We start from the raw sequence: 71,205 nt of genomic DNA on the forward strand, positions 1-71,205 counted from the left end.
TTATCAGGAGATAGCAGTCTAGAAGAAGAAAGGAGTTCCGAGAGAAGAAATTGGTCGGAGGAGGACAACATTCGGTTGATTAGTGCCTGGTTGAGCAATTCCCTTGATCCAGTCAAGGGCAACGACAAGAAATCTGAGCGCTATTGGAAGGAAGTTGCGGAAGAGTATAACAACAACAGTCTAAGAGAAAGGCAAAGAACAACCAAGCAATGCAAAGACCATTGGAGTAAGGCTACCAAAATCATTACACAGTTCAATGATTGTTGGATTCAGCAGCGCAATGTATGCTAGTGGTCAATCGGATGATCAGCTCATGGACAAAGCAAAGGCCTTGTATACAAGAAATACTAAAGGGAAAGTATTCACTATGGACTCTTGGTGGAAAGCAGTGAAAGACCAACCAAAGGGGAACGCAACCTACATGAAGGGAAGCGATGCAAGGAAGAGAGCTAAGCTTGGTGAATTAGTGAGTTACATGTCTTCTTCAAGTGAAGATATTGAAGATTCAAAAAGGGAATCACCTCGACCTGAAGGGCAGAAGGCAGCCAAACGCAAGGCAAAGGAAGCAGCGAAGGGTCAGCCTTCTTCAAGCAACCTGCCGGATCCAACAATGCAACTTTATCATGATGTTGCAGCAAAGAAAGCTATTGCAATGGAGAAAATGCAGAAGCGCGAAAGGAGAAGGCGGATGCTACAAATCAATATGCTATAGCAACAATGGAGAAAGCAAAGGCCAAAAAATTGAGCAAGTACATAAAATTGGAAGAGACAACACACAAGTGGAGCGGCATGAGAAGCTACTTGACCTTTTAAGCATGGATATTTTCAATATAAATGATTAGTGCCTTTGTAACCAGCTTTGTGCCATACCTTAATGTATTATGCAATGTACCTTTGTAATTCTTAGCTTAATGTAACCTAGTTAGTGATGTCAAGCTTCCCAATAAAGGAGATCTTACAGATTTACATGTCCCGTGAGTGAATCAAAAGCATTGGCAATTTTCTATCTAGATGGTTCCCATTCAATGGCTCTTTTGTTTAGGAAGGAAAAAAAGAAATTAAATTGTTGCTCCAGCAAGGAAAAAAGAGTAAATTTCAAAAACCTATAACTATTTTGACACATGTTGCAAAAAAACTATAAATTCTAATGCTCATTTAAAAAACCTACAACTATTTTGACACATATTGCAAAAAAGGAAATCCAAACCTCACCACGCCATATCAGCAGCAACAATTCATAGCGGCAATAGCTCATCAACCTAGCACCCCGGCCTTTGCCGTCACCCTCATCTCCACACCACACCTCCTGCCCTCCCTCTCGCTAACCACGGTCTGCCCCCGACACTTACTCCTTTGGGCCAAAGTTGAGGTGCTTGGGGTGGAGGAGGCAGAGCTGGGGCACACGACTGATGATTCGATTTGGGAGGCGACAGAACTGATTCGAGAGGCGGTGGCCAGTGGATTTGATTTGGGGTCGACAATATCGATTCGAGAGGTGACGGTGGGTTTGATCCGGAGGGGGCGAGCAGTGTGTTCGATACAGCTAGGAAGGATTGGGGATCACAAGAAGGATTGGGGATCAGTTGACACAAGTACTGTCTTGTGGGGGCGTGTGTTAGTGGCAGCACATTGCAGAGGAAGGTGGCAAGGCTAGAGGTTGAATGTGGGTTCCAGTTTAGAGACAGAGCTATCTCTACACTCTCTGGATGCCCTAACACGTGTTGCACTATATAACACGAGCTAGTGGCCTGGAAAACCGCGGGAAATAGGGATTGCTTGAGTTTCTTGGCGTGATGTCAACTCATACTGGTAGCCTGCTAGCATGGTACGATGAATCCTGTGTCAACTTTTTTACAGTAAATTTAAAAAACATAGAGCCATTTTTTTTATATGTTGCAACATATGTAAGAGGTTGTAGGTCTTTGAAGTTTACTCTCTCTCTCTAGCTCTCTCTCTTTAAGTAATGGGTAGCATTTCATTGAATCAACCGATCATTACGTAGGGAAGCCAAGATGATATCGGGAGCTTCATGAAACCAAAACCTGTCAGATAGTTCTTTTTAGGAAAACAACATATTATTCATTATAAAGGATGTTCAAAGGTACATGGAGAAATTTAGGTGGCCCGAGGAGCCAGACATATCTTCCTAGAGCCAACGAGCATACACTCTTAGCTAACCTATGTGCTTCTCCATTAGAATTCCTGCTTTCATGCTTGAACTGAACCTCACCTACAAGATCCTTTTCGGAGTGAATTTCATTCAACATAGCATTGTAATGGCATAAGCTCTTCTCTTCCAAGCTTTTAATTACCTCCAAACAATCAGTAGCGATGACACACTGTGATAGATTGCTGACAAGAGCCATTGATAAAGCCTCATTACATGCAAGAGCTTCTAGAGTAGTTGGTTCAAAGATTCCATCGAACACTCTTGCACTTGCAGCTATAAACATACCTTGACTATCCCTGCAAATTGCTCCAACAGCATCCGAACATCAGCCCAGAAGTTCCCATGTTTTGTTTTCAAATAATTTTTGTAGGTATTTTAGTGTTGCGTTGATGACGTGTTGTTCTATGTGTAAATCCATCTTCTTATTTTGAACTTCCTTTTAAGAATTGCTAGATGCTTATAACTCCTACTTCTGCCTTGATTGGTTATCATTTCGAGCTCATTACTGTGTATTAATTAGATTATTCATGGATCATAGTTCATGAAGTCCAAGAAATCATCTCATTTGCTCTAGCTCTCACACCCACATGTACGCACATGAAAAACCTCTTTCATGTCATACACAACGAGCTCCGCACCATATATCATACAACTCTCGTGTATGTCTCCTGGTGCAATCAATCTCCTCTACACCATAGCTCGTACATCTCCCGTGTACGTCGCATAGTGTGTTCATCTTCACGTGCACCTCTCCCTAGCACGAACATTGAAGATAAGTGGGTAACAAAAAATGTTTATTGTTTCATGTGCATACATGTGGATCACGCATGCATATACTTGCTTGTATGCAGGCATATCATGGAATATACGCAACAGATTAAATTCCACCAATAAATTTAGTGGACACCATGCATACACATCGCAGAGCTGAAGTGCAACAGATTAGTATAATGTATGTCTCATGGTGCAACACTCCACACTCCGCTTACATTGATGATGAGTACAGTTTAAGTCCAATATCCAAATTATCTTGGAACTGCAACAGATCCAAATTAGTATATCATGGAATATACGCTCAGCAATAAACTGTAACATATCCAAATTAGTATATTGTACGTCTCATGGCGACGTTCAATAGGATCATCAATGTAAGCTGAAGTTGAGCAATTGCAAGACGAGAGAGAACAAAGGATTGCAGCTAGTACACACTAAATTCATTGATGTGCTTGTGTAGTATAAATACATGTACAACGTTAACATAGCAACCAATTGACTTCCCTACAAAATGCTACGAGACTAACTGATCGGCTAAAGAAGAGGCGCTAGCAGAATGAGTCACAGGAAGCAACATGTACACGCACGTTGCTAACATCCACCCCCCCCCCCGGTAGTTTGTGTGTCATCGGAGAAGATACACAAACTGGACTGAAAATCATTTAATGTAGCAGTGGGAAGTCCTATGGTCATCACATCAGTGAACTGCTGATCGGTTGGAATGTGAAGAACCCGGAGCTGGCCGAGGGCGACTTTCTCGCAAACAAAGTGTATATCAAGTTCGATGTGCTTCGTTCATCAATGATGCACGTGGTTCTTGTTCATGTAGACTACTGAGACGTTGTCACAGTATACAATCGTTGCCTTACTGAGAGGGCACTATAGTTCATCGAGGAGCTATTATAGCCAAATGCACTTGGTGACGGCATTAGCCATGCCCCGATACTCCACCTGCGCACTCGATTGAGACATTGTTGCCTATTGTTTAGACGACTAGGAGACAAGAGCATTGCCGAGGTAGATGCAATTGCCCGACATGGAGCTCCTGGTGTTCGGGCACCATGCCCAATCTGTGTTCGAGTATGTCGTGGCGTCGAGGATCGGTGATGAACGCAGCTGAAGCCAAGAGCCGTTGTGCCGCGGATGTACCAGAGAACGTGCTTGATGATGGCAAAGTGGGCATCTGTTGGTGCATGCTTGTGAAGGCAGCTTTCTAGACCGTGTAGCAGATGTCGGGGCGGGGCATCGTTAAGTAGTGTAACGCACCAACAAGGCTGTGGTAGTAGGTGACATCTTGGAGTGGCTTGTCGGAGTTTGAGGAGAGCTTCGCTTGAGTGTTTATCGGTGTGGAGCAGGGATGGCAGCCCGTTCCAGCAATTCTTCGGCGTACTTGTGCTGGATGAGGAAGAAACCATCGGATGAGCGTTAGACATGAATACCGAGGAATGGAGAGAGCCCAAGTCCTTAAGGGCAAACTCAGCATGGAGATCACAAACAACGTGGTGAAGCGCGGACAAAGAAGAGACAGTGAGGAGGATGTTGTCGATGTAGAGCAAGAGGCATGCTGTGTGGTCGCCGCGTTGCAAAATGAAGAGAGAGAGAGAGAGAGTTGTCCGAGCGAGTGGGCCAAAATCCGAGGCTGTGGATGAATGATGCGAACATGGTGTACCAGGCGTGAGGTGCCTGTTTCAAGCCATACAATGAGCACAATGCGGATTGTCGAGGACTTGATGACAGAGTTGTATGTCTTCCTGTAGTCGATGTCAGAATGTTGTGTGAAGCCCCTGATGACTCATCGAGGTTTGTAGTGGGCGAACGTGTCGTCTTCGTTCAGCTTGTGACGAAAAACCCACTTGCCGCTTACCACATTTGTGCAAGGATGCCTTGGAACCAGCTCCCATGTGTAATTGGCCTGCAATGCATCGAACTTGGCTTGCATGGCTGTGCGCCAGTTGTCATCATGGAGCGCAGCGTGCACCGAGCGCGGTATGGGAGAGACGGGAACGACATCCATGGCACAAGCGTAGCGGGGGTTCATTTTGACCATCCCCGCTTTGCTACATGTGACCATCGGGTGTATTGGCGACGGGCCATCATGACCCAAAGTAGAGGCGATCGGGAGCGTAGACGCGAGCCGGGAGTGGCAAGTTGACCGGTGCATGCTGATATGGGTGATGCCTGTTGTGCCTGGTTATGCGGAGCCAAAGTCATGGATTGTAGCACCAAAGGTGGGGAGGGTGGCCCGCTTGTGCCTAAGGCGCGTGGACTGCCAATCATTCCTGCGGGCAGTAGGATGTCGACGCCGAATGATCCGATGGGTTGCGGGAGTGTGTGACCTGTGCAGGTGTAGCGGACGTAGCTAGCGTACGGGCTAACATAGGAACCAGCGGATGAGGCCGTCATTGCATGAGTGCAGAGGCATTGGTGTCGGGGCTTGGTGCCGACGTTGGTGCAAAGGTGTCGCTATCAGGCAATGTAAGCGAGTGGAACGGGAAGACATCTTCATCGAAGTAGACGTGGTGGGAGATGATGATGCGCTGAGTGGTGATATCGTAGCACTTGTAGCATCTGTGATCCTGCGGATAACCAAAGAATACACATGCGGTGGAACGTGCCGACAATTTGTTAGCTGTCGTAGCAGTGGTGTTTGGGTAGCAAAGGCAGTCGAATACATGAAGCAAACTGTACTAAGGTGGCACTCAATGAAGGAATTTGAATGGCGAGACAAGGTTCTTGGGTTTGCAACAACGGATGTTAAGAAGGAAGGTGGAGGTCATGAGGGCTTCGACCCGAAAATGAGGTGGCACAGATGCATGGAAGAGGAGGGTGCGGATGCCATCATTGATGGTTCAAAGGAGTTGTTCGGTTTTCCCATTTTGAGGCAAGGAATAGGGACAGGACATGCGAAAAGCGATTGCATGTGCGGCAAAAAGGAGCAAATGGTGGAGTTATCAAACTCGTGCTCGTTGTCATATTGGAAAGCAATAATGGGACAAGAATGTTGTGTTTGAACGTATGCATGAAAAGCGATGAGCATGGCGGCGATGTCGGATTTTCTTCGTAGAGGGAAAGTCCAGGCGTAATGCGTGTAATCGTCGAGCAAGGCGAGGTAGTACTGGTAGCCAGACACGCTCAAGATGGGAGACGTCCAAACATCACAATGAATAATTTGAAACAGGGTGGAGGTGGAAGAATGTGATTTATTATAAGGTCAACAAGCGTGCATGCCCATGCGGCATGCATGGCAAGTCAAGGCAATTTCTTTATTACAAGTGAAGGGAAAACGATGAAAAATAGAATGTAAATTGTCACGGCCTGGATGACCGAGATGTTCATGCCAGAGATCGGCTCTAATGGTAGAGATGAAGCAGCAAGCAAGAGATGGTTTGGGTTAAATAGAGTAGAGGTCGCCGCTGCTTTCACATTGCACTGGTTGTGCTTGTCCTTAACAAAGAAACCACAATCATCAAACTCAAAGGAAACAAAATTGTCATGGGTAAGAGCGCAAACAGAAATCAAGTTTTTTTATAAGTTGTGGGGAGACAAGAACGTGATGTAAAAATAAGGGAGGGAGGGAAGAAGTGAGAATAGAGGTAAATCCATGGCCAGAGATTGGTATTGAAGAACCATTGCCAATGATAATACGAGAGTGAGAGGAATCAGGAGAGAGATCGGAGATATTATCGGAGTCAGACACCATGTGCGAGGAGGCACCGATGTCCATGAACCAATCCCTGCTGCCTATGGATGGCTGCTGAATCGAGAGGTTGGAGAGGGCGGCCATCAACTGTGGGTCGAGCCTCATGGAGGAAGAACCGGCACTGTAGTCATGGCTGGCCATGTTCGCTTGAGACTGGGCGCCTGTCGGGCGCGAACCAAGGATACCAGCGGTCAGTGAGGAGCGCACGGACATGGGCATAGGTATAGGTCATACTTGGACCATGCCTATCTAGGGATCTTACCCTGGCCAGAATGCGGGGGCGGAGGAGACAGTGAGCTGTGCTGCCTGGCGTGGTCGGAGGAGGGAGCCGATGACATTGACTTCTTCTTTTTCTTTCCTCTGGTCTTCGCAGAGTCATGGGTGGCCAGGCGTGGGGTGCTACTAGAGGAGCCTCCCGGGTGGCCGATGAAGGAACCAAAGGGAGTGGGGGGCGCAAAGACATGTGCACTAGAGCGTGCTTTGGACAAATATGGCCTCGATGGCATGTGTCTTGGTGGACTCATTCAGATGCTGCTCCTCAAGCATGAGGAAGGAGCGCATCTTGAGGATGGAGGGGAGGCAGCGACGCTACGGGACATGGGGAATGGCATTGTGCAAACGAGGAATGAGACCGTTGAGGATAGTGTAGAGTGTAGACCCGATCCTTGTCGGTGAAAGGCACGTCGAGGTCAGCGAGAGTGTCGGCCTTCTCCTTCAAACGTGAGCAATACTCGAGGACCGAGAGATCGCCTTGGTGGAAGTTACGGAACTCAGCACCGAAGTAGATGGCACGTGCGTCCTTGTTGTCGTTGAAGATGCGCGATATGGAGCACCATAGGGAATACATAGTGTCGTTGTCACCGGAGACGGTGCCTAGCAATGTTAGGGAGATGCGGTTGTAAGACCAGCTTACGATATCGAAATCGTTTTGGACCTAATCGGTGTCTCCCTTGGTCGACGAGCCATCAATGTGATTGTAGAGGTCGTACTCACCGAAGAGAGCGGCGAAGTAGCGACACCACGGACGATAGTTGGAGGCATCGACATCATGAACGATGGGGACGCGGGAGTGGATGTGTGTGCCATGAACGAGAGATGGAGGAGTCGGAGTGGTCCGACCTGAAGGCCGACAGTGGCGGGGGAGGTGCCGTAGTCGGAAGAAGTGGAGGAGGAATCATAGTCGGAGGAGTTCATGGCGAAAGCAGTGCTACAGCGAAAAGAATTGGGGATCGTGGTAAAGCTGATACCATGCAAGACGAGAGAGAACAAAGGACAAACATTGCTAATGTGTTTGCAGCACAGTGAATTCATTAATGTGTTTGTACAGTATAAATACACGTGCAACGTTGACGTAGCATCCAACTTCCCTATAAAAATGCTACGAGACTAGTTGACCGGCTAAAGAAGAGGCGTAGCAAATGAGTGGCAGGAAGCGACATGTACATGCACGTTGCTAACAGCAATAAACTTATATTGGGCCGGTAACAAAAAATGTTACCCGTCAGATAGCTGATCCGCTGACGACATGAACAGAAAAAAGAAGAAGAAGAAGGAAACGTTCGAACGAGATGTTGCCCGTGCCCCCAATTTGTTTTGAACTGTGATCTGCGGCTGGTTTTGGGCCAGCGTTGCTGCGAATCCAGAAGGACCAAAGAGTGATCAGCCACTCGGCCCATACTAACATCTGGCCTGACAAGGGCCTGGTGACGAAGCCGGCAAACGGCCCAGTTACGGTCCACTCAGATCTCGCAGGCAAATGGCTGCCCACTTACGAAGGTTATTCAAATGTCTTGACTACTATTTCTATTTGAGCCTTGAGAGCCTGTCAGTCTGCTTTCCTGGCCTTCACCGTGCAGTTCTGCTTGGTCTCGCCATGTTCGTGTAAGGGTGTCGGCCCTGCCGCTCGGAGCTAACTGAATTGGTTATGGGTACCCAATCAAATCAGTATCCGATTACTTCGGAGCAGTTGCAAAAGTTTGAGAACTGCAGTTCCGACTTCTCATCTGCCCGAGAAGTTTACAGAGATTGCCTGAGAAGCGCAGGTTGATCGGAGTCGGCGCCCCTGGTCCACTGCACGTTCTACACGGTTAGAGATGGATCTGTTGCGAGAAAAAGCAAAGCGCACAAATCATGTAGGCGCGTAGGTTCATGTAGAGCTCTGTTGCTCCTGGACGTAAGAAGGCTAGATAGACTCCGTCAGAGCCCGATTCTCAGTTTCGAATCGTGAGATGCTATGATGTGTCGATAGCAAACTGCTATTTATATTACGGAGAGTCGATTACAATCTTTCATGGCGTGGAAATGCTATCTCAGCAACGTGTTTGCGGCCGTGGGGGCACATCGCTACATGTGTTCCGAGCCCTTGTATCATGATCGGACGATTCGAGCTGAGTGTTTGCGTCCTCCAGCAAGGTATGCAGTGAGACTGTCTATCTCGCCATACCTAAGAGCCGGCTCTGTCACCTTAAATTTTAATGGACTGTTATACGTACATGTCTAACCGGTGTCATAACTAAGATCCTAACTTAACTCAATCTAAAAAAACTATTCTGATAGGTGAACAATCCTTCATCTTTATATGATACTCTTCTATTATTAATTTCCATGTAAAACTAAATCTATCGATCTACTTCATCACACATCGAGTCCCAATAATTTTACAAGCCACACACAACTCGTGTGATCCTGAAGACGTTTCAAACTCACCGTAACCGTATGACCCTAGAAATGTTCCGAATTTACCGATCGACTTGGATACCATTTGTTAGGGTGAATAATAGTCTAACTCAACTTGCTATACCTACGAGTTGGCGTCCTCAGCCCAAATCTCAATGCCTGCTATACGCACAGACCTAGAGCCACGATCAAAATCTTGAAACAATTCAATCCAAAAGACTAGCCTGTTAGATAAGAAATCCTTCACCTTTTATATTATATTATCCATTATCAATTTCCCATATAAGACCAAATCCAACTCTGGACACGCAGAAAAGAGAGAAATGATGCAACATGCAGCTACTAGAGTCTAGATATCTGTTCTAAAAAAATAGGATCATATATGATACATGTTTTGATCTAGTGGATGAAAGCTGGTGCCCGGTGCTCTATTTCCCCTGAAACGTGTAGCTCCATCGACCACCGGTGGGCGGTCCCAGAACACTCATGTCAAGATTAAAACAACCGAAGTCGTCGCCGAAGCCGACCTCCACAAGGAACATCATGCTCACCCTGCGAATCTGTTCCCAAATGCTCGTGAGACAGTAGCTGGACGATGCGTTAACCGCCATTTGTGCAGTGGTTTACAGCTCATGGCCAGCACTTGAAATACGACTCGTTTGTGTCGGTCTCAATCAACCGATCGTTACGTAGGGAAGCCAAGGTGATCTCGGGAGCTTCGGCTTCGTGAAACCAAATCCGTCAGATAGCTGATCCGCTAACGACATGAACAGGAAAAAAAGAAACGTTCGAACGATTTTTTGCCCGTGCCCCATTAGCGAACGTAGCATAGTGTGTATATATATATACACACACACGATGATTAATAATAACATAATTAATAAAACTAATATATTTATCAAATTAGGTCTCGTAGATACAATATATGAAGAAGCTATTGAAGCGAAACTAAAAAAGTTTGAATTGAACGAGTTTAGAAAAGATTGTACACACCGGATGGTCCGGTGACTCTATTGTTATACACGCTGAAGTGTTTTCGGCTCAAAAGAGAAATTGAAGAACACACCGAATGATCTGACATTGAGGTAATATCAAAGCATTTTCCAGAAGTGATGTTTCTTGGTGGCAGAATGAATTTCAACGCCGAATGGTCCGACGATGAAGATTGACTACGTCGAAGCATTTTACATGAGATGTGCAATTTTTAAAGATGGAGTTCAAGATAATGTTAAAACATCCGGTGTTCACAATGAGTTTGAGCGTGGTTCCAACGGTTAATTTTTACTGTTGTGCACGTCGTATGATCCGGTGTTTGTACTACTGTTGATGACGGATCATAAAGTGTTCGCCGTCTTTTTTCACCGTTGGAGCAACGGCTAGTTCGCGGGTTTGAGACTATAAATACCACACACTCGGCCATTTGAATGTGATAGAGTACAGAGAAGCTCATAGATACTTGACAAGACATTCAAGCCACCAAAGTGCTAAAAGTAATCATCCAAGATAATTAAGCACAAGATTAAGAAGTGATTATTGCTAATATACTGCTAATAGGTCTAGAAAGAGTTGTTGTTAGGTGTTGCTGACTAGAGAGAGGATCAAATACTACAACAAAATATGTCATCCGAACCGGGTTATCAGTGTCGGCTAGGCTAGAACCGGCACTGATGAAGTATCAATACCAGTTCGTAACTTTCCGCGCTCTATCACGTCCCAAAGCAGTAATTAGGTAATTAAGCCAAATCATGCTTTATAAGCATTATATTTAATTTTGAGTAATTTTGTTTCGAAGCATTATAACATTTGGTTTTAAGTCAATTGGATGAGACAAAAAAAATCAGGAGAGAAAGAAATGAATTCACAGTTAGAATATGCTTCTTTCTGTAGCATATGGGGCCTACATAAGTGGCCAACCACCCCATCTACTCTTGGGGAAGCAGCCCCCACCAACTTCCTATCCCTCCCAGCTCTCTCTCACTCCATCCCGTGTCCAAGCGGCTGAGGAGAGAGCAACCCCCGCTCTCTCAAGCTCTTTCTCTTTCTCTCTCGATTCCTCCCTCTAGAAGCTGAATCGAGGTATGCATGTGGTATTCACGCGTTCACTAGCTCATAAGATCATCATCCATTCAATTCATTTTTATTTTCCCAAATGATTCAAGCCGGTTTTGATGTCTTTTGGTGTTCTTGGTTGAAGCACGAGGAGTACCAGTGTTCTTCCTCTTCCCGAGTTTTTCCACCTTCCATCGATGGTCACCAACCTCGGCAAAGCATCTTGGGTGAGTGTCCTAGGCTCCTATGGCAAGGATGCGCATTTTGGTTGGATAAATTTCGAGTTTGGATCTAAGTTTATGGAGTTCTTGAGTTCTTGAGTTTTGAAGAAAAAGAGAGGATTCAGATGAGATTTGGGTTAGGAATCATGTTGCTTGGTTAGTGAGTGAGTTCTAGACTCTATAAACTATATCAAATATATTTCGCTTTGGTTTGGGGAGGCTCGCAAATCAAATCGGCTGAGTTTTTTTCCCTCGAAGTAACCTCTCTAGACAACTCAGATAATTCGGGTATAACCCGGATAATCCAGGTAGCCCAGTGAAAATCTCAACGAATTATGGTAAAAAATCGTTAGGGTTTAGGGTGCAAGTTGAGTCTAGAACCCTATATATAGTGTATATATATATTTATGTAAGATAGATTTAACATGCGAGTCGAATCGGTCGAGGAAGATCATTGAAAAGTGCAAGTCTGCCCAACTCAGATAGACCGGGTTAAACCCAAAGGTTCTGAGTAATTCGCGGTGCTTTTAACTGAGCACTCTCGCTCAGAGCCTCACCTAAATAATCTGCTCAACCTGAATAGTCTGGGTTAAACATATAGGATTCAGGTTAATTCGATTTAGATTTAGCAAAGAACCCTCGCTCGGAGCTTCACCCGGACATTCCGGTCTAACCCGAAGGTTCCGGACTCGGCTCAGACCTTCCAATTTAATTCAAAAATGACTAACCAAGAACCCCGTCTGGAGTACAACCCAGTGGTTCTGGAACCCGGAGGTTCCGAGTTCAACCCGAAGTCTTCGACCTCCTGTTAGCTTTTCAAAGACGTTTAAATCGCAAAGTTTGCTATTATTTCGCATATCTTAGACCTTTAGCTTGTTGTTATGCATATTGTAGCATACATTGTTGCACCTCATTCATACTCATCATTGAATGTATTCTTCTTTAGTGAACGAGAATCCAAAGCGTGACGTGGGTGTGGTTGAAGGTGACACCGAGCCACACGGGTTCTGTGAATTTTGTGCAGGTAGCATTAGACAACCACCTGAGCAGCAAGGTAAGCATCTAAGCATGTTTCTCCATTAATGTGGATCATATGTTTCTAATGTGATAAAATATACTTTATGTACGTTATGCATGTTATTGAGTCGATGTCGGGTCTTGTATGCGTATAACCTATATTGATGCATTACATCCCTTGTCTTGAGATATTGATAATCCTTGTATTATATCCTTGTAACCAGGGTTTAACTTGATGTTGTCTAATTCAAAGGTTAACCGAATTGCTTAGCCATGCTTAGGTTCTTCAGTAGAAGTCAAGCGGTGAAATGAATTCATTGTTCGTGATCTATAGGCTTTAATTACTGTTACATTGATAACAATATTGGGTTGATGGTGTTGGTTGGTTGAGTAGTGGGGATGAGGTGAGATGTGGGCGGTGTTAGTAGTGTTTCTCCTGCCCCGATGTGGAGTTCCCTGGGGTAGGTCGGGAGAGGAAACCGAACACCGTAGACCGCTTGCGTCGCTTAAGCACCGATCATTATTACAGTTGGCTCTAGCTCTTACCGTACTTACTACATGCCAATCTAATGGTAAGATAAATCGAATATCTTTGTAGCTATAATTATTTGAGCTTGCACATCGACGGTGTAAGCGAGCGGGCTTGTAAGAGACACTTGAAGTTGCTCCAAGGGTTAAGTTAAGTAGGCTCCACACCGAGCAATGACTGATTCAAATGGTTATGGTTTATTGGGAAAGGTTCACACGAGTACCCCCCTTGAGGGGAGTTGTGTGGTCACTCAAATCGTATGATCCTCGATTGTTCTGGGTAAAGTTGTACCCCCTGCAGGGTGTAAAAACATTTCGAAATGATGCGTTGTAGGTCATGAGCATGCTTTTGTCTATTTGCAGCAGTCGTAGAGTTTCGAGTGTGGTTTGAGGTGGTTGATGGGTTGATATGGTTCTTTACGGATATTATTACTATAGTTGCTTTTGCATATATGTTCAGTTGATGGTTCTGGGTTAGATAGTTATGTTGGTTAAGTCTAGATGCTCACATATATTTTTTGTCAAATTTTTCTTTCGCATAAAAATTTACTTAATCATGTGGTCGTATTCTTTCTAACATCCCAATTCATAATCTTTGGAGTCAGGTTATCTATAAGTATCCAATATAGAGTAAGTTTTGCGAATACCTTTGTACTCACGCTGCTCTTTCAGGTGCTACCAGCGAGGAAAAGCTGATCTTTGGCTACTTCAAGCCCGCCGAGGGTGGTGGTGGGCACGAGTAGTCAAATACTCGGAGGCCGTGCTTGTGTGATGGAGCCTAAGGGCATATGGCTCCATCTTACATTTGTTGTTTATAGTTTTAGCTTCCGCTGTATAGTTCTCTTATGTTTAGGAGTTGGTTAGTTTTAGTCTTCTCCTAGCTTTCTTTGCTATAAATTGTAAGAAATTGTGGATGCTTAAAAAATTATAATATAATTAAATTACTTGATCTTTGTTAAGCTTTGTTGTGATGTAAAATGTTGGAAATACATGTGTTCCGATCTTAGGCACAAAACATGTGCCGGGACTACCGGAGTGGTATTCTGATTAATCATTGAAGTCGTGATTAAGTAAATGATAGATTTAATGATTAATTAAAATACTGTTTGGATGGTTTCTTACACGCTCAATCAATGACCGGGCCAAGTTGAACCACCATAGATACAATCTCCGGACCCAAAAAATTAATACAGTCTGGTTCTAGCTCATGCCTCAGGTCCGGCCTCCTCCTTATCTCTTTCTCTCTTTCTCTCTCCCTTATCTCTTCAAAAACCGGCACTGATATTGTTTTTGAGCCGGCACTGATGACCTTTTTGTGGTACTGAAGGAATAATCCTACATTGTATAAGGTGGTACGTCGGCACCTTAGAGTCTTGATGACTCGCTGGTACCGTGAGCCTTGGCGGCTCATGCTTGTTGACCCTCTAATTTGGTGTGGAGCGATAGTAAGACACTTGTATGGGGACGTAAAGACCCTTGCCTTAGTGGCTCGAGCTACAAAGTGAAAACGACGACAAGTGACTGGAAGAGAGGCTTGTGGTGAGACCTTACCTTAGTAACTTGGTAGCTCAACCTACTTGAGGCATATGTGGCTCAAGGGCTGTGACAGGGTGCTGTCCGGAAGTAATAGCCTAGGTGGCTGCTTCAACCTGAACTAGAAGTGGCATTTATGCCATCGATACCACGAGATAAAAATCTCTTGTGCCAAGTTTTATCTCCGGGTTTATGGAGCCATCGAATTTATGCCATTGAAGCAATCTGAATCCTCCAGATTTAACTCGGACTATCCAGGTGGGAAGATTATCCGGGAGAGGCTCCAAGCGAGGGTACTTGGTTAAAAGCACCACGAATTATCCGGACCCTCTGGGTCTAACCCAAACTATCCAGGTTAGGCAGACTTGCACTTCTCAATGATATTCCTTGCTCGATTAGACTCGCATGTTAAATCTATCATACATAAACATACATATACACTATAGAAAGGGTTCTAGACCCAACTTGTACCCTAAACGCTAACAACTTTTTAGGACAATTCATCAAAGTTTTCACTGGGCTGCCCGGACTATCTGGATTCTATTCGGACTATCCAGGTTGTCCAGAGAAGTTGCTTCAAGAGAGAAAACTCGATCTAATTTGCGAGACTCTCCAAATCAAAGTGGAACATGTTTAAGATAGTTCATAGAGTCTAGAACTCACTCATCAACCTAGCAATGCGATTCCTAGCACAAATCTCATATGAATCATCTTTTTTTCTTCAAAGCTCAAGAACTCGAGAACTCTGTAAACTTAGCTCCAAACTCGAAATTGACCCACTAATTCATGCATTATTGCCGGGGGAAGCCTAAGGGACTTACCCATGATACTTGTGGAGGTTGGTGACCACCGAGTGATGAAGAAAACAAAGAAATCACCCGGGAAGAGGAGTCCAACCGCGGTTCCTCATGCTTCAAGCAAGAACACCAAGAACTTCAAGAACGGATCAAAATGCAAATGAATTGGATAGATGGGAAGCTTATGAGCTAGTAATCGCGTGAATACCACATATGTACCTCGATACGGCTTCTAGAAGGAGGAATCGAGGGAGAAAGAGAGAGCTTGAGAGGAAGGGGGTTGCTCGGGATGCACGGTGGGAGTGAGAGAGAGCTAGGAGCGAGAGGGAGTTGGTGGGGACTGCTGCCCTAACAGGAGATGGGGTGGTTGGCCACCGATGTGAGCCCACATGCTAGAGAAAGAAACCCGTTTCAATTGCAAATTTGTTTCTTTCTCTCATCCAATTGACTTAAAAATGTGCTCTAATACTCCGAAACAAAATTACTCAAAATTAAATCTAATACTTATGAAGCATGATTAGGCTTATTACGTAATTACGGCTTTGGGACGTGACAGTTACGGTCTACGTAGATCTCGTTGGGCAAATGGCGGTCCACGTACGAAGATTATTCAACTGTTTTGAATACTATTTCTATTTGAGCCTTGGGAGCCCATCAGCATGCATTCCTAGCCTTCATCGTGCAGTTTTGACTGGTCTCGTCATTTTTGGGTGTGTTTGATTGCCTGAATTCCCCGCCCCCCCCCCCCTAATCTAGCTCGGTGGATATATATAATATCAAGAAGAAGCGTATTTAGTTGCCTGGATCCACTGTTCCTGCTTGCATAAGCGGATGCAAAAATACGGCATCATCCTGGTTGAGCGGATGCAAGCTTACCCACTTGTCAGTGTCACAAAATTATCTTCATGCAAGTAACCAATCACAATCTCAATTCTTGCATCCGCTTTTGTGGCCTCAGATTCAGTGAACCAAACAGAAAATCAGCTCAACCTATGTAGACATATACAATCAACCAAACACTCTTTTTTTTAACACATATGACTCCACTAAGCCTGCTTTCCGTCAGCTTGCTTATACGATTCAGCTCTACAAACCCTCGTTCGAGCAACCAAACACACCCTTCGTGTAAAGGTGTCAGCCTTGCCGCGTGAAGCTAAGTGAATTGGTTATGTGGTACCCAATCAAATTAGTATCCAATTGCGAACCCGCTCGTAGGACTTTGGTCGTTTCGTCGATAGGCGAACAACCGGTCGAGTTTGACTCCTGACCTCACATCGGGGCTTCCCTTGTAAATATAATTCTTTCAAACAGTCTCGAGCGCTTGTGGACCACAATAGGAGTACTACGTGTCCATCGCTTGCAGAGCTAGAGGCTTCGTGAATCTCTGAAGTAGGAGTGTGTGTATAGGTGGGAGGTCTAGCTTGTGTCTTAAGGTGTGTGTAGGGCATGATGTGCATTTGGGCGTTTATTCAGATACTACAGTTTGTACCCTAGTGTTGAGGCTATAGAAAAAATTAGTATTCGATTTCTTTGAAGCAGTTGCACAGGTTTAAGAAGTGCAGTTCTGACTTCTCATCTTCCTGAGAAGTTTAGAGAGACTACCTGAGAAGCGCAAGTTGATTGGGGTCAGCGGCTGCTGGTCCATTGGATGTTCTGCAGGGATACAAAGCGATCTATTGCAAAAAAAAAGAGCAAAACACAAATCACATCGACGTGTAGGTTCATGTAGTGCTATGCCGCTCCTGCACGTAAAAAAGGCTAGATAGGCTCTGTCAGAGCGAAAAAAAAAAGAAAGTTCTCATTTTTCTAGGTCCTCATGTTGCTCGTGTGGGGTGACTCGGGGGCGTTTGCCTCCCGGCGCCCTAGCCACCGCAGCCCTCTCCCTTTGCCGGCAACGGCAACCAGCGATAGCTAGCGGCCACACCATGTGGTGTGCCCCTGCGTTTTCCTCCCCCCTTTCTCACCCTTCTCTCTTTCTCTTTTTCTACAGACCTGTTTTCGACACACCCCTTATGAATGGCGTCGCTCTATGCTCTGACTGGCCGGATCCAGCCTTCGAAGGCCCGGATCTCACCCTCCCCTTCGGGCTCAGCGACCTCCAAGCCTTGACATCACCGCTTCGAATGCATTACTGGTGTCATGGAGTCCGTACTCCTGCGTGTGCTCCAGGTGCTCACCGCGCTCCTTTAGTCCCACGCCGCACCGCTGCTGTCGGTCCGTGTCGCGTGCACAAATCTGTGCCGGTGGGCCGCGGATTCGCGATGATCCTGTTCGGTTCTGGGTGCGGTGGCCTAGTGCCTGCTGGTAATTGGAGGTGGCCAGGATCCGCCTTTTTGCTTCATGCAGGTCCAGGTGTTGCGTTGTGCCGGTGTTTCTCAAGGCTATGGCTGCGGACCCTCTCCACCCCTCTGTGCTCGCATCATAGCCCCCCATCGTTATCTGTGATCCCCCCCTTACCAGATTTGTCTCATCTCCCCCAGATCTGGCCCACGAAGAGCTCGATGGTACGGTGGTGGCTCGGGGTGGCGCGCGTGTGGAAGGGTTGGCTAGTTGATCTGTCGGCGGCTTGTCGGTTGGGGTGCGGGAGCTACGGGCAAAAGCCCTGTTCGGCTTCTTGCGGACGCAGACAACAGTGGTGCCTGAGGCGTACTTCCCTTCTTGAAGGTGTTATCGTGATGCCCCCTCCCACACCTCTAAGTTGGAGACTCTACGGGTGAAAACTGAACTCCGAGTGTACGAACAGGCGATGGCGGCATCTGCAGACGTCATTCCCTCCTTGGAGATGGCATAATGGAGATCCCTTCTTGGGTTCGAGTGGCTGCAGGCTTGGGTGTGAATGTGGATCTTTTGGCGGTGTCTTCGACCACACCGAACCTTGGACATTCTCTTTTGTCAGATTATTTTTGCCTCATTGGTGTTGCTCTCCACGTGGAGCTAGCCATGCAGTAGGGTAGTCAATGCTGCTGCGTCAGGGAGAGGGGCGACGGAGCTTGGCAATGATGACACGGTGCATGACTTCCCCTGTGGCAGAGGCGGTAGATTGAGACTGTAGTTGCAGATCGCCATAGGAAGTTGGAGCTACATTTGCGCTTTGTAACGATAATCTACGGCGGTTTTCATCAGTTGTATTGTCTAAATGATCATTGGTATGACCTATTTCGGGTTTTTCTTCCGACGAAGTTGTATTGGTTTTTATCCTAATTTTCTCGTAAAGTAAACTAACTCTCTTCTTCTAATATAAAATTAGCGGAGCTCATTTCGTGTTTCGAAAAAAAGACTGTCAGAGCCCGATTCTCGGTTTCGAATCGTGAGATGCTATGATGTGTCGATAACAAACTGTTGTTTTTATTACGGAGAGTCGATTACAATCTTTCATGGCGTGGAAATGCTATCTGAGCGACGCGTTTGCAGCCGTGGGGGCGCATAGCTACATGTGGTCCGAGCCCTTTTTATCATGATCGGACGATTCGAGCTGAGTGTTTGCGTCCGCCGGCAACGTATGCAGGCATCTCTTTGCTCTTGAAACTTCAGACGCGGAAAAGAGAGAAATGATGCAACTAGCAGCTACTAGAGTCTAGATATCTGTTCTAAAAAAATAGGATCGTATATGGTACATGTTTTGCTCTGGTGGATGCAAGCTGGTGCCCGGTGCTCTATTTCCCCCGAAACGTGCAGCTCCATCGACCACCGGTGGGCGGTTGCAGAAAACTCATGTCAAGATTTGAAACAAACCAAAGTCGTCGCCGAAGCCGACCTCCACAAGGAACATCATCGCCAGCACTTGAACTCGATTGGTTTGTGTCACAGTCTCCACAAGGAACATCATCGCCAGAACTTGACCACGCTCGTGAGACGGTAGCTGGACGATTTGTTACAGTGGTTTACAGTTCATCGCCAGCACTTAAAGCACGACTCGTTTGTGTCAGTCTGATTGACTCAGTCGCGGACTCCGTTCAAGCATACCACAATAGATTATAACGTGATTAGTCTACTACTGATTCAGTTTAATTTTGCCGCCTGCGTTACATGATTGAAATCTCGACTCTTAAAGATTTCTGGCAAGTGAAATAGTGACGCCGACACGGGGAGCTAAATCGATCTAGTGGCACTCCGCGTCATCTGACGAAAGACCAAGCGCGCCGAACACGGCATGGCGGCATGGCGGCATGGGCTTCGAGCTTCGAAAAGCGAAAGACCTCGTGCGCCACTTCTATTTATCTTCCCCACCGCTGCGTCACAAATTCTCCCACACGAGCAAGAACTCCCCGGAGACTTTGAGCTTGCAGTGCATGTGCATTCCACAACGTTTCTCTCCGCCAAAACCAAGCTATATATGCTCAGTGCTCCTGTGATCTGAGTCTTCGCAAAAGGACACCTTCAAACATTCGAGCGCGCGCATTGGCACAGCTAGTCCCATATGGCATGTTTAACTCTGCTCCCATGCCTCTTGCTGCTTAGCCTCGTCATGCTGCTTGCCGTCGCGGCCAGCGGCGACAACTCTACTCTCTCCGGACAGATCCGCATAAACTGCGGCTCGTCTGTCTCGGCCACCGACTCGGACGGCCGGACATGGGACGGTGACGCCGCCTCCAGGTTTGCGCCATCGGTGGCCGGCGTCGCGTCCGGTGCGTCGTACGTGGACCCGTCGCTCCCGTCCACCGTCCCGTACATGACCGCGCGCGTGTTCGCCTCCAGCTACACGTACTCCTTCCCCGTCAGCCCCGGCCGCGTGTTCCTCCGCCTCTTCTTCTACCCGTCCGCATACGGCGACCGCGGCGCCGCCGCCGCCCTCTTCGGCGTCACCGCGGGCGGCGTCACGCTGCTGGATGACTTCAACGCGTCCCAAACCGCGCTGGCGCTCAACTACGCTTACCTCGTCCGCGAGTTCTCCTTGAACGTCAGCTCCGGCGGCAACCTCGACGTCACCTTCACCCCGTCCGGGCAGAGCGCCTCCGGCTCCCGCCACTACGCGTTCGTGAACGGCATCGAGATCGTGGCCATGCCGGACATGTTCACGAAGGCAGTGCCAACCTTCGCCAACGGCGGGCGCCCGGACCCGATGCCGATCCGCGCCGACACGGCATTCCAAACCATGTACCGCCTCAACGTCGGCGGCAGGGCCGTCTCCCCGGGAGACGACTCCGACCTCCTGTACCGCACGTGGGACAACGACGTCCCTTACATATTCGGCGCGGCATTCGGCGTATCCTATGGGAAAGACAGCAACGTGAGCATCCAGTATGGTCCGGCCGTGCCGCCGTACGTCGCGCCGGAGAGCGTGTACGCCTCGGCGAGGTCGATGGGCCCCAACGCGCAGATCAACCTGAACTACAACCTCACCTGGGCCCTACCCGTCGACGCCGGGTTCTACTACATCGTAAGGCTCCACTTCTGCGAGATCCAGTACCCGATAACAAAGCTGAACCAGCGAGCCTTCTACATCTACATCAACAACCAGACGGCTCTGGCGGACATGGACGTGATAGGTCGGAGCGGGGGCGTCGGCAGGCCGGTGTACACCGACTACCTCGTCGTCACGGTGCCGGGGTCCAGCCAGACGGACCTGTGGGTCGAGCTGCACCCGGACGTGAACACCAGGCCGGAGTATTACGACGCGATCCTGAACGGCCTCGAGGTGTTCAAGCTCCAGAGGTACGACAGCGACAGCCTCGCCGGCCCGAATCCGCCGATCCTACAGCAGGTCCAGATCAACGCGGTGGAAGGCAGCGGAGCTGGAACCAAGAAGAAGAGCGGTGCGTTTGCAGCAGCATGGGCCGCGGCCGCCGGTGGCCTCGTCGCGGTGTTGGTGGGCTGCATCTGCGCGTGGGCTATCTGCAGGCGGAAGAGGAAGGCCGCTTCAGCGGTCGTTCACGTGCCGCAGGCCGTCCGTGAAACACCGGCTTATGTAATCCTGGGCCAAACTAAAATCCCTGCCTTTTCCTACCCGGCCCGTTAATAAATGCGGCCATACATGTCGCCATGCTGGGCTCGTACTTTGGTCGGCCTTCAACGGAAGATCTGTAACTGGGTCATTGTAATTGGGCCCTGATGGCAACCTCCTCTCGACTTTATTTATTTATTTATTTTTCAAAATTATAAAAAAATATGCATTTATCTATTATATTATTTAAGGAGAAAATGAGCCATCATGTTGTTCTTATAGTCATGAAATTATCACGTTAATCAGAAAAAGAAAAAGATATAAATCACTCATTGTTATGAACATCTAACGATCTAAACTAAACCAAAGAACTCATATCAAATGCAACTAATAAATAGTTAAATTTGAAAACCAAAGAGTAGTATCAAATAAGATTAATAAGTACTTAAATTCGGAATTAAAAATTATAAAAAATTAGCAGTTCGATTTCCATTTGGTTTGGGAAGCAAAATATCTAAATAAAGAGTCCAAATAAAATAAAATTAATAATAATTAAAATTAGGGTTAGAATAGAAAAAATAAGATCCATATCAAATATATATATATATAAATTATTATAAAAATCAAATATCTAAATAAAAAGTCCATGTAAAATACAATTAAGCAATAGCTAAAATTCATATAAAAAATAATGAAAAAAAATCTAAATTCTTACTAAGATAATATATTAAGAAATATTATGTAGCTTAAGGTCGTCACATCAAACAGATAGCAAGCAAGGCATAGAACACGATCATTGGAAATCTATTCTGATTTTGGTTAAGTTGTCTACACATGACGCACGATTTTAACAGTTAATCAAAATATATACGAATCAAATCAATTTACGATTCAAGTACAAGTTTAGAGCATAAATAATTTTCTTTTTCACTAACATAATTTTATTTCTTTTTCTAGTTTTATATGTTTTGTATTGAAGGACTCTAACTTAAAAAAACTAATGAGACTAATTAATATTATCGTGATAAAATATTATAACGAGATTAGTCAAACTATTAGCGTGTGACACGTTACTAGTGTTGAAAATTTAGACCAAAGGACATGTCATCTGTCCCACTGATGATAGGTCCACGTGACACGCCGGCCGGTACTTGTCCCATATTTTGCGAATTCTGAAAAATAAAAAATGTATAAAAAAATGGCCTTCTCTCCTGTTCTGTTCTTCAGCTTCGCTCCCATGTGAGCGCCAATTGCGTGTGAGCCGGACAGATGTTTGGATTAGGTTGCCATTACTTTTCGGTCGTCTTGGTGAACAACATTTCACTAACAAATTGGGCTGGTTTCCGTTCGGATCCTTCACGGAGTTCGCACTCGGCCACAATTCGTGGTGGATCAACCGAAATGGAAGCTTGGAAGAGTTCTTCCGTGCGGATCCAAGCAAGAAAGCTCTTGCCTCGCGACAGCATTCCCGGGTGATGTCACGGGGGGATTAGGTCACATACAGATCACAGAGATCGCATGTTTGGTTGGCTTTCTCCCAGCAGGGACAGCAATGTAACTTGTTATGCTGGTTTAAGTTACATCATTGAGCTGAATTCGTTTGTCATCAATAGTCCGTGGCACGTCGTCAGGTAACCAACATCCACGAGACACTTTGTTACAGTGCGGAGCGAAGCAGTCCAGTGAAAGTTAGGTGACTGAAACCATTGTACGATGGTGTCTTGTATCAGATTGTTATTCTTGTCAGTAACTTCATCCGTTCACCAGATGTGATTTCCAAGCTACCATAACAAACGGTGAATCAGTAAAACTGAGGTACTATGTGACAACGAGACTCTGACAAGTTTCTTCCATTATTCTTGGTGGCGCCACCTTCAACGTTGGAGAGCTACTCCATTAGAAAGTTTTGACGCCTGGCATCATCATGAGAGCGCAGCTCCAGCAAGATCGAAGAGGTAGAAGAAACAGCGCAGGGGAAAAGAAAAAAGAAATGGCAGGACAGCGCGCAAGTGCATCTCATGCTCATCATAACTGAGGCAGCAAAAGCGAACGCTATGAGGCAGGGAATTCATCACCAAAGCGCCGATCCTTTACACAATTACGCCCCCTCCCCCGATACGGCTCCCGTCTCGAACTGCAGCCACGACCACAGAAATGAGAAAAACCAATTGACAAACCGGCCCGCCGCATGCTGAGTGTGCAAGCCAAGCAATCTCGTGCGGTTCCTTTGCTTTGGATCAAAAGGCACGGGCTGCTCGAATCTTTCGCACTAACGAAAGGCATGACCCTTCCAGGGTGAAGGCCACCGCTGCACACTTGCGTCCTGTGAGCAGTGAGCTCGTGCTCCATCTTGGGAGAATCTCTTCTTCACTGACGAAAGCATGGCAGCAGTAGTCACCAGTAACTCAAACTGATAGGGCGCCGTCTTGGGATAGTCTACTCGCAGTAGAAGTCCGACGTCCCAGACCATGGCATGCAACCCAACTGTATCTTTCATTCCACTGCCCGTGATACTTGTCAAGTGGCAACTAGTACTGCTGGTTCAGTGATCACTGATCGGTACAGACACTAATACTGTTATCCGCACGGCCTCCGTGTACATGTGCTGGCCCATGTGGATCTAAGTAACTAAACGGAGATCTAATCATGGATCTAACTCATTGTTAAAAATATAACACGTTCATCGATCATGGTGTAACAATTTCAGAGCTAATCTCCCCTCTCTCATTTTCAATTTGAGCCTGCAAATCTGCCACCTGATGGCACGTCACAGCTCGTAAGTGTGTCGAAGGGAAGCAAGGGACCCGGGGCTTGGCGACGTGTCTTAGAGAGTTCTTAACGGTGTTGGGCACGCAAATTAATATTTGGTGACACTACAGCATGCACGACAACGCGGTGATGCTTTACGCTATCTTGGTGGCACTTCACTCTGATCCGACGGCCATTATTGGCGCTACCATTTGGTGAACTACAGTGCTACTCCTGTTTACCAGCGTCTGCCGGTGCAGTGCAGACGTACATTCGTTACGAAGATGGCCCCATCCGGGAGTATGGAAAACGGAATCAGTATCCCTCTGATGCGTTACGAAGGATTTGGTCGAATTGATGGCTCGATGCGCTGCAATCAATACCTGTCGGTCAGTGTATGCTCTATGCACTCTCTCCATGCATTGAGGAGTCGATGCACTAACATCTATTAGCTGACCGGAAAGGATTGCATGCAGAGAGTAACAAGGAAAACATAGTACTCCTACCAGTCACAAATATTTACTTTTTAGACAACAAAACCATCTACAGAGTGTAGTTTTTAATAAATCATTCGAAGAAAAAGAACACAATTACCGCTGCACGCCTCCTAAGTACTAAGAACATGATAGATATCAGAAATAGGGGAGGGGTTTTCGGAGTAACCAGATTTAGAGGGAGGCTGAGGTGACGGTCAGATTCACGGTGAGCAGTAGCTTGGTGGTACGGCAATGTGACGGTGGTGATAGGCTGGTGGTGGACGGGGTTAACGGTGAGGGAGTTCAAAAATAGATTGATTAGTTAGGGAGGTGCGGTGGGAGCAAATATGGCGATGTAAGAGCCGTCGAAGATGATCGGAGGCGGGTGGGGGAGAATTGCGGGAGGAAGAAATAGTCGAGGAGAAAGAAACGGATGGAAGAAGAAGATGACCGGTAACCGTTTTATTCTACACCATTAGATTAGAATAGGACGCATGTGATTCGTTGTCTGAAAAAATACAACACCCTTACCACGAGACAGTATACTAAATACAGAGTGGATTGGTTTACAAGGCAAGGATGACTTTCATTCCTGCAGGGATACGAGTGAGCCAGGGAGTAAGCCCGGCAACCACTATTTACTCCCGGCCTCTGCTTCCGCACCTCAGCACCAAGCCGCGCACTCCAAAGAACTTCGCGAATAGGAGGCGCGAGACCCCGTCCCCGGTCTCGCGCGCGGTGAAACCCATCCTATTCCTACCTAGGCAGCCTCGTCATGTCCTCCTCCTCCTCTCTCCCGTCTACCACGCCGCAGTCCGCCGGGGCCATCGGCGCCACCTCGCCCTACTACGCGTCGTCGTCCATCCTCCCTTCCCTCATGATCATCGCCGCGCTGCTCGCCTTCGTCTTCCTCGCCTCCGTCTCCATCCACCTCGTGCTCCGCTTCCTCGCCGACCGCTCGTCGTCGTCCGCCGCACCGCCGCGCCCTCGGGCCCTTCGCGACGAGGTGCACTCGGCCGGAACAGTGGGTGATACGACAGAACGGCTTGCCGCTGCAGCCGAGAGGAAGAAGGAGGAGGTGGGCGACGAGAAGCAGCGGCTGATCGACTCGCTGCCGCTGTTCACGATGGCGTCGGCGCTGGCGGCGCTGCCCAAGAGCTCGCCCGACTGCGCCGTCTGCCTCTCGCCGTTCACGCACGACGCCGAGCTGCGGCTGCTCCCTGCCTGCCGCCACGCGTTCCACGCCGCCTGCGTCGACGCCTGGCTCCGCACCACGCCATCCTGCCCGCTCTGCCGCGCCGCCGTCACGCACCCGCACCCCTCGCTCTCCGCCATGCTCGCCGCCGCCCAGCCGCCGCCGCCGGAGCCAAGAAGCAGGGACCGTTCCAGAAGCTTCGTCGTTGAGATCGGCACCGTCAGCAACCGCGGCTCCTCCGCGCCGGCCGGCGGCGGCGACAGGAACAGCCGCACCTACTCGCTCGGCTCCTTCGACTACCATATCGACGAGGAGGTGGAGGTCGTCGTGTCCCGCGTCGCTTGCGCCACTGCCGGGGAAGCCACCGTCAAGGAGGAGAATCCCGCAGCCCAGCAGGAGGCGCCGTCTCCTCCCGGTGAAACGGTGGCCGATGCAGCGGGGTCGTCGCGCGGCTGGCTGCGGGAGTACGTGGACCGGCTGGCCTCGTCGGCCTACTCGCTCTCCGAGCGGTGGAGCTCACGGTGGAGCCAGAGTCACCAAAGGCAGGAAGAACCGTGGCTGTGGGACGCGGAGGCAGGGGCAGTGGAGATGTCGACGCCGGGGCCGGACGAGGAGGAGACGGCGTTCATGGTGATGTACCGCTGGATCGCAGGGGTGTAAACGTAGTTGCATGAAGTTACAAGGCCCTTTGTATCAAGTTGCTAATTCAAGTTCAGGTGATCCAAATGTTTTGGAAGCTCCTGTTGACTGTGGGTGCATGGTAGGTGTGAGCAGTAGCAGCATCTGCACATAGTTCATCCTCGGACTTCGGATTCTGGAAAGCGGGGAAATAAGACGCCAAGATAGACAACGTGCATGCAGAATTGTTCTTTTCTATGGTTTAGTTCGTTGCATTGTATCAGTTCCTTTCTCCAAGGATGAGGTTGTCATCTGTCATCTACTCATGTGTGCCTCCGTGCGTGTGTGACTGTATGTGGTGTGTCACACAACTCACAAACGTGGCAGTCACAGGTGTCAGCATGAGAGCCAGATGGGAAAGGCCATGTCATCCTGTTCAACGTGGACTGCAGGTTCTGCTGGTAATGTGAGCGGAAAGAATGGGTTCCGGTACCCATTTCTTTCTTCTACTTGAACAGAGTCATTGACGATGCTGGCAACATTCTTGCCGATGCGTGTAAGTATGGATTGCCATGCCTGGTCTTGGAAAATCCAAATGCTTGGTTGGATTTGCAGGTTGTCCTTTTATAAATGTTCAGAAAACCCGTTCCAGACGCTTGAGTTGAAAACAAGATTGCTATATATCCATCAGGCAGTCAAGACTCAGTAGGATCCGGTCTATTGAATTTGGAAGACGGACTGCACTGATAGTTAGTGATCAGGCATTCATGCTGGTGCGACCTCGCAACAGCATGAGCTGCACCACACCTCACTTTCGATCCTCCTCGTCAATGCTAGTGTATCCGATTCCTACCTACGCATGCAAAAGTAGGAGTTTTTTTTGTTTTCTTCCAGATTCAAAGTGAAACTAATATCCAGCGTACTTGCGCGTCTATAAATCTTTGCGTGCATGGTGTACGTAGCATCGGTGCCACGGCCGGTGTGGCGTAGTCATGCATGCAGTATCGCGTATGAATGTCACGAGCAGGCGTTGCCCGGGAACGGACCTGCGCCCTGCACCGGCACGGCGGCACCCCTCCTCCAAAATTCTAATCAGAAACCGATCACGCTGGCCGCGTGCCGCCACGCGCAGCCCGAGTACGAGCGGTCGAGTGAAAGCAGAGCCGTGAGAAACCGGTCGAAGCTGATCGTCCTCACCCGTTCCCCGTGCAGAGCGGCGACCTGAAGGCGAAGGCATCGCAGTGCTGGCGACGGTCAAACTGCGTCCTCCCGGCCCCTGCCCCCTGCCGGCAGTGTCATCACTCGTCGGCAGCTGAGCTGATGTGGTTTGGTCACCAGCTCTATCCATGAGGAGTCGAAGGCCATGACGAGAGCAGAGCTCCCCTGCAACCGTGGTCGACGCCGCGACACAAAAAGCGTTGCTTTTGGCAACAAACGGGGGCTCTGACCGTATGGTTTGGTGCAACGATTCCAGACGAGTCATCCGTCATGTCACTTGGCCAGTCCGAACTATTTTACCCTCACGTTTAGCGTTGGGTGTTTAGCTTACCAGTACCATTCAGGTAAGCAGAGCAGCGTCAGTGCAAGTGCAACTGCTACGTACGAGTTCTTGTTGGTCTGACCACTAACGCGACACAGGTGCAGTTACCGGCACTAGTAGGTGCTGTCGACCGAGAAGTGCGGAGACTGCTTCAGGGCATTCGTTACCTTTGTCTGAGGGAAAAAAAGTTTCATTCAGGACCTGATGAGAGACGATTAAGAATAATTGCATTGCAGTGCACTCTTAATACGCTGCAGAGCTTCTAGAAAAGGCGTTGGAGCTGTTGAGCAGCCGCTTGTTTCGAGGGGTGGTGGCCGGAGGGAGCAGGTTGCGAGAGAACTCAGACCTCTCTGAGCCTAGGTGCAAAACGGCACACGAGTGCCACGGATTTTGTGTCTTGTGCAGGCGAAGACTCACGGGCAAGTTTGGGCCCGTATCCAGTCCGCGGGAAGTGAGCGCTTGGGCGTGCGAGGACGGCACGACGCCGACTGGCCGAGGCCCGAGGGTGCACGCACCCAATAGGCAGCTGCGCAGAGGAGTGAGTGGGCGGGCGCAGGGGGGGCTCGCAAGACGTACGCCGACGGAGACAGGGCCAGGGGAGTGAGGGGCCATGATGTACTGGTTCGCCGGACGCGCCGCGCCATGGGCCTGCGGCCTGGAGGGCAGGGACGCGCTTCTTGTCGATGACCGCCGAGAACGGCAGGTTCACCAAACGGGGATCAGCAGCGGCGACAATTTTCTGTTCTCAAACGGTGGCTGCAGGAATAGACGACGATCAACGTCGACGGAATAGCGCCGGATGCGCCCTTCTCGCGATCTTGCACTCGCCGTCACGTTCGTAACAGTACACTTGCATCAGTTTCACAAACGGGCTGTGATCGTCGTCTATTCATGCAAGCGGGCCTTGCAGAGAGAGAGGAGAACTGAAGCCCAAATAGCTAGTTGACTCGATCCTGTCTGGTATATGAGGCATGCCGTTTTAACGGCCCTGTTTGTATTTTGAACGGCCCAGTTTCTATTTTGAACTTTCGACCGCTTAGAACGTATATAATGAGGCGACGTCAGCTATCTAAAAATAAGTCTGTAGGAATAAGACTGTGATTAGAGGAGGGTAAATAGATATTTTAATATTTTTTTTATGAAATTGATAGCGTTCTTCTATTTGGACCACTCAAAATACCTCAAAACTCAAATTGAAGCAAAAATAGAGAGAAGTTTTAACAAAAAAAAATCGAGACAACACGACTCCACGGATGATATATGAACTATAAGTTCTATTTAAGATCAATTCAGATGTTTTAGCACTCGAAAAATCACAATTTGTAACGAAACAAAAAAAAATGAACACCGAGCAACAAAAATCTTCAAGTTGATTGTTTAGAGGTAAGAGAATTCAAGAATCCATTACATAAATGTGTGTATGTGACTTTTATATCTCTAGCAATTAGATCAGTATGTGGTGAGTAAGGTAAGTGTTAAAACCAACTACCTGACGATCGGCCTTAAATGATGCAAGCGGTCTACGGTGCCCGGGTTCCTCTCCCGAACTGCCCCCAGAACTTTCCTTCGAGGCAGCGTCACCCCTAACACCGCCCACATCTCACCTCATACTCATCACTCATCCAAACAACACCCACATGACCATATACGTGAAAAAGTAGTAAGCCCTAAGCTCGTGAACAACGATCAAACTATTGCTTGTCTTCTACCGAGGACCTATACATTGCTAATCATTTCGATCGACTCTTAGATATTTACCACGTTACCAAGGCTATAAGGATATCGATGAAAAATTCAAGGTAGGGACTATGCAATTAACATAGATTGTATCCATAAAAACCCGACATCGACTCCCCATACATGCAAACCTATACATAAGTATAGTTTATCAATATTTAGATTTAATTCAATTCGACAAAGGTGCAATATGATAGATGCACTGGCTCAAATAGGTGGGGCACGTCGGGATTGCCCTCGGCCTCCGAGATCGACGGATCGGCGTGCTTTATGAAGCATAACACGTGCAATAATAAGCACAAATAAAATGCAATAATACATACTACAATATGCACATGATGAACTGCCATCAAATATGCCACATAATGCATGAAAATATTTTTTCTAGTTAGAGAAAGTCATAAGAAAACTAACAAAATTGGGTTAACCCATTTTGAACTTGTGAATAATTAATGGCGAATTAATCAAGCCTTAACCTAATTAATTAATCTCAGAAAATTAATTAATTAATTAATGGCTTGGGATATTTTTAATAGGTAGTTTTAGTTATTATGAAGAAAAAATTGGTTTCATAAATTTTGGAGTTACAGAGAATTTATTATGAATTTTACAAGTTTCAGCAAACAGTAAATTATGTTGAAAATGGTTCTGCTGAGTTGACCGCGGTCAGACCGCCAACATGGGCGGTCAGACTGCCGGGGGTTGTGGTCAGACTGCCAGCAAACAGAGAGGTTTGGGTTCTGGTGGTCAGACTGGCCCGAGGGTTGGTCGGACTCCTGGAACGGCGATCAGACCGCCCAGAAACGCAGTCAGACCGCTGTATGCAGGCGAGGGAACTTTGTGAGCTCGCCGGCGACCATTCCAGTGATTCCGGTGGCTTTTAGGGTGGGGATTTGGACATAAAGTATCATCTTGACCTCCTCTACCGCATAGGACCACACGCATAAGCCAAAATCGACCAAAACTTGGCTATTGCTACCAAAACATCAAGAACTCATGAACTTCAACCCTAGCTCCAAGTTCTTATATTTCGACCAACCAAATCGTGCATTCATACCATGGGAGCCTAGGAGAGTCACCCAAGACGCTTTGCCGAGCTTGAGGACCGTCAGTTGAAGGAGAAAACAGAGGGAAAAGCTCGGTAGACGAAAAAACACAGTGTTCCTCACGTTTCAACCATAAACACCAAAAGACATCAAATACGGCCCAAATCTTTTGGGAAAGAGTAAACAAATTGGAGGGATAGGAAGCTTATGAGCTAAGGATCGCGTGAGTACCACATGCATACCTCAAATGTTTCTCTTGAGGTCGGATTTTGGGAGAAAGGGAGAGAGAGCTTGAGAGTGGAGTGAGAGCTCTTACTCTCCTTGCTTAGGACGATTGGGAGAGGAGAGAGGAACAGGAGTGGGAGTGAGGGAGTAGGTGGGGCTGCTGCCCAAGTGGAGGGAGAGATGGTGGGGCTAGTTGGTGGGCCCACGTACAAGAGAGAAGTCCGTTTAACTGCGAATTCAATTCCTTTCTCTCCCGAATTTCCTTCTCTCATCCAATTGACTTTTAACGAAGTGCATTAGTATTCCCAATTACAATTACATAAAATTAAACATAATACTTAAAAAAACATAATTATGCTTAATTGCGTGATTAAGGATTTGGGACGTGACAATATTGAACTTTTTAAACTTTTTTCAGATATTGACTAATGGATCCCTCTTTGTTGTAGGGCTTTTGACACGTATATGTGTTGTGATCCAAAGTATGATCCAAATGAGGCGCGCACATTGATACATAAGACCACCTTCACGGTAAATATCAGCAGATATATTTGCAAATACTCTTCTACTATATCTTTTTCTTTCAAATAGGCGGTTTCTTTTCTCTCCAGTGCCACCAACAACCACAGGGCAATGTCCTGGTGTGATATGTTTGCAAGAGAAGACAGCTGAAATCCTGATTTTGCTTCAGGATGCAGCCAGAAAACAGGTAAATCCCTTCAAGGGATGAGCACATTAGTGACAGATAAAAATATCACACGTCGCTAAAGAGGTCATCTGTGACGAGTTGTAACCGCACCCCGTTACTGGGACATGGTCATTAGTGACGGGTACATTTATCACTCGTCCTTAATGATTGGATCATCAGTAATGGGTGCATTTACCATTTATCACTAATGATCCAGTTACAATAACGGGTTTATTTACCACCCGTTACTAATGACCGAATCATAGTGATGAAAGCATTTAACACTCGTCACTAATGATCGAATCCCAGTAATAAAGTGCAGTTACTACTCGTCACTAGTGACCGAGTCTCAGTAACAAGTTATAACCTCATCCATCACTGATAAGCATCATTAGTGATGGAAAACATATCTGCTATCTGCTCTGCCTATAGTAGATGCACCTTAGTGCCAGATCTCGACTGTGATTCATTATTGGTGACTGTCATTAGTGACGGATGGACACCCATTACTAATGAATCATCATTAGTGACTAATAACAATTATCACCTGTCATTAATATACTGTTCTTACGTAGTAATGTGTTTTTCAGTTTCATTACTAGTTTAATGTTTTCTAGTTAATTATGTAATATTTTTTAATTTAGTGTGAAGTCACAGTAATTTCAAATAGGTGAAGCCCAAAGGATCGGATCGAGTACAGGCCTGTGGGCGCCGTGCGACGCACGCAGAGGCAGTGTTGGAGGCGGCGCCCTCGAGTCGAAGGCGCAAAATCTGACTGGAATTTGACGGGCCTCTGACGTTTATGTACAGTTGGGCAGGCAAATAGCCTTGATTCGGTTGCAGGAATCCCTTTCTTTTCCGCACGTACAGGAAAACAATCTTATTGCTGACCCATGCTCCACGGAAAATGTTGGTTCGGCCCGTGGCATATGGAAAGCAAGATTTGGCCCGACAACTAAGAAGAGCTTGTCGAGCGCGCACAGAACTCTTCCCTGGTGCTGTTTTCTTTCTCTTCCAGACAAACAGTAAGTGCGTGTGCTCATCCTGGTCTCTTGCTCGTCGTTTTGACTTTAAGCACGGGCAGCGTGCAGAACTGCAGATTTCTTCCTCCCACTCCAGAGTGGCAAATTGCAGACTGTGCATGCTGCAAGCAAAGTGAAAAAGACCGGACACCCCGCACTAGTTCTGCGAGAGAACGAGACGAGAGGAAAGCGGCGAGAGAAGCAAGACGCAAGGAGCCTGAGCTCCTACTGTGAAGCGCAGCCCTCCGCGCTGCAGCGAAACCAACGGCCGGACCCTCTTCGTCCACTCGTCACTGGTTTCCATTCCCTCTCCTCGTTCCTTTTCTCTCGAAACAGGGGTCATCCTCGACTTCTATTGTTAGAAACCAAAGCTCACTCTCCGATCCACGCATGCCATTTCGTTCTCTCCATCGCAAAACACGTGGCGTCGCGGTCCTTCTGCCTCCCTGCACTGCTCTCATCTCCTCCTCCTCCTGTCCTGGACGATCCCACAGAAGGTGACAGTGTCTCTAATAAAATGGCCGATGGCAACAGCGGCAACAACAACAATGGCGCCACGAACACGAACAACGGCGAGGTACAGATACAAATCCCAGGTCAGTTCGCCACTGCTAAACGTTTGGCATTCTTGCCAGTCGCTACATTTTGCTTACCATTTGTTTCTCTCGTATATAGAATTTTTATAGCCCAATAGTGTATTGAGTTTTTCTTGGAGAAGTCAGGGCGAATTTAGGAGGTGGATCCGGTGGTGAAGGGAGAATTCTTTGCATGGATCAGATTTCAGGCATTTAGCTTTCCAATATGTGGGACAGTTCTTCTTCCCTAGTTTTTTTAGGGGGAAACTTCTTCCGCAGTTTCTTTAAGGACTCGCGTAGTTCCACTGCGAATGTGAAATTGGATCTGGTTCACAATCCCTGTTTTATTTATCTAAGAAAGAGCGTTCCACTGCAAATTTGTAGCAGGGCTTGTGATTCAGTTACCTTGTGAACTAAGATGTTAATACGCAATTACGAAAACAGTAGAATCTTTTTATTGCTTCTCGCAATTGTAAAGATAAATATAAGTTTGTTAAAAGGTGCAATGCAACCTTATAAGATTCTCCCAGCAGGCTGCAGTTCAAGGGAAAAAAAATGATACTAGAGCTAGTTTTGTCATAGTAATATTAGAATTATCTAAGAATATTTCTTACGGAAGAATAGATACTGTAGATATTTTGTATCATTGTATTTAGGGCGTTACAACTTACAAGTGTTAGGCACCCAAAAGGGGGTAATCTATTTCTGATTGCTGAAAGAAAGGGGAAAAGTTTGTTACTCGTGTTGAATAGAAAATTCCCAAAAGTAAATAAAAAACTTGTTACTCACATCACTACGGTTTGCGTTATAAACCACAGGACCATCGAAAGCTGAAGGTCCAGCAACTCAGGAGGATGCACCATCGGGAAGCTTTGAAGTCAAGAATTGGAGATGGTGGTTCATGGTGGCAGCCGATGTTTTGTTCCTGATCGCTGGTCAAACATCAGCAACACTGCTTGGGAGATACTACTACAGTCAAGGTGGCAGCAGCAGGTGGATATCTACATTTGTGCAAACTGCCGGCTTTCCCATGTTGTTCTTTGGCTTGTTCTTTTTCCCTTCAAAGTCGTCTTCCACCCAAACTAACAGCGACACTCCCATCGCCAAACTTGCTCTCATATACATTGTCTTGGGGCTCATCATAGCCGCTGATGACATGATGCATTCCAATGGACTGTTGTATCTTCCAGTCTCGACCTATTCTCTCATTTGCGCTAGTCAGCTGGCCTTCAATGTTGTCTTCTCATACGTCCTAAACTCTCAGAAACTCACTGGTTTGATCTTAAACTCTGTGGTCCTGCTTACTTTGTCTGCTTTACTCCTTGGAGTCAATGAAGAACCTCATGGATCTGTTGGTGTCTCAAGAGGAAAGTATCTCCTTGGTTTCCTGTTGACGTTAGGAGCGTCAGGCACATACTCACTTATCCTTTCTTTGATGCAACTTACGTTCAAGAATGTGATCAAGAAGCAGACGTTCTCGGCTGTTTTGAACATGCAGATATATACGGCACTTGTGGCAAGTTTTGCTTCTCTTGTTGGACTATTTGCAAGTGGTGAATACAAGTCTTTGAAAGGGGAGATGGACAAGTTCAAATCCGGGCAGTTCTCTTATCTGATGACATTGGTGTGGACATCCGTATCTTGGCAGGTCGCTTCTGTTGGAATGGTGGGTTTAATCTTCGAGGTATCATCGTTGTTCTCGAATGTGATCAGCACCTTCTCTCTACCTATTGTTCCTCTTTTTGGTGTGATGATCTTTCATGACAAGATGAACGGAGTAAAGATCATAGCCATGCTAATTTCCCTATGGGGTTTCGTTTCATATGTCTATCAACACTATCTTGACGATAAGAAGGCTAGAAAGGCTATAGCTAATAGTAAGTAGGGAGATTGATAGAGCCGGCTACGATCTTGTGATAGAAATGCTCTCTGCCAATTTAATTTGTTGGCTGTGAGGTTCTAGGAGTTGATTATTTATGTTAATTTGCAATACATTTCGTCACGAAAATATAGTTTTTTTTGTATCATTTATATTGTAGCTATACAATTTTGCTTAATATTATTAGTCTTATTTTTGTTCCGCATTTGTGGAAGGATGTATGCAGTGGAATAAAAGATGATAAATTTATTGAGGAAATACTCTCTTCATCTTATTCTTTATTGAAACTATACTTCAGGCACCTGTTTCTTAAAAAAAATAAAAAATCAGGCGACGAATATTAGACGGCTGATTCCAATCCAATGGTCTAGAACCAAGCAAGTATTATTCATCTTCTTCCTCCGTTCTTTTTTCTCATAGCGCTGACTGTTTCTTCCTCCCGCGATGCATTGATGTGCTCTCATGTGCCGCCTGCCTCTTGCCACCTTTAGTGGCGCCCCTGCAGCTGGATCCGCGCCCACTGCTTGCAGCCACGCTAACCGCTCCATTTTCATCGCCCCTGCCGTCAATCCCGCCCACCACCATGTCGCAACCCATCACCAGTTCGCCCACCGCTCAAACCTCCCTCTAACTCCGGGGTTGCTGGTGAATCCCAAAACCCAGAACCATAACCTTGGAGTCCCCGGCGTTCACACTGTCGTGTGTTCACACTGTCAACAGAACATGTTACGATTTTCAGGGTCTGATCATTAGGAAGTGTGCTCTTATATTTGTTGTTCAAGTTGACTGACATGACAATGGTTATCGACAGCTCCGAACATTAGATAATGAAATATTGTGAGTTGGTACTTAGCTTAATTTGGCCCTTGCAGATAATAGATATATTAACCTTGTAAATGCTTACCATGTCAGCTAACAAGTTTTCCAACTACACAGTGCTGATGTAAGGATTCACAATTTATTCCTCCGTCGAGTAACATGCATAACACCACCAAGTGCAGGCATGCGTACAGCACCATGGAGTAGTTTACATGATTTCTGCAATTGTCTTGTTTCTGTAGTTTCTGGAGTGTGGCATGTGCCTTTATGTTTGAACAAGCATGTGCCTTACTCGAACTACAGATGAGACGGACACTCCACCGAATCTTAGCTGCAGCTCAATAATTGGCAAGCTCGTATGCTTTGCCACTGGAGATAAGTTCGCTTCCGGCTGGATACCCCCCGCGCGATCAACGTCATCCTCGTCTGCATCTAGCATTGATTTTTTCGAGAGGCGGGGGACACTGAACCATAGCAGGAAATGAAATATCACTCCACGGTCCACGCTACCTCACGAGTCACGAGTCAGGCAAATGTTGACATCAAATTCAGACTTTAGCGCCGCGCGCTGTCTATTTTGGAATTTTACGGTTCAATTGTCGAGGAATTCGCGGCAGGAGGACGAGCAGGGTACGCATCCGCAGGCAACAAGATCAGATTTTGTAGTGTTCACGGCGGTAAGCGGTGTGATTGTCGATAGGGCGCGTGAGAAGAGGATCATGAATATAGGTAGGACTTAGGAATGACGATCGCTGTATATCTAGTTGCACGTCCTTTTCAGGACTTCAGATTTGCAGCATACAAATCTTGGTTGCTATGTCTCTGTAGCATGCCATTCTTGAACTTCAAGATGGGTGAAGCTGGTGAAATTCAGCTGCACATCGCAGGTCCATTTCTTGAGACTGCAATTATTTGAGCAAAGCGTAAGATCGAACGGCTGAATTGATGAACCGGACCCATCGGGCATGCAGGTTTTCGAGGCCAAGAAGCTGAAGACGATCGTGGACAGATAGCTGAGAAGGGTGGTACCGGTCCTGCGAACGCTGCGCCGCCGCCGCCGATATGGAAACGGCTGAAATGGTGGGCCGTAGTCCTTGCCAACATCGTGTTCCTCCTGGCCGGGCAGAGCGTGGCCACCCTCCTCGGCAGGATCTATTACGACCAGGGCGGCAAGAGCTTGTGGATGCAGACGGTGGTGCAGTCCTGCGGCGCGCCCATCGCCATCCCGCTGCTCCTCTACTTCCGGCCAAAGTCCTCCTCCTCCGCGGCCCGTCCGCTGCTCGTCGAGGTCGCCGCCATCTACGCCGGCCTGGGCGTCCTCCTCGCAGGGGACAACCTGATGTACTCGTACGGCCTCCTGTACCTGCCGTTGTCGACCTACTCGATCATCGGGGCGACCCAGGTCTGTTTCAACGCCGTCTTCTCTTACTTCCTGAACAAGGAGAAGTTTAGGGCACTCGTGCTGAACTCCGTCGTCCTGCTCACCTTCTCGGCCGCGCTCATCGGCGTGGGCCACGGCTCGGAGGAGACCAGCAGCAACGTCCCGGAGGGGAAGTTCTCGGCGGGGTTCGCGCTGACGCTGTCGGCGTCGGCCCTCTTCTCCCTGATCCTGTCCCTGATGCAGCTGACATTCGAGGAGGTGCTCAGGAGCGACACGTTCTACACAGTGCTGGAGATGCAGTTCTGGAGCAACACCATCGCCGCGTGCGTGTCGGTGGCCGGTCTGTTCATCTCCGGCGAGTGGAGCACCCTGGCCGGGGAGATGGAAGGGTACCAGAAGGGCAAGGTGGCGTACGCGATGACGCTGGCGTGGACGGCCATCACGTGGCAGCTTTGCACGATGGGCATGATGGGGCTCGTCGCGGCCGTGTCGTCGCTGTTCACCAACGTGATCAGCACGGTGGGGACGCCGCTGTCGCCGGTCATCGCGGTGATCTTCCTCGGCGACCGCGTGGGCGGGGTGAAGCTGCTGGCCATGCTCATAGGTGTCTGGGGGCTCTTGTCCTACGTTTATCAGCACTACCTCGATGACCGTGCTAAGGTCAAGAAGATAGACGAGAAATCTGACGAACACCACCAAGCTGCAAAACTCTCTGCAGAATGATTCGATTTTCTCAACATTTTAAGCTTAGAGAATAAATTTTGTTCACTCCGGATCGATGGATCTTCAATACTAACTACTGTATAGAAACTTCTTGTCAGTGCCCATGCGTAAAGGTTGAAAGTTCAGTTCAGATTTTCTTTTTCTTTTTCGACAGAAGTTCAGTTCACTGGTTTAAATCTGCTTCAAGTAGATTGCATCCTCCATTTGTAGAATGGCACGCGCTTCCTGAATAATTTTCAAAGCAAAAGGTCGCGTCATGGCCCATGAACTTGCGCTTGTCGTATTAAGTAGTGATTGATGCAATCATACGGAGCCGTAGAAAATTGTTAACGAAACCGATGTGTCTAATCAACCTACTGTGTCAGCAAACACTCTGTGGTTGCCATTACTCATCGAGAAAATCTACGATTTTACCATCGAATAACTACTGATTCTATAATCCGTCATCCAATAAATTTTATTTACTTCTATACCATCGAATAAATGTTTCAGTTCCTTATATGCCATCGGCTTCCGATACTACCCTCTGCTGCACTGTTCATGAACAGTATGAACAGTACCCGTGAATAAAAAAAGTCACAAAAAATATGTCGATTTTTGTGCACGCTTTATAATTCATAATCAACCTGTTTTAACTGTATTCACCTAAAAATATTGTATAGAATTCAAACTAAAATTCTTCAAAATGTACTACTTTTGTAATTTCTTGCAATTTTTAAGTCTCATAAAAATTTACAAAAAATCTGAGAAAATTTACTAATATTCCTCTAATGTGATGTAATAATTTCTAAAATTATCTCCCGCGGTGAAAAAATTAGTTCTTTGTAATGCACAGTATTACAAAAGTAGCTCATTTTGAGAAATTTTAGTTTGAATTTTACACAGTATTTTTAGGTGAATACAGTTAAAATGGGTTGATTATGAATTATAGAGCGTGCAAAAAAATCGACATATTTTTTTGACCTTTTTTATTCTCGGGTACTGTTCATGAACAGTATAGCGGAGGGCAGTATCGGAAGTGGATGGCATATAATGAACTGAAACATTTATTCGATGGTATAGAAGTAAACAGAATTTATTCGATAGCGGATTGTAGAATCAGTAGTTATTCAATGACGAATCGTAAATTTTCTCTTAGTCAAAACATCCACAGCAGCAGTCGCAGATACCCGGAATATAGACGACGTAGTAATTTAACAACGGAGCGTGTCAACAAGCACCGCTCTTCAGACACTGACATGCAAAATCTATAGCAAGAGACGCTAACTTTTGGATCTTGCCTGAATTCTACGAAAGATTACAAGAGCTGTAAAACTGATAGGGATTTAGTCGTCAAGCTCCCCCTTTTACATGTGACTACTACTTCCTCAAACTAATGTGATGTTAAAACTGACAAGAATATATAATTATTATTATATATTTTATAAATATTATATATCTATAAAAGTTTCTTGATTCAGAGCCAATCGTAACCACCATAGAGTAGGATATAAAGATAAAACACAAGTAAAACATATCGTACCAAATAGGAAAGCTATCCCCTAATTAATTCATGATATTTAAGAGTCTAGCAATTTGGATAGATTACTCCTGAAGGAGTCTGGTTATATCAGCTTTAGTTCTCCCGACTATATAAGATGAGGAGAGAGGTACAACCAATAGAAGAGGTTGGTGAGGGGCCAATCTAACCTCAAACAATGAGAAGCCTTACAACAAAGAACTCGCGCCTTCAGATTTTAAAAGTCGCGAACCTCCAAGCAATTCTAATCGGATAAAAGACTAACACACATTGAAGATCCACAATAAAAGCAACCATCAAACTAGATCTTTAGCAGTAGAAACATAGAAATACATCTAGTTCTTATGATTAGATCCACACACAATCTCCTTTGTATTTTGTAATCCCAAGAATAATCAAGATAAGACAGTATGTATCGCTATTATCCATCTTGAATGTTTGAACTTGTATAAATATAAATCCCAATTTGCAATACTCTTCGACGATTATATATGTATTCCTATTTTTTACATTCTAATAATAGACAGTCATGTACAAATCTAATGACAGTTGATGAATCTATATTGCAAAATCACTGGACGACACACAGATATGGTAAGAGACTCAAAAGGAAATGGCTAGCTTGTCAAACTACTTCTCTTCATATTTGATCGATACTGGTATCAAAATGGCTCGATGAATCTACTATTGGATGAGGATTTAATAATTAAGGATTGACTATCAATACGGTATATTATGAAGATAGATTATCATCTGTACACGTGTCTGCCATTCGATATGGTAGATTTTATAACCGTCGTAAGGTAAATAAATCATGTACCAATATTCTAGATAATTCATCGTATTCTACACGAAAACCATTCCTAGGTTAAGAAGAGTCCTCCAAATATTCTTAAGTAATACAATCCGAGAATGATACACTTAGGGACTATGAGCACGTTACGCTGTCTTGACCTAACTATATAAGGAGGGGAGATGTTACATCCAAGGGAGGAGAGAAAGAGAAGCGAGATTGGAAGCCAGAAGTCAGACAAGCAATATGAAGCAAATCTAGTAGGATGGAAGCATAAACAAATCATTGAGATCCACAACAGGTTTAAGTCACGATTAGATTTATTCGATAATAGCTTCAAGATTAGATATAGATACACCCCATTGTAATTATCTTCTCCTAACATTAATCAAGACAAAACAGAATATAGTACTATTATCCTAAGAAAGGTATAAAATTGTATATAATCTCTTGACGTCTTCAATACGCATAGTTTTTTTTAGAGAACGCGCTTGGGCACGTTTTTTCATTAAGAGGAAGAGAGAAACGTACAAGCGATCGCACCACCGCACCAAAGCGAATTAGAGAAGTTAATCATGTCATTAGGGGTTTATATGGTAAAAACAAACACGACCTACAGATTAGAACGTAGAGATAGCGGGCACAGAAAGATTGGCGGTAACTCTAGAAGCACTAAGGTGGCTGAAGGACGTCCAACATCCTCCTGTTGTCAGCCATCATCCAGCACTGAGCTTCCTCCAAAATCACCCTGCTCAAATCAACCACCAAAACTACAGATCGATTGAACACTCAGTGATTCCTCTCCTTCCAAAGACACCAACATACCAGAATAAAAAGGGAGTCAAAACCGCGTCTCAAGTCCTTTGAAAGCCGCTTGCGCATTGGAAGCCATCAGTCTACCAATCCCATGTCTCCCTGTGGGATCAGATGATGTAGACTCGCAGGCCTCAGAAGATGGAACCAGACCTCATAGCTATAGACACAACCCAAGAGCAAGTGTTGTATGGTTTCAGCGGGCTGACAACACAAAGAGCAAGGACCTCCAGTCCTGAGGTTGTGATGCTGAAGGCGGTCATTCGTCCAACATCGGCCATAAAGAGCCAACCAAACAAAGAACTTGCATTTTGCCGGTACTTTTGTTTTCCAAAGCTGATTTGCCCTGGGAAGCTCTGTCTATCCATGTAAGAAGGCCTTGTATGCTGACGATGAGGAGTATTGTTGGTTTGCAGACCATTTCCAAATGAACTTGTCCGAGGCATCCGTCAAAATGACCGTCTCCACCACATCCCACACACGTAGAAACTCGACCAGGATAGGAAACGTTAGGGAGCCCGTTATGTCATGAACCCAACGCCAGTTGCACAAAGTCTCTGTTGCAGAGCGCAAGCGCGAGGTGCGCATGGCCACCGCCTGGAACAAATGAGGCGCCAGACACTAGATTGAATCACCGGCGAGCCACTTGTCTGTCCAGAAAAGTGCATTGGAGCCATTTCCGATCTCCACCGAGGAGGAGGCATCGAACATAGCACTGATGATGTGCTCACCCTTCGTTGGCAGGGAGCCCTAGGTACACGAGTCGTCCACCCGGTGTAGCCACTCCCAGTGGAGATGGAGCGCGAAACCAAGGTACAAGAGATCGAGGATCCCCAGCCCACCAAGTGCTAGTGGATGGCAAACTCATAGCCAAGATACAAGACAGTGACCTCCAGACACTGTGTCGGTGCCGCGCCAGAGGAAAGCCCAACGAATCTTGTCGATAGCCTGCAACGCCCAAGGCAGCAAGCATGAAGCAATGGACATGTAGATAGGGATGGTCATGAGAGTACTTTTGGTGAGGAGGACGCGACTGGCAGAAGTGAGCAAGGCTGCCTTCCAAGTCGGCAGCCTATCCGCCACGGCATCGACGAGGGGTTGGACATCACATTTGCGAAGCCTCCACAACGATAAAAGGCACTCCAAGATACTTAACCGGGAAATCAAAGACCATACATGTGAAAAAGCGTTGCACAGTCGCCAAGTCCACCTCACTGCACCGTATTGGTGATACTTGACATTTGCTCAGATTCGAGTAGAGGCCCGAGGCAGCAGCAAACGCGTCCAAGATGCTTCTAATCAGAACCAAATCATGCTCACATGGCAAGATGAAGACCACCAAATCATCTGCATATAGTGAAGCCATGTTCCTGATCTCAGACGTGACCAAGTCTCTGAACAGCGATCGTCTATCCACACTCGAGATCAAGGCATTGAGGGCCTCCATCACGAGCACGAACAAAAGGGGTGAAAATGGATCACCCTGGCGAAGGCCATGGGCATGGCAGATTCGATGCCCTGGTTGACCGTTGAGGAGGACCCTCGCACTCACAATGAATAGCAAGATAGCAATCCAGTTGATCCACCACCGTGAGAAGCCAAAGTGACGAAGCATGTCGAATAGGAAAATCCAAGACATGGAGTCAAAAGCTCTCGTAATGTCTATCCGCAATAGCAGACTTGGCCACCTTTTCCGGTGCAGTAGTAGCGTGCCCAAATTGACGGCTCTGCAATTATCATGAATGTGATGACCATTGATGAATGTGGATTGGTTAGGCTACACGAGGAGAGACAGCTTTGGTGCAAGACGTAGGGCTAGCGTCTTGGTGACCAATTTGCAGAAGTTGTGCATTAGGCTGATCGGGCGGTAGTCCCTGATCTCTTGAGCCTCTCTTCTTACGCAAGAGCAACATGAGAGAGTCATTGACAAGATTAAAGCTCCTTCCATCAGGCGCACAAGGCATTGAAAGCCCGAATAACATACGGCTTAATTACTTCCCAAGAAGTTTTGTAGAACATGCATGTAAATCCATCAGGACTCGACGCTTTCTCAGCCAGAATCTCTTGGATAGTCTTCCAATTTCTGCCTCCGAGAAGCAAACGACGAGACCGAAGAGGTCTTGAGAACGAATGTTCAGGGAACCGAAGTCGAGCACCAGCGACTTGGGTTCATGGGAGCCGAGGACCTCATCGAAGTATCTGAGTACAGCTTCTGCCTTCTCCCCCCACCCCCCATTCACAACCGACACCCCCTGCACATGCAAGGTCTCAATGTAGTTCTTGCGGTGGCGGTGGCAGGCCTGCAGGTGAAAGAACCTCGTGTTGGCATCACCCTCTACCAGGAATAGTATACGGGATCTTTGACGCGCAATGATGCGTGCCAAGGAAGCAAGGCCTAGACATTTACACGTGAGCTCCTTCCATAGCTGCTATTCATCCGATGATAGCAGACGCCTGTCCAAAGCACAGTAAAGACGATAGACCACCTCTTTGTCAATCGCCAACTAGAAACAAACATTGCCAACAAATTTCTGACTCCACCTTTTTAGGGCCTTAGCAGTGTTGCGTAACTTGTAGTCAAGAGAGCGAAAAGCATTGGCGTTCTCCAGTGGGCAGTGCCAGGCATCACGGATTGTATCCAAGTACCCCAAGAATCGGGGCCAAAGGGACTCGAATCAAAAATGATTCTTGAATGTGGAGCTCATATTAGTATGTAGTAAGATGGGTGCGTGATCAGAACAATCCATGGAGAGGTTGTGCAACCGGTGATCGGGAAAGTCATCTTCCCAGTCGATAGTGACGAAAACATGGTCAATACACACGAGAGTTGGGTGCTCATGGTTGTTGCTCCAAGTATACAGCCGACCCTGAAGGTGTAACTGTTTGAGCTCCAAATCATCAAGGAAGCGCCGGAAGTGACCCATCGAGCGCTGATGTAAAGCGTTGTTGTTTTTGTCTTCCGCTCTATATATCATGTTGAAGTCTCCACAAAGCAACCAAGGGCCAATGCAGCCAAGCCTCAGATCACGGACCTCCTGTAGAAACACAACTCTATCAAGCTCCTTGTGAGGGTCGCAAACAGAAGTGAGCCACCAAGATGCCCCCCTTGGCAGAGACACCTTGATAGTAAGCGAGTAGTCTTTGAGAGTGATATTCGTCACCGTCCAGATATCTGTGCACCACGCAATGAGAATCCCACCCCGAGTACTTGCAGCCAGCAAGAAACAATAATCGAAAGCAGTGCCTAGCAATGATGGCATTGTCAATTACATGCAGCTTGGTCTCTTGTAAGCACAACAACGAGACATGCTCTTGATCAACGATTTCACTAACCGTATCGTGATGTGCCTGGGCATTGAGGCCATGGATGTTCCATACAAAAATATTTTCAGAAGCCATGGAACCTATAGCGACCGACTCTCCTAGCAACCACGGCCCTCAGGCTGCACCCGCTGGAACCAAAAGTTATCTACATATTCGACTTTACCCATCCTCAACACTGTGAAAAACTAATATTATTTTCCCTCATCAACAACGTGATGCAAGTGGTACGAACCATGTCGATTTCAGGTACACTTGACCAATAATTGAGTGTTTATCTATCTCCACATGGCTGAAGATACGCATAGTTGATATCTATGTATCCCTACTTTAAAAAATTATTTACATATTGGACTTTACCCATCCTCAACATTGTGCAAAACTAATATTCTTTGTCGTCGTCAACAACGTGATGCAAGTGGTACGTGGCATGTCAATTTCAGGTACACTTGACTAATAATTGAGTGTTTATCTATCTCCATATGGCTGAAGATTGATGTGTACTTTCTTATCTAATTCACTCCTTGATTTAGGGTCTTGTTTGTGCTCAAAAATAGAATTGCTTTGCCCTAAAAAAAAATGTTCCAATCATGTATTTTACCTCCATTTGAATATGCATTTATTTGCATGACATTTGAATATGCATGTGATGCGGCGAGATGTTGTAAACACCCCAATTTTCCATCTATTTCATGTATTTACCATTGATCTACAACCAGAATATCTGATTAAGATGTATTGGGGGCATGTATGAGTTCTGAAGTCAATACTAAATTAATTAATACAACATTAACACATGATTTGCACTGACTATTCCGAAATAGCAGACTTTGAGCCCACCAAGTGTCTTATCTGCATACCCGAATAGGAAACGGGGCAGCAATATCAAGCATTAGGGTCATATGAACCCGGTGACTTCTTACTAATCCTGCTTGGATTCTAGTTGTGAAGAGCAATGGGAACTTGGTGAATAGGTAACATCATCCCTAGTGTTGTAGTAAGATCAACCCTAATGATATTACCTCCTAGAATAGCCTTGCTGGCAACGCACCTCAATCATAGATATCAGAAGAAGTTATGCCTGATGTATACACAAGGGCATCTTTAATGGTTATTTATAGCTATTATCTCTTAACTGAGAGAGCACACTTCTTAAAATTTATGCTGGTTTTATAGTTCACAATTCCTCATATGTCACAGAGAAGAGATGTGCTAAGGTGACTTGTAAGTACTAGCTATTCATCTCTTCTTTTTAAAAGCTATTACTTGCTCCCCTCTCTCCTTGTGAGGTATGAAGAATCGTGCTGGTCACAATATTGAGAAGTGTGCTCTCTCAGCTAAGAGATATTACCTATGTTCTCAAAATATGTCGTTTTAGCTTTCAACACGTAGAACAAGATGACATCAATTCTTTCACTTTTGACATATCTACTCCTCTTGATTGCTCTCACTTCCAACACTTCTAGTTAATTAGCATCCAATCCACTACACTCATTCACTCTCAACTACAACTTCTAATTAATTAGCACTCAATCCACCACACTCGTTAACTCTCAACTCCAACTTTTAATGGCTTTTAATAGGGGCTCTTTGGGGAATTGTCACCTCGTAAACCTACAACGACATGTATTTAAGAATAGAACCAACTTCCTAAAACATCTATTTCAGAATAGAGGTAGTAGCAGCTATCTCTAACCATTGGAGATACCCTCGGTTGGATTGAAAAGCGGGGTCATGAGTAGTAGTCTAGAACTATGTGCTCTGCAGGGGGTGGGGCCCTTGATCGTGGAAAAAAACATCCAATCGTACTGGTAATAGATGTCTCTTTATTATTTTAAAACTAATAAGGTGCTTGTGCAAATAGCATGCCTAGATTCGTTAGTGTCTTCTTTTAGCAACATAATACCTTTGATTAGAAATATAAAAGTATTTCGATCTTTCTTGGAAGATTAATACCATTCATTTTCAAAAAATTATAAAATCAGGAAAAGAGCTAAGACTTTATGCTTAAAATATGCTGAAACATAACAGAAGATGAAGCAATACAATTGTGCCATTACAAATTAATTTTTTACCATTTTCTACAGTTTTAAATCAGATTTTTTTTATTAACTGAGAATCCACGCTAAAGAGGAATTCAGGGTTTCATTGGTATTCTTTTTTAATAGATATCCAAATTCGATTTGATTGGGTTGTTGGTAAGATCAACATGAGTTATGCACTTATGCTACACAAACAAACTATCTGAACTTTTGTCAAATTTACTCTTTCCATTTTCTTTGACCACCCTCGACCACCCTCGACATGTTTAATCGTGCTACCTCAATCTTAGTTCGCAATATCCATGTTTGCATTATGATACCTCAATCTCTAGTTCGCAATATCCATGTTTGCATTATGACACCAATTTGGGACTTCAAATCAATAATGTTCTTCTAGGAAAATTTTCCATGACACCTTTGTATTATGAGCTCCAAGCAAAAATATGACGGTGCTTATCTGATCGACTGATGTCTAGGGCATTTCCGATTTTCCATCCCCAACCAGATTGATGAGACTGAAAGGCATGATGCAACAACGCATGTCATTAGATAGCCCAACCGAACATTACGACCCGTTTGGAGCGCTCAGAACAAACTGGACTTCTATGAAATTCGTGTAAAATTCATGCATTCCATACGGATTGTGAACTGAACAATTTTACATAAAACTCTGGTAAAATTCATGGGTTCCTCATACGGGTTGACATATTCTTCTCGCTGTGAGGAGTTGCCGCTGAGTTGTTGTTCTCCCGATTTCTTTTCACGACACCAAACACTTGACACAGTTGGTTCATAGGCAGTGTTGTAGCAACATTGACCACGTCGTGGATGATGGTTTGATGATTTACGCCATCCGACATCGGTTATCCGGCATGCAAGAGGATAGACGTAGGCTTGGTTTTTGGATGGGTTGGCCTTGAGACGGTCCGGTGATGCAAACCAAATACATTGGTAGGAAGCATCGCTCAACTTCATAGCCGTGTTCACCAGCGATGTATTTGGTTGTGTGAATCTCTCTCAGTCTCGTTCAGTGGATATGTTTAATTTTAGGTAGAAGCAAGTTTGATTGTTTGTATCTATTATTTCAGTCTAGCTCAGTGGATGTAAATATACGGCATCATTATTCGAGCTTCACCCCGCAGCTTGACCTAGCGGATAAAGGCTCTGCATCCGCTCATATAGGCAGACTCACTTATCAGTGTCACAAAAGTATCTTCATACGAGTAACCAATCACAATCTCAATTTTTACATCAGCTCAAGCAATCTCAGATTCAGTCAACCAACATAGAAAACCGGCTTAACTTGTCCAGACAGATACAACCAATCAAATACTCTTGTTTTAAAAAAAATATAACTTTGCTCAGCCTACTCACTCATAGCCTGTTTATACGATATAGCTTTATAAAACCTCATTCGAGAAAACAAACACACCCAGGCTCATGTTCACGTTGTTTTGGTAAGATAGCTCCTTGCTACTCTTCCTCGGCCCGACGGTGCCCAAGATCGAGTTCATGTTATATTCAGAATCCTACGAGGATCTGAACTATTCCATATTAAATTCATGTGTTCCATATGGTTCGTCTACTTGTCCTTTTCATCACGAGAAGCTGTCTCTAAATTCGTGGGATGTATTTCTAGTCGGGAAGGCCACCGAGTTTAATTCATGATGCTTTTCTTGTGTGGGGAGACCTCACATTTGTGATAAAAATTGAACACCCACGCCCACACAGTTCACGAAGGGCAGACACTTTGTTCTCCCCTTCACGATTGCCAACATGATTTTGCTCAGTATGCCATTGGTTGCTTCTACTCTCGTTAGATCTCATGTGCCAAGGTCCATTGTGACTTTTTGCAGCACGTCGTGCCATCGTACGGTCATAGCCGGTAGCTTCACTGCAAGGCCAGTTGCGCTACCGGCTCGTCAAGCGTTGGCTCCTGCGCCCGTAGACATGTGTCGTCGGGTCCATTACTAGCTCTCATGTGATGGCTCCTCGAGCTACCTTCTGCCTCGGTATCGAGGGCCTTCTGCCTCGCTATCGAGGGCGCGATCACTCCTGCATTGCCCCTCCGATCCGCACCAAAATCGATCACCGCACTGGAACTGAGGCACAAAATCGAGCATCTCGCCATCCCTCCGCATCAGCCGCCCTCCCTGCTAGGGCAGTCCAACTGTGTCACCGCACTGCCCCTCCGCCACACCCTTATCGCGTCCTCCTCCCCACGCGCGCGAGGTTGTACGCACGGTCGCCATCGCGCCGTCCGGGAACCTCTCCGATGGGTCCCTACGACCCGGGGATTCCGTTTTTTGCTTCGGTTTCCAGCTATCCAATCACCGTGGCCGGAGCCCCCTTCCACCGTGCTGCCGCCGCTAGGAGTGGTGCTGTCGCTTCTCAGCAACCAGAGCCAATCGTCCCTAGCCATATCTCTAGAAAACCGTGTCACAGGAAAATAAATTCTATAGAATTCGGTTCTTCACGTGTGAGCCGCTCTCAGCTGTTGGATCAAGAGCGTATGGGGTGTGGATCAAGGTCTCGCGAGATCTTTTTATACCGGGTGAATTTGTTTCCACAGTCAAGGGGCACGCACAGGAGCCTTTGATCGTTGTGTAGGGCCTGCCAGCTAGATTGTTGCTTTCCATCGTGGCCATCACGTGGTTAGAAAGAGATAAAACAACAATCTTTTGTTTCCAAAAAGCCAAAATAGAGTCTGATCTATCCAAACTTAAGACAGTAGTATCGGAAAAGGAGAGTTACTTATGTTCGTAACGAATTCTATTCAAACTCATATGACTTGATTCCATAAATGATCTCCACCGTTATAATTTTGTCCAGCGGTGTGGATCTTTTTCTTTTTTTACAATTAACATGGCAATTTTGTGATTTTTAAAACGAACATAGCGGCTTCTTTTTTTCCTTCAAATATTAAGAATTTAATATAATAGATGCTGGGATCAATATATATGATACCTAGGTGCCTGGAGCCCGTTGTTCATTAGCAGGAAGTGTCAAAGACAACTGAAGGATAGCTGAGGCAGAAGCAGCAGCTCTCATCCTGGTGTTGAGTCGTTTCAGTCAGCAGCATGGCACATGCTCAAGAATCTCAGCTCCAAATCAGAGGTAATTCAAAAGAGCCTTCTCCTTTTCGCTTGCTTTCGATTTGCTTCATCATGTGTGGATGGTCAACATGGTTCTTGATTTTTCACAGACTGTTTGTTTCCATTGCCTGTCTTCTCCCTGATCTTGAAAAGCTAGTCAGCTGGCCGAGAACATGGGATGGTTCTATGTTCATGTTCTGGAGCCTGCTCCTCTTGAATTATTGCTACGTTTAAACGGTCCAGCTTAGATTGTTCTTGTGTTGGCTGCCTTGCCGTCCTGAGCCAGCAAGATGTAGGAAACAACGCGCTAGCATTGACATCATCTTCCATTAAGATCTCAATCTTTTTTATTCTAATTTGGCCAGCTAAACGTGTTTGTTTTGTATAAACATTTGCTTAATAGGGGCTGCTTTCCAACTGAAGAAAAAGCAATCATTGAAGAAATAAATTTTATGTAAATTAAATATATAAGCTACGCTAGACCATCTTCTATCACCGTTGAATTCGGTAGTTGAGGTGTAAGCAATGTTTCACCCAAGCTCATTGCTGCCATAGTGGCTGTCTCATCGAATGAAACAAAAAAAAAAAAAGACCTCAGACCAACCCTAAGCGCTTTTCTTTAGATTCAGATTCCTGTCGTGAAGAAATTTTTTTCCTTCAACATTCTAACGGTTTTCCTTCATAGTTCCTGTCACAAAAGAATTCTTAAGGTCATTTACTTTAGAGCGGTATTCTCTCTTCTTTCACTTCGCGATTTTTCTTGAAGAGAAGCTGTTGGAGATGAGAGAAAATAAAGAAAATGATAATGAAAAAAAAAATCGAGAAGAGAACGAAATAAAGAGAATAAGGTGTGATTGTCTTAAAGCTCATTTTACTTCACTGCAATTCTGCCTAACTGCTTTTGTTTGTGTTAGAGGAAAAGAGTGAACTTTATTGTGCTAAACTACGGCGATTTTTCGAAAAAGGTATTCCGGATCAGGAATCCGGGGATGATGACAGCCGTGATGGACCGAAGGCCGCCACGCGCCGGTCGATGAGAGGCAGCGTCCGATGGTGGATGACGGTGGTGGCGGACATGCTGATGGTGCTCTGCGGGCAGACCGTGGCCACCCTCCTCGGCCGCCTGTACTACAACTCCGGCGGCAACAGCAAGTGGATGGCCACGCTCACGCAGTCCGGCGGCGCGCCGCTTCTGGTCATCCCGCTCCTCCTGACGCCGCCGCCGTCGGCGGAGGAAAACCAGCCGGCCCCATCCAAGATGGTGGCCATCTACATGGGCATTGGGGTCATGGTCGGCTTCGACAACCTCATGTACTCGTACGCCCTGCAGTATCTGCCAGTGTCCACCTTCTCGCTCGTGGCCGCGACGCAGCTGGCCTTCAACGCCGTCACCTCGCGCCTCATCAACGCGCAGCGGTTCACGGCGCTGATCGCAAACTCCGTCGTCGTGCTCACCTTCTCCGCCGCGCTGCTCGGCGTGGGGTCCTCCTCCGACGAGACCTCCAGCAACGTGCCGCGCGGCAAGTACCCAGTCGGCTTCGTCCTCACGCTGGCCGCCTCGGCCGTCTTCGCGCTCATCTTGTCCCTCTTCGAGGTCTCCTTTGAGAAGGTGATCAAGGCGCGGACGCTGCGGTGGGTGCTGAAGATGCAGCTATACACGAGCCTGGTGGCGTCGGCGGTGTCCGTGGCGGGGCTGTTCGCGTCGTGGGATTGGCGGACGATCCCGGGCGAGATGGCGTCGTTCAAGAACGGGAGGGCGAGGTACGTGCTGACGTTGGTGGGCACGGCGGTGTCGTGGCAGGCGGCGGCGGTGGGGGCGGTGCGGCTGATCGCGAGGGTGTCGTCGCTGTTCGCGAACGTGACGGGCACGCTGGCGCTGCCGCTGGTGCCGGTGTTCGCGGTCGCGCTGTTCGGGGACAGGATGACGGGCATCAAGGCCGTGGCCATTCTCATGGCCGTGTGGGGGTTCCTCTCGTACGTGTACCAGCACTACGTCGACGGCCGGCGCGGAAAGGCCGTGTGCCGCGCCTGCGCCGCGCGCACTGGAAGCGACGCGGTTTTGCCCGCTTGAGACTTGGTCGTGCCGAGCCTGCTAGCTACCCCATAGTACTCGTTTTTTTGTTAATGCAGTCGCATATAAATGCCTTGGCCCTTGGCCAGTTGGTCTTGCTCTGTCTTTCTATGGAGGATAAGTAACGTGTTTAGAGATCAAAAGGGGGGTCATTTTACGAGTTATGCATTCGCAATACCGCAATACAGGAGCATATGAGAAGATAACCGCATAATTTGTTGCTGGAAGATGCAGCTTGTTCGATGCTAGTTTTATCCCAAATACAAATGGCTGGCTTGCTTGTTTGCACAGGCGTGCTCGGCCTTGCACGTTAGATTTTGGATCCTGCATCCGTTTTTAGTTTTTAGCGGGCCGGCATTTTGAACGTATTGGGTCCCACCGTAGTTTCTAACGGGCTCAACTAGTTTCTGGTCTTATTTGCGCTAGGCTCATTTTATCGAACAAGTATGCTGGCCTGCTTCCTAGCCCACTGCCCCATCACTCCTTTGGACTTGTCCGAGAATTAGCACTTGGCCGGGCCCCTTTCCCAACTCCCCTTTTCTTGTCACTCCATCCTGGTAAGTAGCGAATATTTTTTATTTTTACATCTTTAAATCAAAACATTGCAAATTTATGTGTCTGTTTTAAAAAATTACAAATCTAGACTCTACCCGTCGCTCTTTCAACGAGCGATATATTTAAAAATAAAAAATATTGCATTCTAATGCTCTCAAAATTTAAAATAATATCTAAAATTTCATTAAAAAAATTATATGGTACAGAGAATACTACCATCTAGCTAAAAAAAAATCAACTCTTCCAACAGGCGATAGCTGGTACGTCGCCATTCCAACGGGTACAGAAGTTTAGATTTTCAATTTTTCAAAACATGCACATATATTTACAATATTTTATTTAAAAAATAAAAAGGGCCAATAGCAGCTAGCTTCTCCGAATCCATGGAACCAACTTTCTTTAAAAAAAAAAAGAAACAACAATCCGTGGAACCAACTTAAGGCAACCAAATTGAGATGTATAAAGATGATCAAACAAGTCACGATCATGAGATGCGAAAAAAGCCACATGCAAGCGGTCAAATCCCGGAAAAGGGATGGTGCAACACCTCCTTCCTACTCCTCACCTACAATGGCTTGAAGGTTGAAGCCTTGGACAGGAACGACAGCTGAGGCAGACACGCGAAGCAACTGCTTCGTGCCGTGTTCACCCTCGTCTCGACTTCAGATGGTGGTGGTGGTAGTACGACGCATTACGTATACGCTGTGCTTCATCGAACCATCGTATGGACACAGGCTTGCAATGCTGACGGGTTCGAAATACCTAACGAGTTGAACACTAACTACATGCTGTGCTGGCGGATACATTCATCAATATCGAAAATGTCCTGATCAAGGTCGGAAATTCTTCAGATGATTTCCCGTTATAATGGGATGACGGAGGACACGAACTGCAACTTTAGTCTTCATAAATTGCGTTGGTAGCGGCTGAAATTGCGTTCATAATAGTGGTAGCGGAGTACAAATACTATAAATACGAAGTGTAGCATTTGTCAACAGTGAATTGAAACTTAGGGGCCGTTATATCGCTTCTCAGGCCGCTACATCACTTGTAAGATCGCTTTAACGGACGTTGTTTAGTCACGGTAACGATTCATTATCGGTGTATTATTTCTTTGAAATTTTAGCTTTTGCTATCTTAGACCAACCCACAGGCTCCCTTCAGTGACCCAGATTTCCGTCATGAAGAGATTTTTATCCCCGTTACAAAAGGATTTTCAATATCATTTACTTTATGACAGGATTATCTCTTCTTTTTCTTCACGATTTCCCTCGAAGTGAAGCTGTTAGAGATGAGAGAAAATAAAAGGAATAGAAACGGAGAAGTAAATCGAAAAGGAAACAAAATAAATGAAATTGGTTGAAGATGATCTTACTACCTTGTTGTGTAATACACATTATGCTTCTTACCTCAAAGTTTGAGTTGACTAGTCTATTTTTATGATTCTTATGATGAGAAAAATCATAATATATATCTTATTACACAAAGTTTTTGATGTTTTTTAATACTGTTATTGGAATTTAGCACCAACTATCTACTATCCGCTATCTGCTACGATACCGCTATCTGCTATTTATTAACTTGGTTTTCATGTAAGTTACAACGGAGCATCTCAGTTTCAAACTGGTGAGCCTGAGCTAGAATTTGCAGGGTTTTTTTCCTCATCCGGTGGAACCATTCCAATTTCCAGTTATACAACGTCGGCGTTTGCTGGCCTAATTAATTCATGAAACTGAAGTGTTCATCCCCCCTAAGCCAATAATACTTGACCAAGACAAGCGCATGTGGACTTGTGGAGTCTATACGTACAGCAAACCCAACAATGCCATCAAGACAGTATTAAAGCTCCATTTCTCTCATCAAAATAATCACCCTTTTTCATCAAAAGGCAAGAATACTACGCATAATGCAGGATATTTATGTTTGATGCAGCCCGGTCCATAAGCACATCGCTCAGACGCTCACATCTCACCACACCGACCCACCACCACCGCGGTGCCGCACCCGCACTAGCTTCAAACCGGAAAGGCATCGAGCTTTCCCGACCACAGCGAAACCAAACACCTGTCCTGATTGCGAGCCTTAGGGTGTGTTTATTTGTCGGTACAGTTTTTAAGAGTTGTTGCGTATATTTTGAATGATTAGAAATAGATTAAATATGTGTAGTAATTCTGAAAAGAAGAGTATTTAGTTATATGTATGAGTCTATAATGATCCTTATCTACAGATACAATAATTATGTAAAGTTGTCTGATTGTCTGTATGAGTGGATATAATAATATTGCACCTAAAACACTACACCGGATTAGGTTTCGTAGATAAATTCGATTCGGATATATTATTCACCGAGTGAGACTTCAACCATATAATTATATTTACAAATATAGAAAAAATAGTATATTCAAACAACAATATCACACCTTTAACGTCCCGGGGGTGAAACGCGCAACCACCCTGCCGCCGAATTCTGCCGAGGCAGTATTTTCGGCGGCCAGAAACTCAGCAGCAGAACTCATCAAGTCATCAGCTCAACTGCTCATGCCCTAGTGGTTTCTAGCTAAGCAGAGCCATCATTGCGAGCTTTCCAGTTCATTCATTGCAGTTGGTACCGTGGTTGACTTGTTTCAGCACCACTGCACCAGTGCTAGGGTGACGAGCCCAGTTGACCCTGTACGCCTTCACCAACATTTTTTAAATTTTTGTGAAGTACTCTACGTACTACTACGGCAAACACTACAGTAATTTTGTGCAAACACTACAAGTCAGATAGAGGATTGCAGCCGGGGAAGCAACGCAACCATTTTTCGTAAGGTCACAAACCTGTGGCCCTTGTTATCCATGTCGCCAAGCCAAGAAACTACTAGTGGTACTACTAATCTGTTAGTGCGCGCAAGTAAATCGCACTGGCAGCGCATCATCACATCACAGACTCAATAAAAAAAAAGGTACTACTGCAGCATGCAAAGAGCATCGAAACGCTTGTCGCCATTAGAAATTGTGCTGTGACATTGGCCGCTATCGTCTAGCCGAAGCAAGATTGCACTGGGAGACGGACACAATCAGAATGATGAAAGGATTCCAGGTCTGGGATCTGGCCTTGTAGGGACGAAGGTGGAATCACTTGTTTTGGTACACGAGGAGAGGAGGCACCACAAATTGGTCTGTTTCCTTGTGGAAGCTCCGAGTGTCTGGAGTCTGAACAGACGGAATAACGAGCTGGGTTATTCAGAGACCAGATTTTCGGATAAAAGAATATTACTGACCAAGATGTTTCAAGACCTATAACACTCTACCAAGAGGCTTATTTTCCAAACTTAAGTATATTATGTCAGCAGTGGTTGTGTGCATTCTCGGACGTAGATACAACAGGTATTTTATAGGCAGGAAGAGTACAGGTATTAATGCAGTCTTTGTGATCCAATCTACTAACAAAAAAAACTAATTGTTGAAATATGATCTGAATTCTAATTGGGCATCACAATGGACACCTTTTAGCTCACATTTTAGAATAATCCATATTAAACTAGTTACCTATTACCATTCCTTATATATACATATTTAAAGCAAAGTTGAGACGAGTCATCGTAATTTCTCTGCACTTATATCTATGGTTTTTTTTTACAAGGGTTTTTTACGTGAAAACCAGCACTCGCGATCCGTCATGTTTAATTTCTAACACTACTCCCATTCTATTGTCCTAGACTCAACTGAGCCAACTGAATTATTCATGATTATATCAAGGTCCGCTAAAAATTGTAGTACTGGCAGTACTACTCCAGCAGACATTGCTGCTCCCTCATATTAGTCGACTGGACTTGAGAGTTCAGATCTCCCCATTCATAATTCCAGCATTTAATTCCACTCACATGACGCATATCCCTTGCAACCAGACAATCAGCAGTAATCTATTTGATCGGAGAATCTTAAAAAGCAAATAAAATTTGATTTTCTCCAGTTGACAAGCAGTACCGGGAGCTTTTCTTACAGAGTCGCAACAGGTTCAACTGACAAGCAGCACAATAGGAAATGCCGGTGCCCACGTGTCAGTGGAACAGCTTGCGAGGCACAATTTCACGAAAGGGTAAAAGAAAAGTAAACCCCACAAGGAAAATGGCTGTGAAAATTTTGGGGGTAAAAAAAATTGGAGCCTGAGAGAATGGTAAAAGGGAAATGATGGGGAGAAAGGAAACTGAGTTCACCGGAAGCGGCCGCCGTCGGCGAGCTTCCAGGAGCGGCAGTGGGGGAGAGAGGTGCCGGAGGTGAGCCGGTGGAGTGGCGACGGGCGAAGCTCGGCGGACACGGCGGGGGCGTCTGGCGGGTGGCCTCTGCGGTGGTGCCTCCCCGGGCTGGGCCGCACGAGCGGGCTGATGCACACCGCGAACCCGGAGACGCCGGCCCCGGCGCCTCCCGGACGGCGACGGCAGGGGGTTTTCCGCATCGACGACGGTGAGGGCAACCACGGCGACTCCGCCGGGGAAGTGCTCTCCACGCCGCCCTCGTCGGCGTACCTCACCGGCGAGAGCCCCCGGTTGCTGATCGCGCGGCAAGAGCGCCGCGGCGGGGATGGCGGGGAGGTTGTGACCGGCTCCTTCTTCCGGCGGCCGCGCGGCATGATCCCAGCGAGCCAGGACCGGTGCTTCGACCCCTTGCCACCGCTCTTCTCCCCCGAATCCGATCCGTGGGAGTGGTGTCCGCCGAAGAGCGCGGCGACCAAGGAGAACCTGCTGCTGCGCCGCCTCTGGAACCCGATGTCGTCTTCCTCGAATCCAGCCCCACCGGCGCCGCCGGCGTACGCGGGGCCCACCTGCGGCGTCCGGAAGAAGAGGAGGCCCGGCGGGCGCCAACGCGCCCCCGAGGCGTCGGACTTCCGGCGGCACACGTACGGCGACACCGACCTCGGGAACACCAGCTCCGGCTCCGGCTCCGAGGGCGGCAGCGAGGACGCCTCGTTCTGCGCGGCGGCGAGCGCGAGCAGGCGGTCGCGGAGGCACAGCGCGCAGACGCCAACCCCGCCCTCGTACGGATGCCTGCCGCACCTCATGTTCCTCTCCTCGCCGCCGCCTCTGCCATTACCTCTCGGGATCTTGTGGACTGAGCGGGAGGAGGAGATGCAGAGGCCAGAGGCTCTCTCTTCTGGTTATCTCGTTTGGTTTTATCACGAGGTTGTTCGCGTGGTCTGCTCCCCGCGGTGTCTGCGCAAGCGCAACTGGAAGTTTCGATTTCCCGAAAGCTTGATGGGTTTAAACAAGGTCGAATCATGGGGGGAAAGACACGTGTCTGACAAAGCTTCGTTTCAGTAAACGAGCTAGTTTGTTTCAGTAACAAGGCCCAAGACCGAGAACCACCGGGATGAAACTCTAGGTGTGATATTTTGGTGTCTTATTAAGCATATTTTTTTACGGTAGACGGCGTGTACTCTATTTTATAGGTATATTTATTGTAGTTTATATCTACGTATACTTAATAAGTTGTAACTCACAATGTTTCGAGTTGTAACTGTTGAATTGTCTGCAGTACACATAACAAGTTGTAACTCATAGTGTTAACTTCTCGTGTTGCAATTATGTATTTATGGACGTAAAGTTGTAACTATCTACCTAACAATTTGTAACTCACAGTGTTTTGAGTTGTAGCTAGGGGATATACGCAGTGAGAACAGCAACTGCGTATAGGCGCAGAATAGTCTCGCCGAAAGGTGAATATATGCTTTAATCAATTTTTTTAAATAGATGATATTCTTCTATTTTATCACCCAACATATCTCAAGAACAAAGCGTAACAAAAATACAGGAAACACAGAGCTCAACCTGAAAGATCGATCTAGAACATAACAAAAACTCAAAGAATTCAAAAACCAAACTTAAAGATCCAATCAAAAGTGGGTTTTATGGTTAGAATCAAACACTAAATTCTACATCAAATCAATACATAACTCATCCACACATAAAGTTTGAACTTAAAAAAAAAGATTAAAAATAAAAAATAAGGTCACCAGTTGAAGAAATTCTTCAAGTTGATGATCTAGATATAAAAGAGCTCAAGACCCATGAATATACACTCCTATATGATTTTTATACCTCTAGCAACAACAAGAACGACTTCACAATAGGCTGAAAATTTAACCCAAAAATCAAAACAAAAATCACAACAAAACACCAAAAACTTACAAACTTGTAAGAAAATCAATATAGGGGAACTAGAAGGAGCGGAGTTCAAACATATGCAAAAACATAAACTTTAATACTCAAAGAGATCAACCCTATTTTAGTCAGATTATAAATATTTTTTACTCAAAACTCTCACCTAATACATAGGCTAAACACTCATCACTTCTCTCCTCTAAAATCCTAACACTAGGCTCTCAAATAAGTGGCATAATAGGCTCAAGTAGTTAGTTTATCCTCTCCCATAGTCTTACCCCTCTATTTATAGGTCTAGAAAAATCAAGTTTTCTAACTTTTTTCCAAAATACTTATCTCTTTTAGTACATTTTTACCTACCACTGAGAATATTTTAATCTATTTTCTTCTCCATTCATCAGACGGTCGTGATACCTTCACGACTTAGTTTCGTCTCGACACAAGTTTCGCGATGGTGCCACGTACTTCTCCAGTCCTTCCACGGTTTTAAGGCCAAACCACGAAACCATAGCACGCTCTCAAAGCATGACTAGCCGCCACTTGCTTCCACCTAAAGCAAGCGCTACGATGATGGCATGTGTCCTTCGTCTTGTGATCTTGACCGTCAGTAAGTCTCTCCCATTTTCGATCCCTCAGACCATCTTGTCACTTGCACCATCATCCCATTTGCTTGACTTTGTTAACACATTATATTCATCATCTATTTGTATGCTTTGCTTGATCTTTATGTGTATAACTAGGATCACTTTTGACTCTGTTCGGTCCTCCTTGATCGTCCGACACTAAGCACCCGCTTAGCCCCGATCATCCATCCTCGACCGTCAAGTTGCATCCATCACTTGCACACCTTAAAATAAGCAAACAAATTTTTTCACACTCCAAAACATCTCCAACTTAGCACAAAATCTAAAACATCAACTCAAAGCACGTCTTGCAGAAAACGTGAACACCGGATATTCCAGTGTTCAGGAGATCCGGTGTGTTCTGCTCCTGAACATCAAATCATCCGGTGAATATAACACTATCTATTTCAGAAAAAATTTGCTCTCAAAAAAGGTCCGGTGAATGCTTCTGGTGATCTCCTATCCATCATTGGATAATCCGGTGTGTGCTAATTCACCGAACCACCCTTCTGCAACCTCTCTGCAACAAAAGATCTGGTGCATTCTCCAGTGTTCATAATCTCAGCATCGGACTATCCGGCGTACATAATCAAATTTGGCGCAAAAAATCTACTCTCTGCAGAAAATACTCCAACGCTCTCAAAGTCCATCACCAGGCCATCCAATATTTTCTTTCATTTTTGCTTTAGCACTGTAAATACCCATATGATACCCTCCAGTGTAGCCAACACATTCATCGGACCTTCCGTTGCATTGATCTCCAATTTCACCGAAAAATCATTCATCGGACCTTCCGTTGCATTGATCTCCAATTTTACCAAAAAATTAATCTCTATAAGAAATAATCCGACGAGTATATATTGTTAACTTAAGTTAGACATAAATAAGAATAAACATTTACAAATCTATGCTAATTAAATTTAAAACACATTAACCGTTGTCAATGCCATATATATGAGAGTGGATTCAGGGGGGGCCGGAAAACAAGGCGCGACCACAGAAGCTGCACCGCTCGATGGTCGTGCCCACCGCTCGGGTTCCAGAAGCTGTCCTCCTGCCCCGCCCCGTTCGCGGCGGCGTGTGCAGCAGCAGCAGCAGCTTCACACATACGGTCCAGATCACTCGGCCACAGGCAAGCTATAGCTGCACGCACCGAAAGTCTTCCAAGTACTCGAAGAAAAAGGCGCAACGATGGTTCGAGTTGAGCCGCAGGGAGTAATTCAAATTTGCTGATTACCTGATTCATCTGCCACCAAACCATCTGACCATATCATCTTTGCCTCCATTGACCGTCCCAACCACCAGCAGGAAAAACATTCAGAATCCAGCAGGAACTTGCTTAAGAAAAAGGAGAAGAATCCAACAGGAATCAAAACCCTGAAGGGGCACCGGTGATTCTACTGCGAGAACGTAGTACCAAACACGATCTCGGTTTGGTCGGGTAAGCGACAGTAACGTACAGACACGCGAAGCCTCGGTGATGCCGTGAAGGTGGCAGGCGAACGATGAAACTGCTGGACCTTCTAGACTCTGGAGCACGGTACCGATTCGTTCGATGGAGAAGGGATCGTTAGAATCGTCTGCCGAGGTTAGCGTCACAAGGCCAGTGTAGTGTAGTGTAGTCCTTCGCTTTCTCCAACTCGACTGTCGGGTTGGTGATCTCGACTGCTCGGTTTTTCTTATCGTACCGTCTCACCGTACTGTAAACAAGAATAGCAAGCTGGAACACTGCGGAAAATCCATCTTCTTCTTCTTCTACTTCGTTTCCGCTAGGAAAATATTTCTTCTTCGTAGTAGCTAGGAAAAAAATCTCACGGGCTTCGTCAACTGCAAAGCATGGAACAGAGAGAGCGATGGGATCGGGCGATCGGCCATCATGCCCCGTGACGAATTTTTTTATTTTTATATTTTTTATATCAAATATTTAAATAAATATATTTTTGATGCTAAAATTTACAGAAATATGCGTCTACCACCCTTTGAAAGGGCTTTCAGATGACGGTAAAGATGTCACATGGCACAACCACCCTTTACCGCCATATCAGAGAATGGATAGGGCCCATTCCCGCACCCGCCGCCCTGTCAGATGGCGGGTAGGGACCTCCTCCCGCACCCGCCACCCTTACTGCACTATGAGAGGACGGTTAACGGCTGCCCCCACCTCCCTCCACCACTATAAAATGGTTGAAAATAAGCCAAAATACTATTTTAATCTGGAAAAAAAGAAAAAAAGAGTAGAGTAGAGGAGAGGAGAGGAGAGAGAGGCAGCGCGGTGAAGCTCTACTGTTTTTGATTTGTGGATTTTGGATCTCGCTTTTCGGTAATTTTTTAACTTATGTTTTTATTAGTAATTAAAGTACTACTAGATCTAGGGTTTAGCGGCATAACAATAGTTATATTATATAGGACCTAGAATTTAGAAAGGTAGGATATGTTGTCTTTTGTAGTATATTGTAAAGATCATTTCGACATAGTAGGATAGTCAACAGATGCATAATAGTATATAGAGTATGGTAGTTTCGGTTATCTAGATTTTACAGAATAATGATGTAAGTTATAATTATAGCTAATTAGAAATTTTATTAAATAGATGGATGATTAATTAGTTTAAATTGGTTACTTTGCTTAGGAGTAATATTGAATAAACATATTGTTAGGTGACCATCAGTGTCGGTAATTTTGTTAGAGTTTTGATAATCAGAAGTATAGTTTTTCGGTATTAACATTTGATATATTTTTGGATGTTTTCAGGGATGTCCGATAAATTATATTTTCAGATATATTATGGTGAAGATCGAATTAGTTATGGTCCTAACGATATAGATCTCTCTGAATTTCAGCATATCGTCAAGGGACTTAGTAGAGCCAATAAGATGACCATAGTGGGTATGTGCAAGTGGTTGATGCGCCATTTTTAACTGAATCACCAGTAACATGAGCTTAAGCTGAGAGCTGTGCTAAGCTGTGTTACTCATAGGTACTTTGGGGAGCTCGTTCTGATTAATACGACATCTACTTAGAGACAGTATGTAGATATATCATGTGAATATGGTCTCCCTCTTGTGCTGCTAGCTGAGGCGTACCAGAAGTATCCAATAGAGATAAACTTTGCGGAAGCAGTAGCAGGAACAAGTCAGGCAGTGGTGGATGAAGCAGACCCGGCAAATGTGAGGGACGAGCAAGATGTTAGGGATGTACGTGAGATGCAACCAAGTGGTGTAGCCGATGATGGGGAGCACATGTCTAGCATAATTGAAGAGATGGAGATGGAAGATCAAGAGATGTCATGAGAAATGAAGTATGGATTCGTTGAAGAATGTCATGAGACAAAAAGAAATGCATCATTATCATTGAGCTCTTAGTGATGCTCATAAGATGAATGAGAAGCTCAAGAAGATTGACAATAAGCAAAAATGCTAAGTTACCTGTGGAGATCAAGTAACTAAAGATATGCCATTATCAATTAGATTTTATAGACTAACATATGTGCTTTTATGCTTGAGGGTGAGTTAGGGTTAGATTCTATAAAAAAGACATGAGTTAAATTAAGATATTCAATATGCCAAGTCGGAAGAGCAAGATCAAGATAAATTTAGTGGACAACTTGTGTACTTGATACTTATGGTTCATGCCTAAGTGGTGAACCGGATGAAAATGATGAAAAGAGAAAAGTCTTTCATGCTTTGTGCATGGAAAGCAATCAAGTAAACTTCGTTAAGCTTTCGGAAGATCAAGTGAATGTCAAAATGGAAGCGAGGATGATCATCGTCATTAAGAGAATATCAATTGATGATGAGCCTTGAAGAGCTATGAGAAACATTGAGATTTGGATGATGTGTTCGTCAAATCTGACGGGATTGCTCAAAGCAAATGTATAACTAGAATAGATTTTCTAGTTTTGCCGGTCTCAAGAAGTTTGGTGGGAGACTGGGTTATAGGATCAATAACCGTACTATCAAGAGGGACTGTCGAAAGCGTTGCTCGATTATTGTGTCAAGTGCTTAAACCATGTGCTTAGTGTGGGATGAGTTTGTGTTGAGAGTTCATTTTAGTAGTTCAGAGTATCTAAAAGGTGTTTTAGATCTAACCGTTTGTGTTGTCGATCTTACTGGCGAAAAGTGGTTGTAGCCAAACCTTAGTGGTGTATGACATGTTCTATGTGGTTACTAGTTTAATATTGGAGGATTAAGCTTTAGATAATATGTGGAAGTGTCCAAATCGGTATTTGGAGTATTCGTAACTTTGATCAAATGTGTTTAAGATCATTAATTCAGTAGTGATCTGTAGTACTCTGAATAAGTTTTCTGTAGAGTTTAAAATCGTCAAAATCGGACTTTGAAATCAAAAGTTATCACCGTTTTCAAATATGATAAGAAGTTTTAGATTTAGCTTTAGTGTTACTATTCATTTCCAGAAAAGGAGATTTTATTTTATTTCTTCTCTTTCTCATATTGCCATCTACCTAGCTAATGCCTGGTAAACAAAACAAAACAAATTCAGTTACTTGTGTATTGCCAGTTACAACCATTTATCTATCTGCAGACGACTATGGAACACTCTTCTCAGGTGATACTGTACATACTGTTGATGACAGAGAGGTATAATCCACTTTTTTTCTTCATTGCTTTATTCTGTGATCCTCGGTTGTTCTGCAGTCTTTCCATTAATCCCTTACCAGTTACCTTGTCCTTTTCAGATACTTGAATAAGGTTATTGACTTGGTTCTTCTGTATTATCTTCACACAGACCAGACATTGGTAATCTTGTAAGATGATACTCAAAATGCATGCTGGTGTACCCCATTCTCATCCATTTTTCCTTACTTTCTTAAGAGAATTAAAGTAAAGAGGTTGGATTTAATTGGGCTAATTATGCGCCGCAACGAGCTTGCCATTGAGATCCTGAAGGCGTCGATTTCACAGAGTTTTCCTCCAATGTTACAGGTGGAACTAGAAACTTATGCATAGCTGATTCATTTGTGAGAAATCAACTTAATCCTATTCTTTTTTCCAGAGCCCATCAAAACATGTAATGGGTGTCCACACTGTACCATATATCACAAGGTTTGAACTTTTTTTTTGGGTGCTAGATGCAGCTTTTCTTTTATGGTGCTCTTGGAAGTTTCCCTTGTCGAGAAGAAATTATTTATCTAATTAGATAAAATATACATGTTGCAACAGGCACATGGAGGCAATGCTGCGACTAGCGGGCTTGGTGATCTATTTAACCACCTTGTGAATCACTTGACAGTCTCGCATCTTAACTTTCTTAAACATTGGGATAGATAGATCCATCTTGAAGCTAGATTTGTCGATTGTGCTTTGGAATTTGAAATTTACTTGCTTAATCTCATTTTATGCAAATTTCAGGTAAAAAAGAAGAATATTTTCCAGCCTCATCATTCAGATTCCGGGAGCAGGAATTCTGCCCCATCTTATTTTGCCCTTGACGTAAAAAATGGGCATCCGATAGATTCTTCAGGAAAAAGCAAAAGATACATATATAATTTTGTGCATCAAAAGATGCAGCCAGAAACAGCTGATCAGTCAGAGGGTCATTTTGACAGCCTAGATTTCAGCCTCAAATGTGGCGATTCTGTGGTAAGTCTTATACACTTACTATGTGAAACAAATCAATGATATTAGTCATTCATGGCTCTGCAAAATGCTCATGGCTGTCATTAGTTCATTTGTGCATGCTCTATGGTATGCTGTCCTATAGATTATTTGGAAATGTAGGGCACTTTTATTGTTTGCACCATTATGTAACTAAAGCCAATAAGGACTAAATAGAGGTACCTATTCTAAGGAACATATTCATCCAACGTAAGAGAAGCAAACACAATGCCAATTTGTTTTTTTGCAGCTCTGGCTGATTGACTAATGTCAAGCATCCAGATAAGGTACCGGAGTAGCGGTTTTTTTTTTTTGGGGGGGGGGGGGGTGCTTTCATATAATGATGGCGCATGAAAATTGTCTTTAGTTTGCTTTGTCCCCGTAATAAATTCTATTATGTCTTCGGCTGCCTTTTATTAGGTGCTTAGCACTCGATCTGGGGGAATAGCAGTTGCAAATGGATCTATAAGAGACATCACTCGCTCCCATATAACGGTATTACTTGACCATAATAGACCTTAAGCTAGTTTGTCCATTTAGTTGTGTTAGGTTGAATATAAGCATTTCCAAATGACTTTTTTAGGTCTCTTTGCTACGCCGTCTGAGAATTCCAGATAGTAACTCCTTGTCAGAGCTAGAAGATCTCACGCGTGAAATTTGGCGGATAGACAAGGATGAATTTAGTTCTTCATTTTCAATAATGAGGTTAGCCGTTGTTTTCATTTTTTTCCAGCCTTTTTGATGGGTGATTCACAAAAGTTAAATCTTTCTAACTTAAGTTCTCATTTGAACTATTGCTAGACTCAAACTTGTCCAACTATTTTCCAAGAATCCACAAAATTCTCACCTACGGAAATTGATTGTTGATCTTGAGGTCTGTTTACGTACGAGCATATTCATGTTATAGAATGTTTTCTACACCCTCTTTCTTCTCTGGAATTTCCTAATTTGGCTGTCTATCGGCTCCTAGGTTTGACAGCGGAGGGCTGTTTAGCCAGGATCCTGCACTATCATACGTACGCCCACTACCAAATTTGAACAATAACCAACAAAGATCACTGCATAAAGTAAATATTTGCTCTTTCACTTCTTGATCTCTTTACGTAATCTGGATATTCATGTCTACTATTTTATATTTACTAATTGGAGGTTCTTTTGTGCCTCCACGATTAATCCTAAGAAATTCCTATAAAAAAGCAAAACATCGAACCGTCGAATTAATTGATTGATTAACTGTAACCATAGATCAACAACCAGACGAAACAACCTAGAAGATTAAAAAATAAATCATAGAGTCCAGCCACAAAACTACTTCTTGCCTTATTTTTCCTTCTCTTTTTTGTTGTAGATACCATTTATCCAACAAGTTTACGTTAGTAAACTCCAACTTAATTACGTTAGCAATCAACATACTTTTCCAAATTAATTATAATCAAACATACAAAATTAAAACAACAGAACGCAAACATATTACGGGTTATCACACAAAAATAATATCAAAGAATTTATAATGTATTTCCAAAAAAATAATAAGATACGGTGATGACATTAAAAATAATAATAAGTTCAAAAAATCAAGAAACAAATAAAAATCAATTTGCATAACACATAAAATGAAAATTATAAATTAAATCTATTCACAAATAATAAAAATGATTCCAATATTATGAACAAAAATTACATTTATATTTTACATTCTAATATTTAAATATAAATAGTTGATGTATCTTAGCATACAACCATTATTAACACAAATATCTACAATTCAACCGTAAACTAAATTTATAGCATGTGCAGTCATACGGATTGATGCGCTAGTGTAAAACTAATGCATATGTTGCTTTCAGATTCTAGGAGCAAAGGATTATGCTCTTATTTTAGGAATGCCTGGAACAGGGAAAATATATACAATGGTGCATGATGTGAAGTCATTATTGATAGGAGGAGAATCTATTTTGCTAACTTCATATACTAATTCGGCTATTGATACTCTGCTCATGAAGTTGAAGGCCGAGGTTTGTGTTCTTCCCTTAATGTAGTAGTTTGTACTGCAACTCCATCATTTGTTTTAAACGTTTCTTGGACGGGGAATCTTCAATTTGGTTGTTCCGTGTGCTTTTACTTTCATTTCGATCCGGTTGACTGCACTCCAATGAGCAAAGCTTTCCTGCTACCTTGAGCATCTTATTGTAATGAACTACAACATGAACACATTTTATTCTGATTAATGTCTCGTTCTTGTAGGGTGTAGATTTTATTCGGATTGGAAGGCATGAAGCTGTACATCCTGATGTCAGGGCCCACTGCTTGTCAAGTCAGAACTTATACTTTATCAATGTGCTTGCAGTTTTTAAGAAGAAAATTTATTTCGATTATTTGTTGTGGAACAGCAACAGAGGTACAATCGGTAGATGCCATTAAAGCAAGGATGGAGCAAGTGCAGGTTGTTGGAGTTACTTGTTTGGGAATATATCATCCCTTATTAGCACGTAAGAAGTTTGACACATGTATCATGGATGAAGCTGGGCAAATCACATTACCGATAAAGGCAAACTAGGAATGCTTGGTAATTTGGTGTTAAAGGACAAACTCTGTGGTAGTAGGACAAACTCCAAACCAGAAAGTTCTGTAGAAATGATTTCCAAAGAGGTTTAGATCCTTCTCCATTTATAATCTTTCTCACATACTGTTTTATTGTACTTGCCAGGTATCACTGGGACCTTTGATGCTTGCAACAAAGTTTGTTCTGGTAGGAGACCATTACCCACTTCCTAAACTTGTTCCGGTATCCTACTAATTTGTGCGTGTGCCCATTTTTATGCCATCTTTCCTTTGTGAGTATTTTTGTAAAACAATTATAGAGCTCTGAAGCTTGAGAAAACGGGATGGGCATTAGCTTATTTCTTAACACCCCTTCTTTTATTACCATCTCGACCGGTTACACTTATTTCTGCTGAGTTGAAGGCCTCTTGTACCAGTAAAACTCACTATCTATAACTGCCTTCTTGTAGTACCGTATGTCATCTGGTATTATGGAGCTCTCAAATTCATTGATTTACGGCAATAGGTTGTGTTGTGGTTCGTTGGAAATTGCAAATGCCAAACTCAAGTTTTCTGGTAGAGAACCATGGCACTTGAAGTTGTAAGAGGCAAGACTCCTTTTTTCCTTCAATTTTCCATGTCTTCTCAACTTAGAATACTCTATTGCTTGTATAGGTCATGATTCAGAGGCCTTCTTTAACAGTTGTTTCCAACTTCTTTAAATTGCAGATCTTGAACCCTGATAGGGCCATCATCTTTGCCAACACAGGTCTATGATTAGGTCAATTAGTTGTCATTCTGAATTCTGATGCTTTTTGCTTCAAGGCTAACTATGTGATCAAATTTTGCAGATCAAATACCGGCACTTGAGGCGAAGGAACACAGAACTGTAAACAATCCTACAGAATCACACATTATTTCATGGGTATGCGCTGATTTATGTGTGGTAGTATGGACCACATTTCATGCCCCTTTGTTTATATGCCTGCTTACATACTGCCGCTGTCTGGCTGAGTGCTCCCGCACACGCTATGTATATTTTCGAACAATAATTCTCGATTTGTTTGTCTTGTCTGAGTTCTATACTTCTTCAAAATCGATGTGTACTCCAAGTAAAAACAAGTATGTATGCTTATACTTACTGAATTTACAATATTTTAAGCAAGGAAAATATGTCCAGATGTAAAAAAGTCTGGTCCAAAAAAATGAGGGTTAAAAGGTCAATTTCAACTGTGTTGGGCTGTGTCGAGCTGTTTCCTTGTTACCGTGGTAATGATGTAATATGCTTTGAGCTTTTTATTATGTGCACATATCCAGCCTGCTGATATAAATACATTTATTTTTCTTTAATCTTTTATAATTTGATCAAGTGAAAATCCCCCCCCCCCCCTTTTGCAGATAACCAAAGAACTACTAAGGAGAGGTGTAGCTCAAGATGATATTGGTATCATATCCCCATACAACGCTCAAGTGAATCTCATTCAGCAATGCACTGATGGTTTGGTTGAGGTTCACACAATTGATAAATACCAGGTTGACAGTGATTCTGACTCCTTAACTTATACTGAACTTTTATAATTGGTTTTGTTTACAATGGCAACAACGTTCTGTGTTGACAATTAATGGGAATAGAATGCTACTTGCCAATTACTCAAGCTACCATGCTTACTGTTTAAGATTCAGTAATCATTCTCAATTTCTCGGTGGGAAAATGAACCCCCTTTATTTTGGTCTTGGAAAATGGTTGGTTCATCAGTTCATTATTGTTGACATTGTGCCCTTTCGCTAATGAAAAACCGTCGAGACTTGAGAGCAACCATATTTTGCTTCTGATTTGTTAGTTTTGTTTGTAACTTGGTGTTCTAACAGAGCCTCTACATGGTGGTCTTCTAATGCTGAAGGAATCAACTTGTTTCAGGGTAGGGATAAGGAATGCATAATAATATCTTTTGTGCGCTCCAGTGTGAATTCAAGGAATCAACTTGCAATGGAGAAATGCTGCATGATACAACGAAGTTTTGTATGCGTGTAACTTTTTATGTGCTTGTATACTGTCACTGAGAAGCCAAAAGATGTCAATCTCCGCGTGAATATGTACACTTTCAACTGCCTTGGTTAAGCCAAACGCCATGTTTATATTGCCCCATTTCTACTTCTATATTTTTGACCTTTTAGTGACTATTTTGCAGAAGAAGCTCATCATGGTTGGATCCCGCGGGACACTTTCGACGATCCCATTACTGAGGCTTCTTGTTGAGAAGGTAGCCGAGACTGGCGGTCTGTTAGATCTTACAAATAAGGATGCACATTCTTTTCGAGAACCTAGAACTTCCCGGTTGAATGTGCAATAGGTCGTGCAGGTGTATTTTTGTAGGTTTTCGAGGCTAAAGCTGTAGATGTGTTGTATATTTCCTTTCGAATGTATAGTAACCATAGCCAAAAACCAGATGGTTCCTTGCTACTGGTCTGTATAGTAGTAAAGGCGTTAGGATCTTTTCCAGTATAATTATTGACAATACATACGCTGGCGCAGCCTGTAAAATTTTGGAAACAAGCTGTTGATTGCACATGCTCCCGATTCCAAATTTTCCTTTAGATATGGGGTGGTTGTTATCCCAAGGTAGTGAAATCGTCTAGGGGCGATCGAGATCTCCACCACCTCCCACCCCTGCTAGCACGACCGGCGTGGCCATCGTTGCCGGCCGGCGGCAGCGGCCAGTGGCGGAGCCAAAGGCTTCCGTCTTGGTCTTCTCTCCCTTCCTCCCTTTTCTTCCTCGCTCCTTGCGGGGCTACCGTGCTAGGGCGACGAGTTTTGCGTGGCGGCTTCCACCCGACGGTCTTCCTGCGGCGCTCAATGTTATTTTGTATCGGCAGAACAGGCCACGATTTTGTATCGGAGGGGAAGCACCTGAAGTTCCGCTAGTGACGAGAGTCCGCGGCGTCGCGGCGAAGCTCCGGCAGTACAATGCGGAATTGCAGAGCATTGGAGCCATGACAAGCGGGGAGCTTGGCGTGTGGGGACCTGAAGCAAATTCGTGATATAATAACTGGGTTGAAGAGGATAGAGAGTAGATACGTGATATCATAGTGGAGATGGTCTTATAGAATAGATCGTATAGAATAGAGTTTGTTTTCGCGGGGAAGGATCAGGAGCAACAGTTTCGGTCTTTCCTCGTGGGCCTGGTGGATCCTCAAGTTCTCTTCGCTTTGAGCTCGGCTCTATCGCATGTTAGTAGTGGCATGGGCCTCAGCTTGCGAAATGTTGGGCTTTATGGGCCGAACACGGTTGCTTACACTTGAAGGGATGATCAAATGGATAATTTGCCGCTTCGTTCGTTTACCTAAGCAAAACAGGGCAACAGAAAGGACAAGCTAGAATTAAGGACAAAGTGTGTGTCGACGATGGTTAAAGTGTATCGTGCAAATACTTATTTAAAGTAGAAATACCTAACTATTAACTGTACGATTTGAAAGGACGACACAATACTTTATATAGATTTAGGTTTCCTTTAGGATAATAGCCTTATATTATATTTTGATTAAATTAATTTTTAGAAAAAGATAAGTACAATAAGAATGTGTGTACATATAATATTAAGGATCTCGATGAGTCCTCCTATGTTCTAAATTCTAAAGCCCTTATCAGATGAATTTAATTGTGATTCAAATCTGTTGTGGATCTTAATGAATTGTTTCTGCTTCTATCTGAATAGGCTTGTTTCGTATTGCTTGTCCAACTTCTCCTCCCTCCCCCTCTTTGGTCTCAATCGATCCCCTTGTGTACTTACCCCCTCCTTATTATATAATCGGATCAGGAAGACGTATTGTACTCAGAGTATTTAAGTGTAACCTTTCCTAGATTATATTATTTTCAAATATCCGAATGACTCCTTCCTAATTCGGGGATGATTTTCATGTAAAACACGGTGGACTGCTAGAATATCGACACATGACTTATTTACTTGATGGCGATTATGAAATCTACCGTATCAGATAAAAACACGTATATGATGGTGATCTGTTTATCATATTTCTAATAAATTCTTAATTATTTAGTTA

General features: G+C 45.0%; 6 protein-coding genes and 1 pseudogene across 7 annotated transcripts; 6 read left to right on the forward strand and 1 right to left on the reverse strand.

Moving 5' to 3' along the window:
- Positions 1–19,638: 19,638 nt before the first annotated feature.
- Positions 19,639–21,540, forward strand: LOC133924857 (receptor-like protein kinase FERONIA). Its single transcript, XM_062370586.1, has one exon. The coding sequence runs from the start codon at positions 19,883–19,885 to the stop codon at positions 21,419–21,421; it is 1,539 nt and encodes a 512-aa protein (XP_062226570.1). The 5' UTR covers positions 19,639–19,882; the 3' UTR covers positions 21,422–21,540.
- Positions 21,541–25,180: 3,640 nt separating this feature from the next.
- Positions 25,181–26,851, forward strand: LOC133923638 (E3 ubiquitin-protein ligase ATL4-like). The gene has a single exon (XM_062368919.1). It carries the CDS (start codon positions 25,346–25,348, stop codon positions 26,423–26,425), a length of 1,080 nt encoding a protein of 359 aa, XP_062224903.1. The 5' UTR covers positions 25,181–25,345; the 3' UTR covers positions 26,426–26,851.
- A 6,190-nt stretch (positions 26,852–33,041) lies between these two features.
- On the forward strand, positions 33,042–35,101 carry LOC133925595 (probable purine permease 11). The gene is made up of 2 exons (XM_062371470.1): positions 33,042–33,237; positions 34,035–35,101. The coding sequence occupies exons 1-2, from the start codon at positions 33,159–33,161 to the stop codon at positions 35,099–35,101; spliced, it is 1,146 nt and encodes a 381-aa protein (XP_062227454.1). The 5' UTR covers positions 33,042–33,158.
- Positions 35,102–36,517: 1,416 nt separating this feature from the next.
- LOC133924858 (probable purine permease 11) lies at positions 36,518–38,148 on the forward strand. Its single transcript, XM_062370587.1, has 2 exons — positions 36,518–36,801; positions 36,886–38,148. The coding sequence occupies exons 1-2, from the start codon at positions 36,657–36,659 to the stop codon at positions 38,016–38,018; spliced, it is 1,278 nt and encodes a 425-aa protein (XP_062226571.1). The 5' UTR covers positions 36,518–36,656; the 3' UTR covers positions 38,019–38,148.
- An 11,314-nt stretch (positions 38,149–49,462) lies between these two features.
- On the forward strand, positions 49,463–51,773 carry LOC133924859 (probable purine permease 11). 2 transcript variants are annotated; one of them, XM_062370588.1, is made up of 2 exons: positions 49,463–49,623; positions 50,518–51,773. In XM_062370588.1, the coding sequence occupies exons 1-2, from the start codon at positions 49,594–49,596 to the stop codon at positions 51,670–51,672; spliced, it is 1,185 nt and encodes a 394-aa protein (XP_062226572.1). In that variant the 5' UTR covers positions 49,463–49,593; the 3' UTR covers positions 51,673–51,773. The 2 variants fall into 2 exon arrangements, with proteins under 2 accessions (XP_062226572.1, XP_062226573.1); XM_062370589.1 differs by having other exon boundaries at positions 50,567–51,773.
- A 4,377-nt stretch (positions 51,774–56,150) lies between these two features.
- On the reverse strand, positions 56,151–57,443 carry LOC133924861 (uncharacterized). Its single transcript, XM_062370590.1, has one exon. The coding sequence runs from the start codon at positions 57,266–57,268 to the stop codon at positions 56,423–56,425; it is 846 nt and encodes a 281-aa protein (XP_062226574.1). The 5' UTR covers positions 57,269–57,443; the 3' UTR covers positions 56,151–56,422.
- Positions 57,444–61,076: 3,633 nt separating this feature from the next.
- Positions 61,077–69,497, forward strand: LOC133925596 (DNA replication ATP-dependent helicase/nuclease JHS1-like; annotated as a pseudogene).
- Positions 69,498–71,205: the final 1,708 nt, after the last annotated feature.

This window comes from Phragmites australis, chromosome 7, assembly GCF_958298935.1.
Source record: "Phragmites australis chromosome 7, lpPhrAust1.1, whole genome shotgun sequence".
Lineage (NCBI taxonomy): Eukaryota > Viridiplantae > Streptophyta > Magnoliopsida > Poales > Poaceae > Phragmites > Phragmites australis.

Coding starts and splice junctions, on each gene's coding strand:
- LOC133924857 (XM_062370586.1), top strand. CDS start 19,883: ATGGCATGTTTAACTCTGCTCCCATGCCTCTTGCTGCTTAGCCTCGTC.
- LOC133923638 (XM_062368919.1), top strand. CDS start 25,346: ATGTCCTCCTCCTCCTCTCTCCCGTCTACCACGCCGCAGTCCGCCGGG.
- LOC133925595 (XM_062371470.1), top strand. CDS start 33,159: ATGGCCGATGGCAACAGCGGCAACAACAACAATGGCGCCACGAACACG. Junction 33,238..34,034: donor GGTACAGATACAAATCCCAG/GTCAGTTCGCCA, acceptor TATAAACCACAG/GACCATCGAAAGCTGAAGGT.
- LOC133924858 (XM_062370587.1), top strand. CDS start 36,657: ATGACGATCGCTGTATATCTAGTTGCACGTCCTTTTCAGGACTTCAGA. Junction 36,802..36,885: donor AATTCAGCTGCACATCGCAG/GTCCATTTCTTG, acceptor TCGGGCATGCAG/GTTTTCGAGGCCAAGAAGCT.
- LOC133924859 (XM_062370588.1), top strand. CDS start 49,594: ATGCTCAAGAATCTCAGCTCCAAATCAGAG. Junction 49,624..50,517: donor ATCTCAGCTCCAAATCAGAG/GTAATTCAAAAG, acceptor TTTGTGTTAGAG/GAAAAGAGTGAACTTTATTG.
- LOC133924861 (XM_062370590.1), bottom strand. CDS start 57,268: ATGAGGTGCGGCAGGCATCCGTACGAGGGCGGGGTTGGCGTCTGCGCG.